This window comes from Capricornis sumatraensis, chromosome 14 (assembly GCF_032405125.1).
Source record: "Capricornis sumatraensis isolate serow.1 chromosome 14, serow.2, whole genome shotgun sequence".
NCBI lineage: Eukaryota > Metazoa > Chordata > Mammalia > Artiodactyla > Bovidae > Capricornis > Capricornis sumatraensis.
Genome location: NC_091082.1, coordinates 48,163,596 through 48,235,684, shown reverse-complemented (window position 1 = coordinate 48,235,684; position 72,089 = coordinate 48,163,596). Strand labels below are relative to the sequence as shown.

General features: G+C 40.6%; 1 protein-coding gene across 1 annotated transcript; it reads left to right on the top strand.

The window, feature by feature from the left end:
* The first annotated feature begins 15,402 nt into the window (after nucleotides 1-15,402).
* On the top strand, nucleotides 15,403-35,328 carry TNFSF4 (TNF superfamily member 4). The gene is made up of 3 exons (XM_068986618.1): nucleotides 15,403-15,552; nucleotides 33,180-33,228; nucleotides 34,979-35,328. Exons 1-3 carry the CDS (start codon nucleotides 15,403-15,405, stop codon nucleotides 35,326-35,328), a joined length of 549 nt encoding a protein of 182 aa, XP_068842719.1.
* The last annotated feature ends 36,761 nt before the right edge of the window (nucleotides 35,329-72,089 follow it).

Here is a 72,089-nt window from a genome sequence, read left to right as displayed (position 1 = left end):
CTTTGTACCTTTGCCTTCTATGAAGTAATGCTCATTTGCATAGACAAAGCTAAATCATGTGGTCTATCCATGTTTCAGTTCAAAGGAGAACAGAGAGGAAGCCTAAGGCAGGCTGTTTCTTTTTAAGCAATGATATAGAATATACATTATATTTATCACTTTTTGTTGTTGTTCCATTGCTAAATCTTGTCCAGCTCTTTGCAACCCCACAGATGGCAGCATGCCAGGCTCCTTTGTCCTCCACTATCTCCTGGAGTTTGCTCATGTCCATTGAGTCAGTGAAGCTATCTAACCATTGCAACTTCTGCTGTCCCCCTTCTCCTTTTGCCTCAGTCTTTCCCAGGATCAGGATCTTTTCCAGTGAGTCAGCTTTTCACATCCAGTGGCCAAAGTACTAGAATTTCAGTTTCAGCATCAATCCTTCCAATGGATATTTAGGGTTGATTTCCTTTAGGATTGACTGGTTTGATCTCCTTACATATTTATCACTTACTCTCACACTTTATTAGGGAGAATCAAATCACATGATCACAAATGCTAGAGAAGCTGGGAAATGTAGTCTCTACCTGGATGACAGAGTCCAGGAATAAGAGAAGGGACAACTAGTCATCTGCCCCACGAATATTTGTGCAAAACTGACTCTGTGATCATACTCTGAACAATATGTGGTGTAAGGGATGATGTACCTGTAATTGCTGCTAAGTCACTTCAGTCGTGTCCAACTCTGTGCGACCCCATAGACGGCAGCCCACCAGGCTCCCCCGTTCCTGGGATTCTCCAGGCAAGAACACTGGAGTGGGTTGCCATTTCCTTCTCCAGTGCATGAAAGTGAAAAGTGACAGTGAAGTCGCTCAGTTGTGTCCAACTCTTCGCAACCCCATGGACTGCAGCTTACCAGCCTCCTCCATCCATGGGATTTTCCAGGCAAGAGTACTGAAGTGGGATGCCATAATTAGGTATGCCAAATTATGCCCCAGCCAAATCAATACCTGATTTGTTTCTTTAAGAGAGATCATACATACCACTATTACTCACATTTTGTAAGTCAGGTAAAATAAACTAGTTTTGAGGATTTACTAGATTACCGGGTGCCTACTAGTCTTTGTTTCGTTCTTTCATTTTCTAGTAAAATGACTAGAAGATTCTTATTCCTCCTCCACATCTGTAGCTGATAGGAGTCTTCTTGCACAATCTCTGTGTTCAAGAATTGTAACCAACCTAATTTCTATTTTTCTATTTTTAACCTTCACCTATTTTGGCCCAGGCATGGCAACTTAATTTCAATTCATGGTTCCTCTTTTTGCTCAGATTGAACCTAAATTCTAGGGGCTTACATAGCACACAGAAATTATCAGGGCTCTGTCTAACCTGGTGTTTGTTAGAACAGCTATCATCCATTTGGACCTCATTCATTTAAAAAATATGTAAAGTACCTACATGTCAGGCTCTGAGAAACACGAGTCCCTCTCCTTTTGGAACATATCATCTAGTGAATTTTGGTGCATTTTGAAAAAAATCTGGCCCAAGAGCAAGGTCAAGCTTGGGTTAAGCATGTGTTAGAGACAGAAGTCACTTTGAAAGATTGGTTCAAAGTGAGGAGGAAGAAATTAATGACTAAAATTAACGACTAAAAATCTGGGGGTTATTTATATTTTTCATTTTGATGAATTTGTCATTCCACCATGGTCTTTGAAAATGAAGAGTTGGTGATGTTTAGAAGTCAGAAGAGACTTAGAAGAGGATATGTGTGTGTGTGAGAAAGGGTGGCTTCTGTTTCTCCTGGGGAATTCCTCTTTCGATGTTGGGGTCAGGGGAGGAAGAGCACTATAAACACGCAGCCTAATGCAAGAGGGTTTAACCAACCTCTCACCACATGACGGTAGCCTTCTAGTCACTGTGGGATAACGAAGGGACCAAGAGCCACAGTTCTGAAAGTCGCTTAAGAGTCTATGCAAAGAAAGGCTGCAGCCTGCAGAGACCAGCAAGAAATAGAGCATACTGGTAAAACACTGTGATGCAAATAAGGTGTAACTATGACAAGGCTGATTTATAGATTGGCAGAGAGGAGGGGGAGATGGTTATAAGTGGGGGAATAGTGTGGCCAGTTAATTGGAAGTGGGCAAGGACCCTGTGTGCAGGGGGCTGAAGTGTCAGGGAGGCCAAGCCTGGCTCAAGCCAAAGACTGAGTGGGAAGGTTTGCTTTTGCAACCATGCTCTCTCTCTCTGCTTGTGCTGTACAGCCCTGCAGGTCTGCTCTTCCACTCTCAGTTTATTCCTGTTACTGTTTACAGCCTCAGGAGCTTTGCAGCCAGACAGACCTGAGTTTGAGTTTTGGCTTCACTACTTACCCCTATGTGGCCCTTAACCTCTCTGAACCTAGGTTTCCTTATTGCCTTGCAGATTTTTGATGATTGTAATGAACCACCATATATAATGTATCCAGTAGAGTTTTCACAGTACTCAATAGGACTAGCTACTATGACCATATACAGCCTGCCAGTGAGATGATGAGTGCTGGGACCCAGGTGGCAGGATGGAGCAAGAAGGGGTAAAGTGTTTTAACCTCAGACGGTCCCGAGTTCACATTCTAGCAATATCACTCCCCTTATAGTTCCCACTCGGCTGGGATTATGTGAGATCATGAACATGAAGTTGCTCCACAGAGGCCTGGTACACCAGCAATGCCTTTACAAAATATTTGTTTTCAAAAACCTGAAAAAGAATATACATATATAGAAAAATGTACAAATATATTGAAAACTCAATCACCTTTCTGTACAGTTGAAACTAACACATTGTAAATCAACCATATTTCAATAAAAAGTTGTTTTGAAAAAATAAAAAGGAAATGTTTGTTACCTTCCACATATCCACTTTTTTTGAAAAAAATTATTTATTTTTAATTGGAGGATAGTTGCTTTACAGTGTTGTATTGGTTTTTGCCATACATAGGGCTTCCCAGGTGGTGGTAGTGGTAAGGAATCTGCCTGCAATGCAGTAGACACAAGAGATGATGGCAGTGTGCTCCAGTGTTCTTGCCTGGAAAATCCCATTGACAAAAGAGCCTGGCCGGCTGCAGTCCATAGGGTCAGATAGAGTCAGACACGGCTGAGTGGCTGAGCACACATACTGCCACACATCAGCATCAACCAGCCATAGGCGTACATATGTCATCTCCTTCTTGAACCTGCCTCCTGCCTTCTACTCTTTTTCTTTGTTCTCCAACATTCAGCTTCTAGATTTCTAGTTACGTGTTTGTGCAGAGAGTAGGACAATGGATGTTGATGAGGGTCTTGTCTTGGCTTGCCCAGGTACTCTTGGTATGAGCTGTTGAGCAGCATTACTTTGAGTAATCTTTCTTTTCCCTCATGAAGAATCTTGTTTTGGCAATAAGTTACCCTAGTACTGCCATTACCTTCCTGCCCTCCAGTCTTAGCATTCTAGCTATGATCCCACGCTGCCCTTTCTGGGGAGGAAATCACCTGGGGGCTTTGGACGGGGGCATATCCCTCCAGAGAAGCTGGGGAGTTGACAGGCATCCCCCCAGGCAACCACCTCGTTTGTGTCTTTATTGTCAGGGGGTCCCCAGGATTGACTGGCTGGCTGTCTGCTTTCGGCCACCACTTACTCTTTCCCCTGGGGTTTCTCTCCTCCTGGAGCTCTTACTGAAACAAGATAAAGACACAATAGAGTTTCTCCTCTTGCCTTTGATATTTGCTTCCAACCAACACAGCTTTTCTGGTTGCGTGGGTTTCCTCTGATATGTTTGGGAAAAGAAAGAAGAAGGATAAAAATAATTTACAAGAGGAAGTCACAGTTCTTTATGACAGATTAGAAATGATCTTGACCTTCATAGGCATGTAAAAGTTGGCCTTTCTTACCCCTCCTCACTGATTGATCTCTTTCAAAGAACTCATGAAATACACCTTCGTCCAATCTTTCTATCTCTGTTTTTTAAATTTTGGGGACTTTAAGTAATGGTTTCCTGCTAAATTTTTAAAGCAATTTTGGAGTGGCCCTTAGTGAGTGCTCAATAATATTTGTTTCTAGAGTGGTGGCAAGCCACAGAAGTGGACTGAAAAGGAACAAAGTCTTGACTTTTTTTTTATAATCCTGGTTTAATCAGAATGAAACCACAGATAATGATATAATAATGTAAATGCCTATTAAAAGCTATGTGCCAGGTACTTTACATGTATTACCTCACTGACATCTCACAGCAACCTTGCAGAATTAGATACTAGATTCAGTCACTATATCTTTCCCTCATTTATTATTGAGAAAAACAAAGGCTTTAAAAGGTTAAGTAATTTGCCCAGTTACTCCAATAATTCTTCTATTATGATTTTATAAAGCTTGAGGCAAGCTGGAATTCAGACTCAGGCAGCCTGCCTCCAGAACTCTTGCTGTTAATAGTTCTGCTAGACTGCCTCCCCAGACTGCAGGCACCAGAGACCCACCCAGAGGTGTAGCCAGGATCCAGCCTGGAGGAAGCCTGCCTGGGGTGGGGTGGACCCTATAGTTCTGAAAAAAGGCATGACACATCAGCCATTTTCACTTGTCTCTCTGTGGTCTTGCTTTTGCCCTACTTCCTCTCATAGCTTTTCATACCAAAATCAATAGACACATCCTTGTGTTACTTTTCTAAGTTATTGAAAAGGCACCATTTTGGTGACTGTGTAGTGGGTCATTCCCCTTCCCTTTCCCTGCCCTCCGTTGTCACTGATTTTTTACTGCTGGTTTTTTTGGCCAGGGATGATATCACCAAAAACATTCTGAAGTTAGGGTGTCCATTGGGATGGTGGAAGAGGTTGCTATTCAGGGAAGGAATTTTCCAGGCATTTAAACTAGAACCTCTCAATTTTGCTAATTTTGAACCAGTTTTTCCTGTGAGGTCAGAGTAGGGGAAAGGCTCTTGAATACTCCTCACCTTTGGTTTTCCAGTATCAAGATCTCTACTGCATGATTGTATCGTGTGTGTGGTTATTTTTTTTTCACTGATGCAACTAACTTTCCCTGATTAAGGTTGGGACTTTTTCTCTTTGGTCATTTCAGACCCGTTCAGTGGAGTTTTTGCATCTTGTCTTTTGTCTCTGATGTTTCCTTTACTTAGTCAGGCTTTATTTCAGGTTTCATTTAGTACATCTCTCTCCCCTTCCTCCCACCCCACCTAATTTTTAGATGTTAGAATATATACATCATAGGCAACTAAGCTGTCATTCTGGTATGTAGTCTTCATAATGAGTCATAACCAGTCTTCAGCTAGTGCCAAAGCTGAAGGACAATTGGATAGAGAAAATATATCTCCTAGATGGGTCTTTTTAGTTGGAGTCCACCCAAGATCATAGTGCTGCAATATTACTAACTTTGAAAGCGACCAACTATAATATTCGCTAATGTTTATCCAACATTTATTGCACGCCATGTCTTGCACATTGCTTGTCTTGTCTCACTTAACCCTCACACAGATCCTGAAACTCTATTTTCATGAGGACAAAAATCACACCTCAGAGAAATTAAATGCCTTGTCAGAGGGTCACGCGACTAGTATATGGTGGTCCTGGGATTCAGATTCAGCAATCTTAACCTCTATTCTGCTGTGTAAAGGGAAATGTCACATGGAGTGAGTTAGCCAAATGATCTTGGCCAAATTACATAACCTCTCTGTGATTTATTTTCCTCATCTGTAAAATGGGGAAAATAAAATGACGCCCGGAGTCCTTTTAAACACTTATGTGGTGATTGAATGAGGAACTGTCCAAAGCAGAGCTCCTGACCTGCAAACTGTCTCCCTTGTCTGCTTCTCCTGTCTTCCTCTTATGCTCAGTTAATGATACCACTGCACAACAACTCAGCCAAATCACTCAGAAATCACCTTTGAGTCCTTGATTTCCTTCACCTACCACATCTAATCCCATAAGTCTTAGTGTTCTGCCTGCAGAGTCTACCCACATCTGGTCATTTGTCACCGTCTCTATTACCATGACCCAAGTAGTCAAGCCACTTCACATCATACCTCGACTACTGGGTCTTAACTGCTTCTATCAGTGTTAATAAGCAGGTAAAAAAAAAAAAAAAAATAGAAGTAAATCTTCCTCCCTCTTATTTGTCTAAGCAGTAACTAAAAGACTCAGGAAAAACATTATTTTTTACTAAACTTGCAATAACAGAACCTCATATTTAACACATTATGAAGCAGCTTTAATGAACAAGTTAGAGGTGGGGGCAGTAGTTAACATCCAAAGTAGTTTTTTATATGTTAGGGTAATTTTGTTCCTTGTGGAATTTTCTCCTTCTCTCTCTGGGCCAGGAATGGATCATGAGGTCTCAGTAACTGGGGAGAGAGTGTAACAGAAGAAGGAACTTCCGTGTATAAGGAGCCTTAGGATTTTTTCATTGGTGGGCATTGAGTTGTCTTTTACCTTGCCACCTGGAACTGTGATGAAGTGGATAGGGACCCTTCAAATAGAGATATTGGGCTCTTGCATCCTGTAAGTAGACATTTCTAATAGCTGTGGAAGGGACCTAACCCACAGCAAATTGAACAAGAATATAGAGAGATCAGTCTGGAATGTCAAGGTGGTTGGATGATGACTCAGGAAGAACAATGGTTCACAGACTGATAAAGGTGGCAGGTATCAATGTGGACCATTTTTTGAAGCATCTGCCCTCTCCCTGAATGTCCCAAAATATCTGGGAACCACATTCTGGGGTGTTGATGGGTTCATGCTACCATGTGGGTTAGGGTCTGTCTAGCCCAGCACTATCCAAAAAGAATATCACAATGTAATCTAAAATTCTTTAGTAGCCATATTTAAAAAGTAAAAAGAAACAAGTGAAATTAATTTTAATAATTATTTAACCTAATAGAGCAAATATATCATCATTTCAATATACAGTACTAGCCTAATGGTGTGCTGGTAAAGCAGCTGTATGAAAAAAAAAATCCGAAGTGTTAACTAATTTCAGTGATATAAATACTCTCACCATGGCAATTTTCAAGTTACAATAATGATACTAACAGTGACAATTAACGACTGTTGAATGCTAACTTTTATCAGATACTCACTCTCATCTGTAGTAGATGAGTGCATGAAGGCTGGGAGGTTAAATAACTTGTCCAACGGCAAGTAGCAAAGCTTTGATTTGCATACAGGTCTTCTGACTTTTGTCCAAAGTGTCAAGAATAAAAGCAAAGTGGAATCAAAGAAGAAGCTAGAAGGATAGAAGAAAAGAAGGCTAAAAACTCTAAAGAACTGGAGTACAGTTGTAGCCCCAGTTCAGTCTGATTCGCCTACAGTTTTGAGCACAGCCATGGACAGGTGCTGAGGGAGCACAGGCATGTGAGAATGGATGGGGCATGGACTCTTTTCCGTGTGGGGAGACAGGCACATACACGGAGAACCCTGACATAGGGCAGACTGTGATCTGTGATAAAAGAAGAGCCTAATCCATCTTCCCCAGACTTAGCCTAGAGCAGGAGGAAGGTGGTATGGTGAAGAACTGCAAACTTGGGCAGAGGGATTGGAGGGACCTGGAACCTGAGCAGTTCCTAGCATGACATCCTTTGGGACTTCAGGATCAGTTATAAAACAGGAAGTTGAGATCTAGGCTCCACGTTTAACCAAGATAAGTTTGAGCTAATGCAGGAAGGAAAATGGTAGGAACTGCAGAAAGCACCAAGGAACACAGCAGAAAGTAGGAAGGGGAGGCCTGGAGGAATTCCCTAAGCTGATTTGCATAAAGCTGTAGGGGTTTTTGTGTGTGTGTGTGATTTTTGCAGAAAGATATACCCCAAGGGCTTATCAGTACAGTTTAGGAGGCAGAAATGACTGAACAAACCATATACAGTGGTGTTGGGGGTAGAGACATAGGGAGTACTACATTTACAAAGAGAGAGACTGCTGATTGAACCTTCCAGAAGCTTTAAGGAGTGGTTAATGTAAAATATCAGTGAAAGGATAAACACTGAAAAGCACTTACACGTTTAAAAAAACACAAAACAATACCAGCTATTTAGGGCCTACTCTGTATTGTATAGCTTATTTCATTCTAGCTACAATATAGGAAGAACATTCAGAAAAGAGTTCTTAGAAGGACATTGAAGATGACAGAGTGAAATTCGTTAGAGTGGGTATATCTAAGGGTAGAAACGAGAGTTTAAGAAACAATGCTGTTTTGGTACAGTTTTTATTATTTTCAGCTGTCTTGGTCTGCTTGGGTTGCTATAACAGAATACTGTAGAGTGGATGCTTAAACAACAGAAATTCATTTTTTTTCACCGTTTGGAGCCTAGAAGGCAATCAAAGAGCCAGCATGGTCAGCTTCTGATGAGAGCTCTCTGCCTGGCTTGCAGATGTCTGCCTTCTCACTGTGGCTTCGCTTGTCAGTAGAGAGAAAAAGCAACTGGTACCTCTTCTAAGAGCATTTATCCCGTCTGATCAGGGTCCTGCCCTCAGGATCTATTACCTCCCAGAGGCCCTATCTCAAAATACCATCATATTGGGGGTTAGTGCTTCAACATATAGATTTTGAAGGGATGCAGACTTGCAGTTTAAAATACCAACTATTGAGGGTTTGGTACAATTAAATGAACAGACAAACCAGATGATCTTGGTTTAAATCCCAACACTACTGTGGTTAATTTTCTCTGAGACTCTGGTTCCTCATGTTAAAGATGTGGTTAGTAATTACCATGCAGTGTGTTCCTAGGAAGATCGAATGAAGAGAGGCTTTAGTGCTATGTACAAACAAGACATATAAGAGCATAAGATATATTCCCATTCACCAATAATTTGGAAAAAAATCTCTAACTGATAAAAAGAAGTTATTTTCTCATATTGAATAGTGGTTGTATATATTTGACGTGTTAATATCTGTTTAGATGTATTGACTGTTTACTGAATTGCCCAGGCCAGACATAGAGCTTATATTTTTATTTAGAAAAATCAATACTGTCACAAAAATACATAGTGGAATTTAAGAACAGGCTCTGGAGTAAAAGAACCAGGTTTCAAATCCCAGCCCTGCCACACACTTATTGTGTGACCTTGACCAAGTTAGTTCACCTCTCTAAGCCTCGGTTTCTTTCAATTATAAAATGGGGAAAAAAACAGTGCCCTCTTCATAGGTTTGTTGTTGGGCATTGGAGAGACATTTAAGGCAGGACAATAAGCAAATGTGAAGACTCAGAAAGTGAATATTGTATTGCCTCATTTAATCAGTTAGGGACATGGACATCTATACCAGGATTTCTCAACATATTGAGAATATCTCAATATCTCAGCATTACTGATATTTTCGGCCAATAATCTTTTGTTGTAGTGGGTGCTGTCCTGTACATTGTAGGATGTTTAGCAGCAAGCATGCCTGGCCTCTAACCACTGGATATCAGTAGCACCCACCCCAAATCCAGGTAATCAAAACCATCTCCAGATATTGCCAAATGACTCCTCGGGTGGAACAGTTAAAATCACCCAGTTGAGAATCACTGGTTTACACAATTTATACCCAATTTAAAATATTTTGGAAAGAGAAAGGAATTTCTTATGTATTCCGTTTAAATTTGTTTGTGGAATGATTGTTATTTAAAGAAAATTTTCTTTTGGGAATGAGTAAATGTTCTGTGTGTGACGGTGGTTTTCTTGAGAGTGTACACCTGTCAAAATTCATCTAATTGTTAACTTGAAGTAGATACAGTTTTATCTGTAACTATTTCTGTAAAGTTGATTTTTTAAAAAAAGGCTTATACTGTTATTAGTTGAAAGATTTGCCTACAATTTTTTTTAATATTCTTGGCATTGCATACATATTTTAAATGCACCATTTAAGATGTAATTTTGTGAGCCAAAAATACTGTCTATTGCTTTCCATAATGGTGTAGTACTTCATGGGCATATTTCCATAGAGAGAAAAAGATTCTGCAGCAGTTCTGTGCCACTAAGTTTTAGAATCTATCATCATGCCCTAAAATAACTTCCAGTGGTTGATTCAAGATAAAGAAAAGGAACAAACATGAAGAATGAAAGGGAAAATCAGTATCGGAAGAGGAGAAGTTGACAAATAAGGGGCTAATGAGTCTGAAACCCAACGGAATATCATTATACGAGTTCACATGCACATTTGTACTACTGGTGTGCATCCGGTTTCAATGAAAAGTACATATTTCAGGTTTGCTAATCTTTCGCATCTAAGATCAAAGTCCACTTATCAGGAGACTTCTGTATTTAATCGTGCCATTTTCAGTTTTGTTTAGACTCTCATTCTTCTTTGGTCCTGAAAATAGCATACTTCATATCTGTTGCAAGCAAATTTAATTTAATTGGGCAGATCTTTATAGAAAGACTATACTACTTTGGCCATGTGAGTGTGTGCAATAGAAGACTCTTGACCTCAAGATCTTTCAGTATCATGGTGGGGGGGGGGGCGGGAATGGAAACAGATTTGAATAGTTGTGTAAGACAAGACAGAGCATGAAAAATGCTGTCTACACAGGAGCAGGAACAGCCGCATCCTTCTGGGAGGCCCTGAGCAAGGATTTATATCATAGAACTGAAACAATGAAACACTTTAAGTAGTCATTTGGGGATATTCACAATTTTGGCTCTTATGGAAGCTTTTAGAAATACAGATTCACAGGCACTATTCCAAACTTATAGAGTTTCTAGAGATAGGGATTAGGAATCTGACTTTTTCGAAAGCTTTCCCAGTTATTCTGATGATCAACTAGGCTTTGCGAACTTCTGATCCTACAAATCCCCTACTCAGTGCCAGAATTCTGTGAATAGTACTCATTCCTTCAGGATTTTTGTTTAGATCCTTTGGAGTACCATAAGCTCACTACCTACAAGGCAGCTAGCCCTTCATGGAAAGTGTGTAGGGTGTAGGATTTTGATCATTACAGATGGAGGATAAGGATATTTGAGGCAAAATGATCATCAGAAATAAACAGAAAATGGAGATAAATTTGGAGAGACTTGGGGTTTCATTACAGAGTGACTTGAGTGTTGTGCTAAAGAATTTCAACTTAATCCTCTGTGAGATAGATACGCGTCCTACCAAAGCAGTGTGGATTAGACATCAAGGAGAATGGAAGTAGGGAGAACAGCTGTAGGTATAATTCAGAGATTCAAATGAGATGTAATAAGGACTTGGAACAGAAGCAAAGCTTAGTTCAGTAAATATGAGTTGTATTGCAAGGATTAGGCCTAGAAGTCTGACTGATTGAGGCAAGGAGGAATGAAAGCTGATTCTGGGGTTTTGAGATTTTGGAGTGCTAAGTTAATGTAAGTTAACTAGAATGGGAACATTAAGATCAAGAGAAGATTATGACAGCAGATGGCAAATCAGGTGTTTTTGATATTTGAAAAATGCATTTGTTTCTATCACCTCCCATCTTACTCTGTCACCTGTCCCAGGTCAGAGCTTAGTTATGACTCCCTTTGTACACTTTTAGGGTAGCACAAAGTAAGCGCTGAAAATGTTTGATGAATTTGTATATCCTCTTTGAATATCTTCTCTCTTAACCTCTCTGCTCTAGACCAGGACCTTGTAATATTTCTCTTGAATAAGTACAGGCTTGAGGACTACCCCTGCTTACCCCAGCTCCCATTCTTTGGGTGAGTTAGAACAAGGAGCCCTGTCTGAGTTTATGAATAAGAGAAAGGTACAGTTATATGTGTGGAGGCAACCCTTTGTTCAGGACTTGGGAAGCAGAGCACACGAAGGTAAAGGCTCCCCTTCATAGAATGAAACCTCCTGTTCTAGGTTGGCAGGCATGGAGAGCCAAGTGGGTGGGCCCACCAAGAGGTGGGCCCACCAAGAGGTGGGCTTTTAGGCTTACCCATCCCCTCAACTGGCACAGAACACCCTGGAAAAGTCCACTGGATGATCTCCTGGATCCCACCCTGCCATTTCTGTTTCATTCAGTGATTTTTTCCTAAAATGTAATACTGTTGTGCCCTGCTTTCCGTATTTCCCCAGTGCCTTCAGGACACAGTTCAAAGTTCTTAACCCAGCCCTGTAGAACCACCTGGAATGCAGTCCTTTCCTGACTCTGCTAGTTCTCCCTTCCTATTATTATTTATTTTCCCCCAGCATCACAGTGTAGGCACCTGGCTCATGCTTGTCGAATAGACTGATGACTTAAGAAACAAGTGAACAGTGTGGATTTTACCACCCAACCTCTGCCCCCCCCAAATCAAAACAGTTTTCCCCCAAACGAGGCAACAAAAAAGGCAGACACCACCCTCCTACACAAAAAAGTTTTGCTGCTTCCTAAACACGATGTGTTTTGTCAGTTGTCAAAGCTTTTTCTTAATCCCTTCCGCTATACTTTTCTGTAGTCTTGAAGTGGCTGTTTATTTGGAGATTGAAGATCTGTGAGACGATAATTGCTTTGAATGAAATCTGAGGCTGCCATTGCAAGGCTGATTTGCTCTGGCAGGTCTGTGTATTGGATCTTTGTGAAATGCTTTAAAAAAATTGCACACAGATTCAGATGACATCAGTTCAGTTCAGTTCAGTTGCTCAGTCGTGTCCGACTCTTTGCGACTCCATGAATTGCAGCATGCCAGGCCTCTGTCCATCACTAACTCCCGGAGTTCACTCAAACTCACGTCCATCGAGTCAGTGATGCCATCCAGCCATCTCATCCTCTGTTGTCGCCTTCTCCTCCTGCCTGCAATCCTTCCCAGCATCAGAGTCTTTTCCAATGAGTCAACTCTTCGCATGAGGTGGCCAAAGTACTGGAGTTTCAGCTTTAGCATCATTCCTTCCAAAGAACATCCAGGACTGATCTCCTTTAGAATGGACTGGTTGGGTCTCCTTGCAGTCCATGGGACTCTCAAGAGTCTCCTCCAACACCACAGTTCAAAAGCATCAATTCTTCGGTGCTCAGCTTTCTTCACAGTCCAACTCTCACATCCATACATGACCACTGGAAAAACCATAGCCTTGACTAGACGGATCTTTGTTGGCAAAGTAATGCCTCTGCTTTTGAATATGCTATCTAGGTTGGTCGTAACTTTCCTTCCAAGGAGTAAGTGTCTTTTAATTTCATGGCTGCAATCACCATCTGTAGTGATTTTGGTGACATACTTGACCTCTAAAAAACATGTCAACTTTGGAGATAGAGGACTGTGTCCATCTGCCCAACACTGATCTCTGACTGATGGCTTCATTTGTTCCAAATGCTTAGAGCAGCCTAATGATGAACTTTTGAAATGCTTTCATAATCTTGTCAAAAGTTCTCGCCCAGAACCTCCAACCCAGTTGCTATTTATCTTTCCATGTGTGTTTCTCCTCTTTCCACAAAGAATGTGAAAAAGTTGTGAGAATGTATTCAGTTTAAAAAGAAACAGTTAACTGTAAAACATCATTTAAGTGTCAATAAAAAATTGTAAGTGGGTAAAACATGGCAGGTAGGAGATGGGAGGTGTGCCTCAGATGTGCAGGCCCAAGTGTTGGTATAGTTGGTTTAACTTTCCTGGGACATCACCAAACTGGAAATTCATTCTGTTACAGAGTTCTCATTGGTCTGTAAAGACAGTAATTTGTATATCAGTAATTGTCCATTTTGCTTCATAGAAGCCAAGCTGTTAACAATGAGAAAACATGCTGCTTAGGCCACAAGGGTGACCTCAGTAAATGTTTATTTTTTTATTTAAAAATGTTTTTTTATTTTCAGCCTTAATAGTTTTCACTATTTATTTTTCAGCTGGTCTCTATTGTTTCCAACAGTTATATTAGGCTTTTTTGTTGTTGTTGCTGTGGCTCTTCTAGTCAGTTTTTGAAATAGTTACCGATTTTAATGTTTATTTATTTAGAACTATTAACTATTACTCAAGAATTAGACTCTCATAGGAATAACTGTTTAGAATTAAGTTTAGATGGAACTTGACTTCCAGTTTTGGCTTGGAGTATGTAGTGTAGCGTCACAGTCACTGTATATTTCAGACAAAAACTTAAAGACCAGTATGTTCTGCAAATGCAAAGTAAGATGATTATAATGAGGGCATCAATTCATATACTAATTGATTCAAACTGTTATTGTATTAATAAACGTACTTTCCATTTCCTATAAGCTGTTTCCCTTTTGAGTGTGCCTCATACCAATTTTCTATAAAAATAGGCTGTATATGACAGCTCATTTATTTTTTTGATATTAAAAAATTCCTCCCCCTTCCCTTCTTTAAATATCTGTTGAGCGGCTGTTGGGGGGCTCAGAGAGACATACTGGCCCATGGAAGAGTTGCTGTATTAAACAGCCCCTTCCAAAGCACCTGTGCTGTCCAGGATAGCATAGCACTTACTGTGTACTCAGTAAATATTTATTAATTTGAACTTGCCATTATCACTAATTTTATCATTTATTTCATTTTATCATTCATTTCAGTGGTAAAGGGTAAGTAATGCTTACTGGTAGGATACTCTTACTTTCCAAATTCTAAGTCTACCCCTGACCTCAAAGAAATATACAACCTTCAAAGCTTATTTGAAGCTATTCATTTTTTCATTCATGCAAAAATTTATGTATGGAGAAAATGTAAAGTAGAGAAGAGGAGAAAAAGTCAGGATAGTCTTCTGCTTCTTTCCTGCTATGCTTAAAATTAGTCATATAAGTATTTACTGAATTTGCCTCAAAGATTAAGTGAGAAAAAGATAGTAAGACTGTTTAGCACAGTGCCTGACACATTGTATATGCTCAGTATATACTAGTTTATTTATTATAATACCTTGGACTAAAACTAGAGGATTGCACTCCTTTATTCTGCATAATTTGCCATCCTATCTTCATCTTTTCTTTTTCTTTTTTTCACTTCAAGGATGGTCTTTGTGTGCCTTTTTTTCCTGAATCTGTAGAATGGATTCTATGCTTAGTTACCCAATGAAGTTCAGGCAAGAACTTAAGCTAGCATTTTCCTCAAATTTCTTCTATGATTTAAGATAGCTTGGGGAAGAGATAGGTGAGCTTCTAGATCAACGGATGATGATTTTTATCTTTATCAAGTGACCCACAATTTGGTTACTGGTGCAATGAGAAATTAAGAAAATAGCACACTTTTATGACTGTCTTTTCACAGTCACTCAAATCAGAACTGGAATGCCACAAAAACAACTCCCTGTTAGCCCAGAGAAAAAAAAAGAAAGAAAGTAAAGGGGAAATTCAGATTAGTCACAAAGAAGTTCCCCCGCCTGCCTGCAAAAGCTGAAGCATTAAAACTGAGAGAGTCCTCTCTGCTCTTTCAATCGCCTCTTATCTCTGGTCCTGGGACCTCTGTGTATCTTCTAATTGATACACCTTGTGTTGGCTTCATCTCCTTCTTTTTGGGGAAGAAGTCAGTTCTCTCTCAGGTTTCCCCCTGTCACAGTTTTCATCGTCCCTGCATCCAGATTGTGAAGATGGAAGGGGTCCAGCCCCTGGACGAGAATGTGGGAAATGCACCAGGCCGGAGATTCTTGAGGAACAAGCTATTGCTGGTGGCCTCCATAATTCAGGGGCTGGGGCTTCTCCTGTGTCTCACCTACATCTGTCTGCACTTCTATGCTCAGGTAAGATGCACCAACCAACATGTCCTTTCCTCCAGCTCAGGCTGATGGCAGCTCCAAATGGTCACTTGGAAATAGTCTGACACCAAAATTGTTTTCCCTTTTCTGCTCAGCGATTGTAAAATGTGGTCAAGCACCCTCGTGTCTCTCTTTTCCTTCCTTTTTTTCAGCAGTGGCCGTGGTGAGGCACAGTGGAGACAGGGCAGGGGCACTGCTTCTGGATTAATCTTTTTCTTTACAACACAAAAATCCTGGTGTTCTTTTGTGAACTGTCACTTTGAAGCTTTGAGTCCCTGACATACCTACTTGGTTTATCTGTTCTGCTAGTAAGCAACTGATCAGGGAATCAATGTAAAAAGGAAATAATAAAGTTTTTATTTCCTTTTTACATTATTATACTTTCTCATTGTATTCATAAACCCCATAGACTCAAGGAGATATGCTTTCTGAAGAATGCTGAAGGTATCAATATTAAGTTCTTTTAAATAGCTAACCTATATATATTTAAGAGCAGAGATATATGTGTTCATGTCTGTATGTGCACATGGCTGAACGTTTATCCCAACAACTTGATCAGACATTGTTTTTCACAGTCTTTCTCTACCAATCACAACTTGCTGACATCACTTTGTCCAATACATTATGTAGTGGAAGATCATCATTTTAGTATCCCCCCAATGAAGAAATTCTTTCCATTTTTCCATCTCTTTATTCTGGTCTTGTTTACATTATTATTTTTTTTCATAGTTGTTCATATATAGAAACATTAGCTCTTTAAGGATGTTGTTGACTGCAGGAGATTCCACTGAAAAAGAAAATAAATGTGTAGTGGCCCCGTGTTCCCTTGTTGGGGCTAGTCTGATAATTCCTGTTTGCCTGGTGGTTGCTCTTGGTTAGAAAAATCACTGGTAAAGGTCAGACAATGAGAACTTTCATTTCTGATGGCCAGGTCACAGACTGGGTACCTCAAATTAGATCAGGATAAGATGAGCAGAGTTCTAGAGGATGCCTGGGCATGTCTCTGTCTACAGGAAACGGGTTTCGGTGCCTGCAGTCTAATGAGGGTGCGGTTGTGATCACTGTCCCGCAGAGGGTGCTCGTGTCTCCAAATTCCCAAAGGGTACTAGTGTCATGCTCAAGTCTGCAGACCAGTGAGCACCCCAGCACACCCGTACTGTCTTTATCACGCCACACATTTCCTTCTCTGCGCAGAACCCTTTGGGTGAAATTAGAGTAGGTGATTTTGGGGAGAGGGTGTCGGGGGAGGAGCAAAGTGTCCATGGCAGGATGCCCAAGACAAAGACCGGAATTAGGCTCTTCCGAGAAGAAAACAAAGAGAGTAACCCAAAATAGAACAGCTGAGTTTATTCACCAGGTCCGGGAGCCCTGAGACTGCTTTTTGAAACGACTGCTCTTTGAAACAACCGCAGTGTTACATATTTCCTTGCACTGTGGGATGATTAAAAAACAAAACAAAACAGAACAGATGGCCCCAGTCAAGCCTCAACAGTTAATTGCACTAGGGCTCAGAGGATGGGAGAGAGCAAAACACGAAACAGATACAGATGTGTAGCTAGCTGGTGGCAGGGGCCCCCCTGGAATATCAATACCCAGGGGCGGCAGAGGAGAGAGATTCTTTCTAGCAAGTCAGCCAGCAATTCTGTGCTAGAACGTGGAAGGGCAGCTGAATGCTCGCCTCCAGGATACTAGAATTCACGGTGAGCTGATCTTTGGGAGAGAATTAGCTTTCTCTGGTCCTGGCACAGAAATGGAAGCAAAGATGGAAGAGGTACGTTAGAGCTGTTTGCTCAAAAAAATGTGTTCTTATATACTCTAGATACAAAATTTTCTGTGGCTCAGATATTTGAAATTGTTCACTTGACATTAATTATTTTCTTTTTTCTCACTAGACTGTTTTAGCTACCACAATTTCTTACACTATTAATGGGACCCAAGGCAGCACGATGTGTCCTTAATTGTAATCTCATACACTTTGTTAAGGGAAAGGATAGCTTAGAGAGGTCGTGTGTGTTTTTCCCAGAACTTGATCAGTCATGGTGGCAGCAGTGTGTAGAGGAGAGAGACTGAGAGAAAAGAGTATAAAGTAACTGCTGTAGAATGAACATAGACTAAGAGCTTTTCTAAATTTATGGGTAAGATTGTTTGGGATTTTGGCTGAAGGATAGGTAGGTGGGGATGCCTATCAAAGCTCTACTTTTATAAGACACTGTATTACAGTGATCTATAGAATTGAAATACTCATCATTTACCTAGTTAAATTGGATCTCTTTTATTGTAGGAGAAAGATATTTGGGGAATAATCATGATTTTTCCTTATTTCTTAGATTTAATTTTTAACTTCATAAAAATTTTCCTGTGTGGATGACTCTGTGAAAAAAATATAGATATGTAACTGTTAAACTCCATTTGGCAGTCAGCCTTCCTTTCAATCAAGTTTATTTAGTAATCTTTGTTTTCTTACCACTTGGTTAAGTTTTACTACGTGAAAAGCAGAAGTTTTTGTTTTTGAGATGGCACATAAAAAGACCTTACCCACTCCTTATGTAATTCACTTCCCTCTTTGGACACTGATTTTCTCATCTGAAACTTGAGGCAGTTGGATCAAATGGTCAGAAATATCTCTTCCAGGTCAATATCCTGTGAATATGTAGTTTATACTCATAAAATGTGTATGAGGATCTGAGAAATACAAATCTAAGTGAACAGATTTTTGTGCCTAAGCTTATGAATACCCTGGTTCTTAAGAAGGGACTGGGGGAAATCAGATTTGTACATATACATGTAATCTGTATTTATTCATATACTATGCACGTGTCTAAATAACTTATTCTGGATTAGCAAAATACCTTATTTAGAAAGGGGAAAGAAATAGACACTGTAGAATAATATCCATGATGCAGGTTACAAAATTGAGTCACAAAAACCAATACAATTATTGGGGCTGCCGCTTAAAGTATCAGGCTTCCAGGCTTCCCTGTAACTTCAGCTTGGAATGATGGCAGAAAAAAGCTGATGTATAGGTGAGAAGCTTTTGTAAATTATACCCATGTATCTCAGAGCTATTGAAGCTGGGCTCTTCCAAGATCTGTATCAGAGCACATGAAAGATGTGCTTTTAGTGATTATTTATCAGCAAATCCCACCCACAGTTAATGGTTTATATTCTTACTGCATTTATTCCTGGAGAAGACAGAAGGGGAGGTCATTGAGCTGACCAGTTCTATATCCTCAATGGCCAGAGTTAGAATTCAGTTTCTTGGTGAAGTTTCAGACTATAACTTGGACTTTATATCCTTTAGGAAGAATAAGAGGCATTTTTGCTTAAAAATTTTCATCTCAGATTTTAGGTCAAATTAGATGTGTTCCCATGTGATCTTAACAAGTTTTTAAGATATTTTTAATGATAGACATGGAAATAAATAATTTTCAGTGCAATTGAATTTGCATTTTATAAGCAATTTAATGGGCTTCCCTGATTGCTCAGTTGGTAAAGAATCTGCCTGCAATGCAGGAGACCCTGATTCAATTCCTGGGTTGGGAAGATCCCCTGGAGAAGAGATAGGCTACCCACTCCAGGATTCTTGGGCCTCAGAAACCTGCCACGATGTAGTCCACAGTGTTGCAAAGAGTCAGACACGACTGAGTGACTGAACTCAACTGAAGCAATTTTATGGACTTCCCTGATGGTTGAGGTGGTAAAGAATCTGCCTAAATACAATACAGGAGATCCAGGTTCAATCCCTGGGTTGGGAAAATCCCCCTGGAGGAGGGAATGGCAATTGTATGGGAATTAAAAAGAAACACCTGAAGTATTGAACTGATTTGTCATTAAGTATTTTGAGGCTCCTAAAGGAGATACTACTGAAAATGCATAGACTTGTTAGGTTGAACAGACATTAGACACAGTCCACTTGCAGATAGGAAAACAGAAACTGAGGGAGGATAGAAGCAGGAGAAGGAGGTGATGCTTCAGCTGATATTAGGAGTAGAGGGACTTCCCTGGTGGTCCGGTGGTTACGACTGCCTCCCACTGTAGGGGGTGCAGGTTTGATCCCTGGTTGGGGAGCTAGGATCCCACATACCTTGGGGCCAAAAAACCAAAACATAAAGCAAAAGCAATTTTGTAATAAATTCAATAGAGACAAAAGATGATCTGCATCAGAAAGTCTTAAAAAATAGTAGAAATTCTTAAAATAGACAAGAGGAATGATGGTGGCTGGGTAGGGGCAGAAGGCTTTCTAGGTAAAAAGGCAAGTTGTTCAGAATGGTTGGAGGTGAGTGTTCATTGGAGAAAGTAGTTGAAGATGAAGTTGAAAATCTAGGTGGAGACAGGACACAAAAGGTCTTGTGACGTGTGCTAAGGGAACAAACTTCATTCCATTTTGAACAAAAGAAAATACAGGAAAAATTACCCAAGTTGTTGCTTCTCCAGATTTCACTTCTCTTACATGGTCTGCTGCTGCTGCTGCTGCTGCTGCTGCTGCTGCTGCTGCTGCTGCTGCTAAGTTGCTTCAGTCGTGTCCGACTCTGTGCGACCCCATAGACGGCAGCCCTCCAGGCTCCCCTGTCCCTGGGATTCTCCAGGCAAGAACACTAGAGTGGGTTGCCATTTCCTTCTCCAATGCATGAAAGTAAAAAGTGAAAGTAAAGTTGCTCAGTTGTGTCCGACTCGTAGCGACCCCATGGACCGCAGCCTACCAGGCTCCTCCGTCCATGGGATTTGCCAGGCAAGACTACTGGAGTGGGTCGCCAGTGCCTTCTCCGCTTACATGATCTGCTGCTAAGTCGCTTCAGTCGTGTCCAACTCTATGCAACACCATAGACGGCAGCCCACCAGGCTCCCCCGTCCCTGGGATTCTCCAGGCAAGAACACTGGAGTGTGTTGCCATTTCCTTCTCCAATGCATGAAAATGAAAAGTGAAAGTGAAGTCGCTCAGTCGTGTCTGACTCTTCCCAATCCCATGGACTGCAGCCTACCAGGCTCCTCCATCCATGGGATTTTCCAGGCAAGAGAACCGGAGTGGCGTGCCATTGCCTTACATGGTCTACATGCTGGCAAATACAGAAAATGTATCTCATCTCACGTAGCGCTAGGGGGCACCACAGTAAGACTAACAGTTCTTTAACTTTTAAAGAGAACCCACTCTTTCTTTTTTTTCCTGAGGAGTTAAGATTAGAACACTTTTCTCAAGAAGCCAAGTGCTCATCCATGTGAAAGAGGATGAACAATATCAGGAGCACATAATATTGTTCACTGTTTATGCAGTGATGATATTTTATACAAGAAAAATTTAGATATAGGTTCTGACCCAAGTACTGAAAATAGGACAGAGATTGTTTGGACAGGAATCATGCTGGAAAATGTCAAGTATATACACATGAATAGAAACAAATGCACACACTCAGAGGAGCGATGTAAAGTGAGCAGAGAGGCTTTTGGTATAGACCTTGGAATATAACCTCCCTATTTCTCTGACTTCAGCTCCTAGCTGCTAGACCTAGCCTTGCCTAATGGCTGACCACCTTGCCCTTCCAATTCTGTTTCTTTTAATAGAAATTATTTCTGTATCCCTCACTCTCAGAGAACCTGCAGGTTCCCACCCACTTCAGGAATTTTGCATTCATGGCTAATGAATGTTAATCTTCTGGGACCATTCAGGTTGAGGGAGCCATGTACAGTGTTCAGTTCAGTTCAGTTGCTCAGTCGTGTCCGACTCTTTGTGACCCCATGGACTGCAGCACGCCAGGCTTCTCTGTCCATCACCAGCTCCTGGAGTTTACTCAAACTCATGTCCATTGAGTCGGTGATGCCATCCAACCATCTCATCCTCTGTCATCCCCTTCTCCTCCTGCCTTCAGTCTTTCCCAGCACCAGGGTCTTTTCAAATAAGTCAGTTATTTGCATCAGGTGGCCAAACTATTGGGAGTTTCAGCTTTAGCATCAGCTTCCGATGAATATTCAGGACTGATTTCCTTTAGGATGGACTGGTTTGATCTCCTTGCAGTCCAAGGGACTCTCAAGAGTCTCTTCCAACACCACAGTTCAAAAGCATCAATTCTTTGGCACTCAGCTTTCTTTATAGTCCAACTCTCACATCCATACATGACTACTGGAAAAACCATAGATTTGACTAGGTGGGCCTTTGTTGGCAGAGTAATGTCTCTGCTTTTTAATATGCTGTCTAGATTGGTTATAACTTTTCTTCCAAGGAGTCTTTATGGCTATAGTCACCATCTGCAGTGATTTTGGAGCCCCCAAAGTTAAAATTTGTCACTGTTTTCATATCTATTTGCCATGAAGTAATGGGACCAGGTGCCGTGATCTTCATTTTCTGGATATTGAGTTTTAAGCCAACTTTTTCACTCTCCTCTTTCACTTTCATCAAGAGGCTTTTTAGTTCTTCTTTGCTTTCTGCCATAAGGGTGGTGTCATCTGCATATCTGAGGTTATTGATATTTCTCCTGGCAATCTTGATTCCAGCTTGTGCTTCATCCAGTCCAGCATTTCTCATGATATACTCTGCATGTAAGTTAAATAAGCAGGGTGACAATATACAACCTTGACGTACTCCTTTCCCGATTTGGAACCAGTCTGTTTTTCCACATCCAGTTCTAACTGTTGTTTCTTGACCTGCATACAGATTTCTCAGGAGGCAGGTACAGTATTGTTATTCCTATTTAGGAAATGAAAGGATAGCAGCTTAATAGCAAAGTAGAAAGGTTATTTCTCATAGTCACCGATAAAATATAGGGTAGTGCTGGATGGAATTGGATTCCCCAATATCTTATGGCTTGTGTGTTTTGTTTGTAGCTAAATAAAGGAATTAAAACAATTTTTATATAAAAATGCAATATATCTTCTCAAAATTTTAGGGAAGTCATTGAGGTGTAGGAGAGAATACATTGGATCAGGAACTAGAAGATTCAGTCCAGTGTTTAGCTTTGTGACTCTGGGTAAATTCCCTGAAATTACCTGAGTATCAATTTAATCATCTCCAAAACTGGAATTTGATTATTGTGAGGAACAAATCTGTTACAGAACTTTGTAAATGTTAAAATTATTATATTTATAAACATGCTTCGATAAGCATACCACACACTAAAATGTTTACCTTGTAGCACACATGCAATGCCATAACTCAAACCTCAGAAAGCGTATCATAGGTAAGGTCAACCTTAACTTCATGAATTTGGCTTTCCTACTGTAATTTTTAAGATTAAGAAAAACCTCTTGAAATAATTTTAGCTTATTTGAATTTAGATGTCTAATTAAGATGCCATGGCTGTATTAGCAAAGGAAAAATGAAGGGGAGAATTTATGAGCATATAAAATATTATCAGGTTAGTGTCTGAAAGTGGTTCAGAAATCTAAAATGACACACTTGGAAGACATGGCCCAGATGGGTTCCATTTCCCCTTACATTAATGTAGTTCATCCAACTCTCTAATAACTTGGTTGCCAAATAAGGCATAAACTTACACTTAGAAGAGTGGTCTGGTTCACAATACTAGAAATGTTGGAGCTAAGAGGGGCATAATTATATATATTTTTTCTTTTCAGCAAATCTTTCATTCTGAAATGCAAGTTTGATGTGTTATTAATTTGTATAAATTTGTCTCGCTTTGATAATATTGAAAATGCTAGTTAAGAACACACTCTGAGAGAAAGAGCAGCAAGTAGACCCAAACTTTAGTTCTTCCATTGAATAAGGGCTACGGATAGAAAGCTTCACTCCCAGGATGTTATATAGGTGGGGATCTGGGGGGATGATTGTAAATGATATACCCTCCGGCTGGGCTGTCCTGTAGGTCACATAGCACGAGCCTACAGAACCTAAGATCAAAATGAAAATGATAATTAACGTTGCAAAAAATTATAAGCATCCAAATAGTCACCAAGGGAAATTATAAAATCTTTACTGGGTTATAAAAGAAGTTGTAAAAGACATGTTTTACTGCTCAGTAATGTAAAATGTATTTTGAGTTAGCGATGTGTTGGGTGGTTAATGTTTTTAATTTCCAAGGCCTGTAAAAATCTTAATCTGGCCCTGAATGTGGTTTGAGGAAGACTGGAAACTCAGCTGTTTTTAGGGAGAGGTTGACAGGCATCACTCATGGTGCTACTTGCAATACCATCTCTGGTTTTGGGATCTTGTCCCTACGTTGTCCTTACTTCTTCACTATGATCTTGGATGGTGACAGATCTTTGTAGGCACTTTTACAATGAGGAAATCTGAGGCATAGAGACTTGTCTAGGTCAATATAGGAAGGTCTGGTTATAAATCAGGACTAGGTTTAAATTCTAGTCCTGTCTCTTTCCATTACACCTGGCCAAGACTCCGCGGCTGTAAGCTGTAAGCATTTTACCTGGATGTTTTAAAATTTTTTTCCTTTCCTGACATTAATTGCTTATGTAGAAAAACTGGGGGAAGATTTATAACCTGGAATAAAAGGAAGAAAGATTCTTTTAAAAAACGAATCTGAATCTCCTGCCACAAATTCAAATAACACAATCAATGAAGCTTTAACAAATGTGTAATACCTTATAGGTTATTTTGATAACTCATTGCCATGTATGATTCATTCATAGAAGAGAAAGGGGACTTGGACTGGGGCATTGGCTCAGTCATTTATTCACTCCAAGCTGTACTTTTTTTTAAACAATAAGGAGATTAGACTATATAATCTCCATGGGGCTTTCTAGTTCTGTCAGACTGATTCGAAGAATTATTTCAATGTTGTAAGTGTGATTTCACACTATATGCAAATATCTTTTCAACCAGGGTGGCACCGCAAATTTGGTAGCTTAAAAGAAATGTAATCTTTCACAGTTTTGGAGGATAGGTATTCAAAGTCAGCCTGTTAGCAGTACCCTGCTCCATCTGAAGGCCGTAGGGAAGAATCCTCCAGGATCCTTCTGTGCCTCTTCCTAGCTTCTGAGGGCTCCCAGCAATCCTTAGTGTTCCCTGGCTTGATAGTACTGGGTAACCTAGTTGAATACAGCTCTTCAGTAAGAATTTCACAGAGGGCTAGCTTCAATAACTAGTTTCTCGATTGGGATTATAAAGCACGCATACTTTAATTTTTCATCAGGTGCTTCATTTCTCTTCCATTATTTAACAGGAAGGCTTTAGTTTAAAATGTCATTATCATTATTGTTACCACCAGCACTATCATCGTTCCACTGCTGTTCTGTGATGATTTTTACCAGTCACCAGTCTTAGTTCACACTATAATGTAGCTTGAGGATTATTTAGCCTTACTGCAAATGAGGCTAAGAGCCTCCTTGCATAAACAACACAAAAGATACTCATGATTCTTCATTAACTATCAGAGGGAGCCACTTGGGGAGAAAACCTGTTCTTTTGTTACAGCTGAGGGATTTATTATCGTGTATTATTGTGTTGAAAAAATTTTTGGTTCAAAGGATCTTCTTATCCACAAATAATTTGGGTTTTCTCTTTTGAATGTTCTGATTTTCCTAATCTCTGGTATTGAAAAAGTCCTTAGATAGTCCCCATTTCTCTCTGCTTATTCAACCATCTTAATTGAGAGTTAAGAAATGAGGACATAAAAATGAGGAAATTCAAAACTGAGAAAGGAAAGGACTTGTTCTGGCTTACGACCAGACCTGAGTGTTCTATTCCCAGCCCAATGCCTGGTCCATGTCTACTAGGTTGCCTTTCCAAGGCAATGTGCCTACTCTTTTATATGGCCAATGAGCTGGGGAATGAGTAACTATGGATAGAAAGATACTGATCATAATAATTGTGCTATCCCCTTTGTACTCAAGGATGAATGGGGCAGTTTAATAAAAGCCTCGAGCCACATATGGTGTTGGCTAGTGTCCCCTGGAGGAGGGCATGGCAACCCACTCCAGTATTCTTGCCTGGAGAATCTCCATGGACAGAGGAGCCTGATGGGGTACAGTTCATGGGGTTGCAAAGAGTTGGACATGACTGAGTGACTATGCATAGCATAGAGCAAGTGTCAGGGCACAGTCTAAGGGACTCAGTAACCATTTATTTATAAATGCCATTATGTTTAAGGCATTGTAAGATTTATGATAATGCAGTGGGTACCTTGTAAGCCAACTTTTCCAGTTGCTTTGCTGCTGCTGCTGCTGAGTCACCTCAGTTGTGTCTGACTCTGTGCAGCCCTATGGACTGCAGCCTGCCAGGCTCCTCTGTCCATGGGATTCTCTAGGTGAGAGTATTAGAGTGGGTTGCCATGCCTTCTTCCAGGGGATCTTCTTGACCCAGGGATCCAACCTAGGTTTCCTGCATTGGAGGTGGATTCTTTACTGTTGAGCCACCAAGGTAAAGACTAGGATATTTTGAAAATTACCTGATTCCCAAGGTGAGGAAGGGAGTTGTTTCTTTTTTTCAATTTAATTTTTAAAAATTGAGGTATAGTTCATGTACAAGATTATGTAAGTTTTTTTCAGGTGTATAATAGTGATTCACAATTTTTAAAGATTGTATTTCATTAATTGTTATTATAAAATGTTGGTTTTATTCCTTGTATTGTACAGTACATGCTTGTAGCTTATTTTACACATGGTAGTTTGTGCTTTACAGTCCCCACTTCCCTCTCCTCTCACTGGTAACCACTGTTTTGTTCTCTATTTGTGAGTCTGTTTCTTTTTTTGTTATATTCACTATTCTGTGGGAGTTCTTAGAAATGTTTTGGCAGACCCCTCTGTTCGTGTACTTGAGGAATTTGCCAGCAAATGTGGAAAGGGAAACCCAGATAAAAGAAAATCTTCCTCTTGAGGATATAAAAAATTGCAAATCACAAAATTTTGAAGGTGTGTTCATGTCACATGGATGCTTTTGGTTCATTTGGTTGTTTTTCTGAGTACTTGATACTCCTCTTAGGGATCCATTAATTGCTAAGTGTTTGGGACAGTGAAACCGTAGTTCCTCTTCTCTGAGTTAGAGAGGAGAGGGTCAGTAAGTAGAGGCTAGCCATTACTAAATAAATTTGACAAGAAAAGTGGAAGTGGTTAGAGAGAGGGAACTATATTAGAATATCACATGGGCTGTGTAGTAGAGAGTATAGTAAGAATTTAAAAAGAGGGATTACAGCAAAAAGGTGTTGGCAGCCATGGTGAAGGGTGGTGATAGAGAAAAAGAAAGTCTAGAATGACAGTTAAAATGGCTTTTCTTTGTGTTCTTTCATCTTAATAGACTCTTTATTCAACATGATTTTCAAAGTCACACATCTTCATGTCTAAGAAATATCACTTTGAGGATAAACTTTCCTGATTATGGAAGACTGGCCAAATAATCAGTTTTTGTTCATTTCTGTTCCTTTCTCTGAGTTGGATTCTGAACTTTCCTGATCAGAAGTCGGGGCCCATCTCTTTGTAAGGGAGTTTCCATCAAGTATACACTAAATCCACCAGGAGAAGAGTCTGCCTTCCCAACCCACTGTAATGGGTAAATATGGAAAATTCCATCTTCCTCTTCGGAGGCTCATTCAGAAACACCCTCAGAGCCTATAAGACTTTGCTTTCATAATCTCTCAGGTCTTCTCTGATTGACGTGAAGCCCATTGTTGGGGAGGAGACATTCACATCCCTGCGAAGGTTGCATGCTGAACCACGATTCCCACTGCATACCTGTTTCTGCACTGTCCTCCACTGACTCACATCTCATCCCACTCTGACCTGGGATCTTGACTGATAGCAAGTGAGGAAGGGCAAGGCCCACATAGTGAATGCAGAGCCCACTTCCTGGTTTCACATTTGATGAGTATCATTCCCTCCTGCCACAGATACACCCCCTCCAGGACAAATGCCACATGAGTATAAGGTTGGCAGCCTCATGCCACATCCCAGTGAGTCAGAATAAGAAATTCACACATTCTAGAGATGAGCTCATGAAGCAAGCAGCACCTTTTGGGGAACATGGTACAGGCGGCTGGATAAATGCTGTATATCAGACATTTTCCATCATTGTTCTCAGATAGTTCAGCGTTTCAGGTACTGAGAGAGGTCAGGAAAGGACATTATTCTGACTCTTCTTTGCATCACCTACTTGCTGCCTACTTTATTTGTCCTGCTGCCCCTTGCCAGGACAGTTGCATCTAATTAGAGTCCAGCTAATGGCTTTGCCAACCTGAACTATACAAACAATCTTGGAGAGTTGACTGAAGAGCTCTTTTCTGGAGAATGTTTAGATATTTTGAGATATATCTGAGTATTTTGACAACTATCAAAAACCTAATCTTTTAATCTTGTTTAGTATTGAAAATTAAAAATAAATTAATCTTGAACCCTCAGAAAAATGTTTTCATAGGGGTTTTTTACTCTTAAGATAGAATAGGATAAAGAGAAAGGATGTTATCATGAACTTGAGGTTCAGTCAAACTCAAGTGAATACCTGTTTATTCCTGAGCAAGTTCTTAACAACACTGATTCTCATTTCTTTCTATCTATAAGACATGAATATTATTTCTACTTAATAGTATTATTTTGAAGGCAAACAAGGTAATGAATTTCAGAAAGAGTAATGCAGTGCATGGCATGTTTTAAGTTCTAAGTAAGTTTTTACTGTTTTTCTTGAATACACCAAAAATGGTCTAATTTCTAGACCCTTCCTCTAGGCAGTGCCTTTGGATTCTCTGGGTCCTCTTTCTCTTTCAAGGCCTAAGCCCACATCTTTCCTCCTTGAGCTGCCAAAGCCTGCAGTTGTTTTTTCTGTTCTCTGGAACCTTGTGGCATACATTGCCTATTGCTCTTTGCCATTGATTTTATGTGGAGGAATTATCTCCCCAGTTGACATACAAGTTTGTCAAAACTAAGGTCTGTGTATTCTTTCCCTTTGTGTTCTTAGAGTTGAATGTAATACCTGCCAAATAGTAGGTAATGATCAATGGTGTTTCAAATCACCAATAATATGACAATCATATAATCTATTCAGTCAACTATTAAATAATACTGATAGTTGAGCACCAGCTTTAGGATAGGCATGATTTTTGCCAAGGGAATGGTTGAAGATATATTTTCTGGATTTGGGCTTTCAGGAGTTCACAGTAGAGTGTAGTAATTCTCAAACCTTGAACCTTGGGTGTTTGTAAAAATGAGATTACTGCGTCCATCTAGACCTTTTGAAATGGAATCTTTATGGCAATCTTTAACTGGCAATCTATGCATTTTTATAGATTTCTGAGGTGACTCTAATGTATATGGTGGACCATGTAATGTATGATGGTGCACCATGTAATGTATAATGGTGGACCAGCTGACCTTTAGTTGCATCATCAGCTGCTCCTAGACAGGGCATACGCATTACTCAGTCAGTTGGTCAGGTAGCCCATGTATCAGCTGCCTCTGAGTACTCTGTGTTCTTGGCTGTATTTATGACAGCCCCCAAGCTCAGGAGAGAAGCCTAAACTTTTGGCTATCCCTTTGCATTCCCATGATGAGGTCATCATGAGACCATCACCCTGCCAATCTGCTGTGTATGATCACATCTTCCTTCCTCCAACTTGGCACTAAATGGACACAAGGAATGGACTATTAGTAAAATCTTCAAAGAAATTTCTCTCCACTTGAAATTTGCATGAGGAGAAGAAAAACGGTTGTTGTTGTGTGAAACAATGAAATTTCTTCTGGATTCCAGGGGGCTGGAGTTGAATCCCTTTACTTCTGTGGGTCTCATTTTCTTCATCTATAGAATACAGTGTTCAGTTGGAAGATGACTTCTTTTATACTTATGCTTCTGAGGCCATCTCATTGAAACTTCAGGACTGTACTTTGATCCTGGTGTACTGACTTACAAGAATTTCTAGTCCCCTTTGAAGATAGTATGAGCTCTTCAGACTTTGTAGCTTGTCCTTACATGAAAGTCCTTTGGGATCTTTGATATAGTCCATTTTTTTCTATTATCTGGTGAAGATATGAGGATTTTTATTTTCTTGATATACATATATATATAAAAAATTATGCCAGTGGGTAAAATTAATATTTTCTGATTTTTTCCTGGTAATTTTTATTATAAAGCCAGAATCATTTTGTGGTATTCTTCTGGGCTACAGAGAGCTGATATTTTAGGGATTTGGTTGGACTTCCTTTTTTTTTAATTAGTTCTCTCATTCTGTAGTCATATGTAAAGCTAAATTAGTGTTATATAGGCTAAATTAAGAACATGACATGGATCTTGTCTCCCATGAGCATCCAAGAATAATAGCTGACATTTATCAGCTCCTTACAGTGTTCCAGGTCAGGTGCTAAAAATTTACGTACATGATCTCATTCACAACAACCTTCTGAGATACAGGGTTTACTCTTTCCATTTTATAGATGAAGAAGCTAAAAGTCAGCAAGGTAATGACATTTTCCCAAGAGCACACAGCTAGGTAGTCTTGTAGTGGAGAGGAGACATGTATCCATTGGTGGTAGAATGAAAATCAGTAGAGTAATTTAAGTTTTTTTTTTCTTACATCAGGGTTCACTCTTGGTATTGTACATTTTATGGATTTTAACAAATGAACAATAACATGTACCCACCATTAGAGTATAGTGCAGAATAGTTTCACTACTCTAAAAATCTTCTATACTTCACCTATTCATCTTTCCCTCCTTCCTCACCCCTGGCAACCACTGCTCTTTAACTGTCTCTGTAGTTTTGCCTTTTCCAAAACGTCACACATTTGAAATCATACATTATGTAGTCTCTTCAGATTGTCTTCTTTTACTTAGTAATATACATTTAAAGTGTGTCCATGTCTTTCCATGGCTTGAAAGCGCATTTGTTTTTAACTCTGAGTGTTACCCCATTGTTTGGATGTATCACAGTCTATTTATCCATTCAACCTACAGCGGGATATCTTGATTGCTTTTCCTTGACAAATTTTAACAAGAAACAAAGCTATTATAAACATCCATGTGAATAGAGTAATTTTTAAGTACTTGCTATGGGAGAACAGAAGCCAGGGATTTGATTTAGGCCTTGAAGTTTATATTTTGATGGGTAGACATAGATGAAGGGCCATTCTTGGTGGAGAGAACAAAGGAAGCAAGTGTTTTTTTAATGCTTACCACGTGCCAGTCAAACTCCTGAGTATTTTCATGTATGTTAACTTATTTGAGCTTTACAGTCATCTCCTTGAGCATTGTAATAATAATATACCTTATTTTCACAGACATGAAAGCTAAAGCTCAGATGTGGTATATAACATCCAAATTCAACAGAACTAGAGAAGTCACAATTTGAACAAAATCTTATTCCCAAGCCTGCACCCTCTTGTTTTGTCCTACCAGGCTTTATTTAAAGGATTAGAGGCAATAGTTGATTTGAGCATAAAGCACAGAAAGGATATGGGTAGCAGTAATGCTTGACAAGGAGGTTGGCACCAGGCCATAGAAGGCCTTGAATTTGGCACTGTGGGGGTATTTCTGGGCAGTGGGATAGTCAGCATGAAGTAATCAGGTTTGGAGGATGAAGGACGAGGTTGTGGATGGTCATGGAGCAAGAGAAAGAACCATTTTATTTCACAAAATGGCCAAGGCCTGGTGGTGTTGATGCTAGGAAGATGAGAAAATGTGAATTTCTAATGCTGGGTAACCTTCAGGAGGAAAGGAAGCCTGGAGTTGAGTTAATCTACCTAAAAGAGGAAGTCCTGTGTGCTTTCCTTGCTGCCTCTCAGCATCTTGGTCTCAGAATGTCTTCTTAATCATTACCGCTCTGACTTCTTCATCACAGTATTTCAGAACATTGGGAAATGTCATTGTTTTGGAGGAACATTATGGAAAGTTTACACAGTCAGTCAAATAATCAGATCATGAGGACTTTTAAGTTAGAGAGTTTGACGTAAATTTGGGATGAAGAGGCTTCCTGTTTCTCTCTTTCACTGAAATTGGTGTAGGGTTGCAACTTTTAAAATTTAAATCATAAACAGTGCTGAAAGGGATGTCACTGATCTTTGAGGAGTTTCTAAAGATGGAAAAAACTGACGCCCAGAGAAGTTATGCAACTTGTCTAAGTACTTGCCTGGATGGTGTTAGGACCAGGTTAGCTGCATGCTGAGCCCTGTGCTCTTTGGGCAGCTGCCCAGGCTGCTTCTGACTTCAACAAGGTGGCCAAGCGACCAGCCTGCCCGGAGAGCAGCGGGAGCATTCATTTACCCAGGGAATTATGGTGTTTGGGTAATGTACCTTTTGAGAGGCCTTCTTCTAGAACATCGCTTTAAGCGTGAAGGACACTAGTCTAGCCTCACAAACAGTCCACAGAGGGGAGAGAGCCAAAGAGTGTCAGGTCGTCCCGAGTCAGCACCTCTCTGTGTGCTCACCACTGACTAATATCGCTCTAGGGGCCCAGCTACTGGCAGGGCTCAGCAAGGCTCTCCTTTCTTCCTACCCCGCCTGTTGGTTTCAGCTTGGTGAGGCTTGTGACTTTACGTACAAGGGAAGTAGGGGATTCTTCATCCGTGTGGGCAGGCCCCAGTGAGTCCGTTTGACTGCTGCTATGAGTGTGCCATAAAAGTGGGAAGCAGGGACTCCACACCCCAGAGTATGAAAACAAATTCCTCCCCAGACCTTTGATCTGGACATCTTGCCAAAAATAACCTGGTGGGAGGAGCTGTTGTTCTCTGCAGGCACAATAGGTGGTAGGTTTCTCTGTTTGTTTGTTAGTTTCTATTTCCCTTCTTAGTAGGTAATGTAAAATTTAAAAAATACAAGAAAGTAAGCCATGGAAAATAAATGTGCTTCCCACTCCTGTCCTCAGGCTTCCAGTTCCTTTCTCCAGAGGCAGTGCTTTATTCTTCTAGATAAATTCTGTGCCCACACAAAAATTCTCTTTTTTTCTTTGAACACAAATGGAAATGTACTTTATACGTGATTCTCCCCTTTACTTTGGCTTTTTTCACTTAATATATTTTGGAGTTTGCCCCATATTGAACTTCTTTGCTCTTTTAACCACCAAATTTCCATAGGTGTTTTATCTATTAACTTTTCTTTCTTTGTTGCTTTACTTCTTTCTTGCTTTTGAGTTCAAGTTAGGTTTTACACACGACTAAAGAGTAGAGAAAGACCCAACATTTTAAAAATGTACACATAGATCTACTCATCTCTGAAGGGTTTGAAGAGTTTTTATTGCCTGTGGGCCCTGAAGGTAGGACACTCTTAATCCTGTTTTACAGTGAAAAAGCGAGCAGCCAGGACGCTCCCAGACTTCACTCCCTGTCCATTCTGGGAGTCTGTGGCCATGAAGGATTGTCTGGTCACAACCTTGTCCGTGAAGAATCTCTATGACTGAATGGGTTTCTTAACAAGATAACTTTTAAGTGCTCTATTTTCTAAAATGGGAAATTGGGGCTCAGGGAGCCAAAATAATATACCAAGGAAGAGTTTGGCAAGTGAGGACAGATCTTACTTAGATGCTTGCATGAAGGAGCAGAAGACTCCTAACTCACTTTATGAGACGTTACAGAAAAGCAATGGGGCAGGCGGAAGGCTGCGTCTAACTCACAGGAAAAGGCAAGTCTCTTCTCAAGTCGGTCCCTTTACCTGATGCATTTCTGCTTCATAGGATGGATGTGACTCATCAATTCTACTTGTTCATTTTTTCCCCTAAAAATATATCCTTTTTCTTCCTTTAGGTGCCATCTCAGTACCCTCCAATCCAGAGTATCAGAGTACGGTTTACCAGTAAGTATTGTCAAAAGTTTAGTTGGTTCATAGTTTTAAAATACTCTTCTCTCCACCTTCTTAATTTCCCCTAGAACATAAGATCTCTCCATTTTTTTAGGGAAACATTAAATCCTGAAATTGTTGGGGCCTGCATATTATTTTCATTAAGGTCAAAGAAGAGGGGAGTAATTAGTTAACAGATAAGTGCTTGTCACTATACTGATTACATTATGTTCCTCACTTAATCCTCCCAGGAACCCTTTGAGTAGAAACTACTCTCACTTTTTTTAGGTAAGAAAATGAAGGCTTCTTACAAGTCTGTCTGGCTGTAAGATATATCATTCCCCAGTAATTGTATTACAGGACAAAATTTTACCTTAATGAGAGTTGGGGGACTTAAAGGCAATGTGATATCTTTAACAAGAGAGCATTATTTGGATCCAAGATTAATACTAGGACAACCACCAGTGGTTTCTGTATGGATATTCATTTATTAAGTCCTCTTGAACCAAAGGAAAAAAGTATATCTTGCCTTCTATAAGTGATCCTCGTTTTCAATTCGAAGTATTTCCCATGGACTTGATTCAGAGCAAGAATTACTGAATTGTGCCCAGCAGTGGGAACTTACTGTCTCCTATCATCAAGGGACATGGGCCAGAGTGGAGAGTTTGAAGTGTCGTTACTTGACCATTCCGGGTGATACTGAGGCTGCCATGGAAATAGAAGACATTTAGTTTTTGATTTATGCTTGAAATGGCCCCACACAAAGCTGTTAAAGTTATTCTGTGTTCTACTACTCTTCCTTTTCTTTGTCCTGTGGCAAGCACTATTCCCAAGGCACCTTCCAGTAAAAATTGACAATTAAAAGGTAGAAGGGAGAAGGGAGAAATAAGTCTATGTTCTTGAGCTCTTATATCAGAACCTGAACCCACAGACTAAGCTTTACTTAGTATTGAAGCATAACTAAGCTTAAGTGATTGTTGACGAAGGCCAGTAATACATGTTGTTGGGAAGTCTAGTTGCCAGGGCATGTGAAGAATTTTCATTTCATGGTGACATGGAGAGAAGAATAAAAGAAAAGTGAAAGTGTTATCCGCTTTGTTGTGTCCAACTCTTTGCAACCCAATGGACTGTAGCCCATCAGGGTCTTCTGTCCATGGAATTCTCCAGGAAAGAATACTGGAGTGGATAGCCATTCCCTTCTCCAGAGGATCTTCCCAACCGAGGGATCAAACCCGGGTCTCCTGTGTTGCAGGCAGATTCTTTACTATCTGAGCCACCAGGGAAGCCTGGAGAGAGGATAAAGAGTTAAAAGCAATTACTTCGTGTGGACGGGGTGTGCAGGACCCAGGCAAAAGGCACTTCCACCACCCTCTGCCCTAATCAATCCATTGAACAAAGACGGCAGCACTGAAGTTGCCAATCCCTCCTGATGGGAGGGATTGAAAAAATCAGGGAAACCTTGAGACTCCATTTCCTGCCACAGGTGTGTTGTGACAACTGCCAGTTGCTGTAATCTCTCCACTCTTGAATCCCAGCCCCCTCTGAAACTCTCTCGGCTACTAATACTAGCTCTGCCTCTTCCATTCCACAGGGAAAGTAGATTCCAACCTTCATGTAGAAACATAGTCTTCTCATACTTTTATTCTTTTCAAAATCTGTCCCTATCACTTTCTCTCCATATGTTTCTAGACATATTGGACGGTTGTTGCTTAGTGCTGAGCTAAGGAGTCTTTTTTTTTTTTTTTTTTTACCCTACCTTCCTTAGAGTGTGAAAATGAGAATGGTTTCATCATCACATCCCCAGACGCGGACGGAACCATGAAGGTGCAGAACAACTCAATCATCATCACCTGTGATGGGTTTTATCTCATCTCTCTGAAGGGCTACTTCTCCCAGAAGCTCAGCCTCAGGCTTCTCTACCGGAAGGGTCGGGAACCTCTCTTCTCCCTGAACATGGTCAAAATTGTTGACTCTGTCACAGTGGCCTATCTGCGTTTCAAGGACAAAGTCTACCTGAATGTGACCACTCAGAATGCCTCCTGTGAAGACATCCAGGTGAATGGTGGGGAGTTGATTCTCATTCATCAAAATCCTGGTGGATTCTGTGTCTACTGAGGACCTGATGGCTGCACCCAAGCCAGGAACCAGCATGAAGGCCACGCTGGGGGTGGACAGGACACTGATTCTTCCTTGGGAGTGGAGGCGTTGTCCCAGCTCAGCCCTCATATTTGACCAAGTGAGATGTGACCAGAAGCAGATCACTCCCACCCCCACTCAGGGATATTTAAAACTTATTTTTGCATACCAATTAACTTTATGTATTTATCCTGTATCTTCTAAATCACCTAGCCCTCCTCATCCCTCAAGATTGCCTCAAGCCTGTTAGGCACCTCCGCCAGAGTGAGAAAAAAGGTGCCTCTTCCTCAAGATGTTCCTATTGGTCAGGAAATTATCGTAATAAACTTTCATTATTGAAAAAGACACTTGACTACCATTTGTCATCTGACATTGTCAAAATGAAGAAGACCAGGGAGAGGGGTTTTGAATCTGCCTGAACCAGTGGACTGACTGCTCGCAGGCAGAGGTGCCTCTCCAGGGTGAAATTTGTTGTAGTCTGCATAGTGCCCCAATCTGTCTCATGTGGAGGAATTCAAAAGGAAAATCACGTCATGAACAGCTGTCAGGACTTGATGAAGATAGCTGGCTAAGGAATACTCCGCTCTGGGCTTTTTTTTCCCCCTTGTTTTATCCATTTTGCTCTCCCAGCCTCCAAATGGTCTTGATAGAAATTTCCCTTCAAAGAACCATCTTGGGGGTGTGATGCTTGAAAAACCTAATCAGTGATTTAAGGAAAGCTGAGAGAGTGAGATAATTTATTGTGAGGGTTATCTTTATCACACTGGAGTGCCGTGAAACTGGACCTCTCAGGATAAGTCAGTGGACATTTGAATAGTCTGGGGAGAAAATCACATTGTTTGCCACAGAGAAGCAGTGTAACACATGCCTAATGCTGAGATACATACTCAGCCCCACATCTTGTGCTCAGGTACCACCTTGCTAGTTTCAAAAAAGTGCTTTAGGTGAATTGTCCCCCCACCCTTGGGCTGCGCTGCATGGCTTATAGGATCTTAGTTCCCCAACCAGGAACTGAACCCAGGCCCACAGCAGTGAAAGTGCCAAGTCCTAACCACTGGACTGCCAGGGAGGTCCCTGACGTGAATTGTTCTGAGCAAGATATTCTGTGATATGTGTCTTGACTACTTTAGAGGATTTAAATGTGTGTGTGTGTGTGTGTGTGTGTGTGTGTGTGTGTGTGTGTGTGTGTACTTGTTTGTTATTGACTGTGTTCTGCAAAGTCAAAGTTATTCAGAGTGGTTGCTAATAAGTACATGTTCACTGTAGATAATATTTAAGAAAATAACATGTTTTCTAAGTTTAGAATTCTGACTGTATTTCTTCTGGACATATGCATTCCAGGCCAAAGCTTAATTGTTTTGTGAGCTGGCTGTCTTTTGTGTTATGGCCTCTCCTCACAGCTGCCCCCTCCTTTTAGGTACACATGGCCTGCTCCTCCCATGCTGGCCTCCTTCAGCGACACAGGGACACTTCTGCCAGCTTCCACCCATCAAAGTACATGTATCCCATTTAAATCATTCAATCAAAGGGATAATTAACCTTTCTCTGAAAACAGTCAAGTTTTGTGTAAATGAAAAGTCAGGAGATAGGAATTCTAATTTTGACTCTGTCGCTAACTGGCCACGGGACCCTGGACAACTAATTTCCCATTTTGGGATCCTGCTTTTTTCTCTTGTCTCTAAAATGAATGATCATTTTAGAATCTTATGCTCATAAAGCTAAATGTGAATGTACATAGTAAATACCTATGTACTGGTCACTGTGAGACAGGATGTATAATCTCTCTTAATGTGTGGAGCAATTTTTTTCTTTCTGGACAACCTAGTATTTTCCCTCAGTGTTTTTGGTGATTTCTGTGAGCATGCATGCGTGCTGTCGTGTCTGACTGTTTGCCACCCCATGGGCTGTAGCCCGCCAGGCTCTTCTGTTCATGGAATATTCAAGGCAAGAATACTGAAATGGGTTGCCATTTCATTCTCCAGGGAATCTTCCCAACCCACGATCAAACCGATGTCTCTTGTGTCTCCTGCATTGCAGGCGGATTCTTTGCCCACTGAGCCATCGGGGAGGCCCTGATTCCTTTGAGAACAGTTGCCAGTTGTTATTTAGTGACTTTCTGTTTAGGGAATGACTGAAAGGATTCCAGTCTTGATTCAAATCATAATTTGTTCTTAAGCATATCGGGCAGGTCCCCTATTTTAAATCATAGTTTTGTATTTAGTGCTCTCCTGGCTCTCAGAGAGTGTTAATATTAATATTAATAATATAGCTAATAATAATATTGATATTTACATGGAAACAAATAAAAGATCTTAGAATTCACTACTGGTTAGAGTGTTGAGAGTTTTTATTTATCTTTTTCTCTTCCTTTCCGTGTTCTGATCAGCTAATTCCCCAAATAGGGGAGGACAGGGCAAACTTTCTGGTTTCCTATCTGCCTCCAATTCCAGCCATTGGAATTATATCCAAGGGATGGTTGAGCTGCCAGACTCCACCTTTGCTTTTGAAAATGTATTCACCATAAGTTCTCAGGGCTCCTCTTCCTGGTTCTAGAGGTGGATTCAAATAGAATTCTATTCACTGTTGTCCTTTCCCTCAGTACTCCTAGTCTTGTTTCTAAGTCTGGGATGATCTCCTTGAGTATTACACCCCCTCTCCTTCACAGTCATTACATCTGCATTCTTAAGCAGAGGTCCCAGCTCTTAATGAGTTTGTGTGCAACGGTCTGGTCACAGTGATCCCTGTGCCACCTGCGATGGTGTTAGCTCCTCTCCTTCCTGAATGCACCTCTTCCTTGACTTTCTTTGAAGTCACCTCTTTCTGGGCCACTCTTTCCATCTCTGTTCTCTGCTTGTCTGATCTCCTTTTACCCCTCCTCTTTCTCTGCCTATCTCTTTTGTGATAATGCTCTATGGAGCTCCATCCTCAGCCCTCTTTCTCTACACTGGGGGGATCACAATCTGGCAGCTGACAAGCCACAATCTAGCTTATGTATATGTTCAGTTTACTTATTAAGTTTGAATTTAGTCACCAACACTTAAACACTGGGAAATTTTTGACTTGTTATGATAAAACAATGCAAAACAGAAGATCTGGTGACGCTGGGCCCAATTTTGACATGCCAGAAATCATCTCAGTCTGAGTAGCAGCCTCCCTCTTTAGAGAAACTATGCACTCTCCATTTCTCTAGAGTCCCCCCAGTTCACACTGTGTGCAAATGTGCTTACACCAACTCACTTCACTCACTTGCTGGCCATGCGGCATTTGAGTTGTGATCTCTGCTTCATAGACTTGCCTGATTCATTGATTCTTATGCCTTCAACCACTGCTCCTACACCAATGACACCCACTCCAGGGTCACACTTAACTTTAATCCTCTGTATAATTATAATAATGTATAACTGTAATAACATAATGAGTATGTATATGCCAGACATATTAGCCATTTTATATGAATTGTTTTTTTTTTTATTGGAGGATAATTGTTTTACAATACTGTGATGGTCTCTGCTGTACCTCAACGTATATCAGTTATAACAATATATATATATATATATATATATCCCTCCCTCTGGAGCCTTCCTCTCCCCCCATGCCACCCCTCAGGTCATCACAGAGCACCAGACTGGCCTCCCTGTGCTATACATCAGCTTTCTGCTAGTTATATGAATTTAATTCTATCTTTCTAACAGCTCTTTGTGGTAGGTATTATTCCTGTTTTACATATGAGAAACAAACCCTCAGAGGTAAACTAATTTGTCCCAAGACATGCAGCTAAGAAGTGGTAGAGCTCAGATTCAAGACCAAGGCTGGTTGACACCAAAAACCATGCTTTTAGGCGCTGCTTCCCTGCCTCTGGGCAGCTCCATGTGGAAGTAACGAGTTCTCTACTCAGGATGCTCACAAAAGAATGTCCTCTCCTTCACCAAACCCACTCCTCTTCCTGATTCATGGTGTTGTTTAAAGGCATCGTAATCAATACTGAGGCCAGAAGCCCCCGTGTCATCCTATTTTCCTCTTCTTCCCAGCCCCACCCGTGAGCTTGTGGTCTTTGGCTTCTCCTTTTGCAGTGACCTCTCACCAGGCCTACATGTCTCCGTGAGTTCTCATTGGATTAAGAGAATGATATTCTCTGTTTCAATAAATGAATGAAATCAATGGACAAAATGAAGCAGAATGCCATGGTGGAAAGCTTGTGATGTTTGGAGCCTAGTTTTAAATCCTCACTCTGCCATTTACTAGCTGGCTGACTTTGGCAAGTATTTTTTTTAAACCTCTTTGAATCTTCACTTTCTTTATCAATAAAGAAGGGATGTTAACACATACCTCTTGAGTTATTTTGAGTATTAGTGTATCTAGTATATTGACTGGAACATAGTTGGTCTCAATATACCGGGAGCCAGCATGAGGAATTCCACCCATGACAAGGTCATGCAGCAAGAGCTCTGATGGCAAGGCTAATCAGACCTCAGGTTTTCCCCCTGGAATTTCCTGAGCATCCACCCCCCAAAAAATAAGAATCTGCCTGCTTTTCCACTCTTTTGACATTCTCTGGAAAAAGTCAATTCAGGGCTTTAGTCTTCTGCATTTGAAAGGGTGTTTCAATCCAAAAACCCCTCTGATGGCTTTCTAGCCTGCCTGCAGGACTTGTACAGCTGCGCATGTGATTGAGGCCTCCTGACCGCAGGAGGCACAGGAAGCTTAAAACATCCTAAGAATGTAGGGGCTTCCGAGGAGTCAAAATCATTAGAATAGGACTGATTAAAATTTCATTTGTTGAACCAATACTTGGTGCCAAATTTTCATATCCTTTAGTTTTAGATATAATTGGTATATAGAAAAACAAGTAGTAGACCTGGTATTAGCAGCATTAGATCTTTGAGTTAAGTACCTTCTTTGTTATAACCCACTGCACCTTTGTTCTATAGAGACTTAACTTTAATGCTTTAAGGAGATGCAGAGTAAAGAAAAACACTTCAGGGGAAACAAAATTAACATTGATTAAGGAAGAGAGCCAAAAAGTGTTAACAAGCCTCTTGGCCAGAAGATAATGTAAATCACCTGAGACCTTTTGTATACAGAAAGATGTACAGAAAGAGTCTGGGCTGCGAACGCTACATAATTTTGTATTACCCATTGATCTCTATGTATATTCAAAAGTATAAAAGGCCTTGAAGGACAATAGAAGGGGAGTCAGTCACTGGACTGGTTTCCCCCGTGTCTTCTCTTTACTCTAATTTCAGGCTGAATTCCCATCTGGGGCGTGGAGGCTCACTATGTCTACTTATTTGTCCCAGCTTTTAAGATCCGTAAGAGAGAGAGCCCAAGGCGGGGCACTCTCCAATATTCAAACCGGCGCCGGCGGCCTAACGTAGATGGTGCAAGCTCCTTGTCTGGAACTTTATTGGTTTTCCATGTAACCCAAGTTAATCAGCCTCTTCTTCCACTTAATTCTCCTACTACACTATTGTTTCTTAATCTAATCTTATATTAATAAATAAACAAGTCTTTCCACGCCAATGCCGTCCACCCTTCGAATTCCCTGGATCCACCGGGGCTGGACCCCGGCATCAATACTTAATAATTATTAATTTACAAAAGTCACATCCACAAGACAGAAAGTGAGTGCCAAATGAATAATGAAATTTATCTGGTTTAGAGATGGAGAGATCACTCAAGCAAATGAAAGAGCTTTGCAGAGTTTAGATTGGAGAAGAGGAAAGGAGAAGATAGAGGAGAACAGTGTATGTGAATGTCTCTGAGGTGGGAATTCTCATGGTACTTTCTGGGGACAGGGAGCTTCCACTGTGCTTATGATATTCATTCTCTCATTTTTTAATTTGAGCATATTCTATTTACCAGGATAGAAACTTGTGTTTAGTCATGGTTGAAGGTAAGGATTAATGAGTAATTTGAGGATAAAATATTGGAGGCATTAAAGACATAGCTAAGAATTTTGGATCATGGCCTATAAAGGGAGACACTCAGTGTTTTTGAATAAAGAGAATTTATCGTGATTTGGGGACAGAACCTAAATTCTTGTCAATATCACTTTTCATTTTGACCCAATTTATATGAATACATTATTCTCTGTCAATTGAACAAAAGCTTTGAATTACTTCTAGACAAAAATAAGAAAAATAAATGTCATAAAACCCAAGCTTTTAATACTTTTGGCAAAAGATATACAGAGAGCTTCTTATTAAATTCAAATTATTGTTTAATAAAGACCATAGTGGTTTTTAAAATATTAATTAAATATTTTTAAAATCATATATTAAGATATCAACTTGAGATATTATGAGCACTAGAAAGTAATCACTGAAGATTTCAAGCACTGTGAACATTTTTTTGTTTATAACTTAAACTATTTAGTTTTCAGCAGTGCTTTGGAATCGCTTACCATCTGTCTACCTATCCATCTATCAGTCATCCTTTCCCCCTGAAATAGCCTACCTCATAGTGTGTGGGTAGCTTGGAACTTTCCCCAAGAGCATCCTTAGGAATTAGTCATTGTGGCTGTTATGGCCACTCATTCAATCCATAACCATGGGATCCAGACATGGAAGGATTTGTTAAAATTTAAGTGTAAATATTACTTAGAAGAGCTGACATGTGAGCCTGTTAATGCTTTATCACCACCACTTTCCCCCCAACCAAAAGCTGGTCATATGATTCATTCCAGTCCTGAGCATGTGGGATGTAAGGAGCTTTAGCTCTGACTGATGCCTGGGGGACAAATAGGGTAGCACTGAATCCAGAAGCAGTCAGGGAGTTGCCTTAGGAAGAGAATGTTGAACTTCCAGGGTATCCTATTATTCTGACACAGCCTTTCAGAAATCTGGAGCCACGGTGCCTAGGGGTGTGTTTAAACATGGACCTTGACCAGCATTTTGATTATGGAACTTGTTGACTTTGTTCATCTTTCTATGGTCTGCCTGTGAGAGGAACAGAGGAATGCTAGGACTGAAACAGACCTCAGCATTTGGGTGTTCTTGGAGTCGTGCCAAGGCTGAAAAAATACTGTTACATTCACATACATTCTCTTTATTGATGATAGATATAAAAGACCTTTTATTTTTCTCCTGATTTATTCAGTCTTGACCTTTAGTTTTTGAGGTTTGAGGTTAAAAGTAGAACAGTAACAAAGTAATCTGTTTCTAGAAATACAAGTAGGAAATAATTTCTAAAGGTCATTTCAACCCAGCTCTTTACTTTTATTTAGGGTGTACTGTAAGGACATTTATCATCTTAGTGGTTTTTAAGATATGACAATTTATATCCACCCCCTATAATCAGTTTTAAGAGTTAATATTCTTTTATCCTTTGACTGTTCTTTAAGTAAGGCAACTTGAAACTTTCAATTTATAAAAATCTCATTCACTATTATAAATTAAGCAATAGGCAGTCAGTATAAATGTGCTCTACTACTACTGTATATCAGGCATTATACTTAGCATTTAGTGATACCTTTCTTCTTCATAAGAAATGAAAATAAGCCATTATTTTTTATCTTTTACCCTCAAACCCCAAATACTTGCTGCTGTTCTGTCTATTGTTTATGCCTCTCCCATCACTCATGTTGGAGAAGGCAATGGCACGCCACTCCAGTACTCTTGCCTGGAAAATCCCATGGACGGAGGAGCCTGGTGGGCTGCAGTCCACTAAGAGTCGGACACGACTGAGCGACTTCACTTTCACTTTTCACTTTCATACACTGGAGAAGGAAATGGCAACCCACTCTAGTGTTCTTGCCTGGAGAATCCCAGGGACGGGGGAGCCTGGTGGGCTGCTGTCTATGGGGTCGCAAGCCGTAGCAGCAGCACTCGTGTATTATCCAGATGCACTATAGAATATTATTCAGTCAATGAAAACATTGATAAAATATACATTATTTGTATATTTTTCATTTATACTATTTCCATTTAGTCATACTATTTTAAACTATTTTAAACTCTTGAAAATCTATGCAAACACACTCTTTTAAGCAATAAGCAATTCTCATTCCATTTATAATTAAATCTCACTTTATTAGAGGTCAAATACATAGCATTTTTGAAAGCGCAGACATCTGAAAGTTCAAAATAAGTTTGTCTATGAATTTTCATTTTTAGAATGTTGAATTATAAGATAAAGAGACCAGAGGCTGAGTTAATACATTTCGTATATGCATGCATGCGTGCTCAGTTGCTTCAGTTGTGTCTGACTCTTTGTGACCCCAACTCTAGCCTGCCAGGCTCCTCTGTCCATGGGAGCCTCCAGGCAAAAATACTGGAGTGGGTTGCCATGCCATCCAGGGGATTTTCCTGATCCAGGGATCGAACCTGCATCTCCTGCATTGCAGATGGATTTTTTTTCCCAGTGAGGCACCTGCGAAGCCTGATTTCTTTCTTTTTTTCTTTTTTTTTTGAGTTTTTTTTTCCCCTTTATTTTAATTCACAATACTGTAATGGTTTTGCCATACATTGACATGAATCCACCACGGGTGTACATGCATTCCCAAACATGAACCCCCCACCCACCTCCCTCCCCATAACGTCTCTCTGGGTCATCACCGTGCACCAGCCCCAAGCATGCTGTATCCTGCGTTGGACATAGACTGGCGATTCGATTCTACATGATAGTATACATGTTACAATGCCATTCTCCCAAATCATCCCACCCTCTCCCTCTCCCTCTGAGTCCAAAAGTCCGTTATACACCTCTGTGTCTTTTTTGCTGTCTCGCATACAGGGTCGTCATTGCCATCTTTCTAAATTCCATATATATGTCTTAGTATACTGTATTGGTGTTTTTCTTTCTGGCTTACTTCACTCTGTATAATCGGCTCCAGTTTCATCCATCTCATCAGAACTGATTCAAATGTATTCTTTTTAACAGCTGAGTAATACTCCATTGTGTATATGTACCACAGCTTTCTTATCCATTCATCTGCTGATGGACATCTAGGTTGTTTCCATGTCCTGGCTATTATAAACAGTGCTGCGATGAACATTGGGGTACATGTGTCTCTTTCAATTCTGGTTTCCTTGGTGTGTATGCCCAGCAGTGGGATTGCTGGGTCATAAGGCAGTTCTATTTGCAATTTTTAAAGGAATCTCCACTCTGTTCACCATAGTGGCTGTACTAGTTTGCATTCCCACCAACAGTGTAAGAGGGTTCCCTTTTCTCCACACCCTCTCCAGCATTTATTGCTTGCAGATTTTTGGATCGCAGCCATTCTGACTGGTGTGAAGTGGTACCTCATTGTGGTTTTGATTTGCATTTCTCTAATAATGAGTGATGTTGAGCATCTTTTCATGTTTGTTAGCCATCCGTATGTCTTCTTTGGAGAAATGTCTATTTAGTTCTTTGGCCCATTTTTTGATTGGGTTGTTTATTTTTCTGGAATTGAGCTGCGTAAGTTGCTTGTATATTTTTGAGATTAGTTGTTTGTCAGTTGCTTCATTTGCTATTATTTTCTCCCATTCAGAAGGCTGTCTTTTCACCTTGCTTATATTTTCCTTTGTTGTGCAGAAGCTTTTAATTTTAATTAGATCCCATTTGTTTATTTTTGCTTTTATTTCCAGAATTCTGGGAGGTGGATCATAGAGGATCCTGCTGTGATTTATGTCGGAGAGTGTTTTGCCTATGTTCTCCTCTAGGAGTTTTATAGTTTCTGGTCTTACATTTAGATCTTTAATCCATTTTGAGTTTATTTTTGTGTATGGTGTTAGAAAGTGATCTAGTTTCATTCTTTTACAAGTGGTTGACCAGTTTTCCCATCACCACTTGTTAAAGAGATTGTCTTTACTCCATTGTATATTCTTGCTAATTTCTTATATAACATTCCTTAGTGTTCTTGCCTGGAGAATCCCAGGGATTGGGGAGCCAGGTGGGCTGCCGTCTGTGGGATTGCACAGAGTCGGACATGACTGAAGTGACTTAGCAGTAGCAGCAGCAGCATATCATTGATAACATTTTATTTATTCATCTACAGATAATTGTTGAATTCTTACTTTGCATTATGGTGTGCCTACTATGCTAGGTAGTCAAAATATAAAGAAAAATACAGAATCAGTTCTTTCCAGTAAGTACTGAGTATAGTATGTAGTGCTAAGTGGAATGAGGAGAAGCTAGATATCTGATATCAGGATGTCAAATAAAAACTGGTGTTGATAACTATAAAGAAAGGAATCGATTTGAAAGATATCAGGAATGAAAACTAATATGACCTGTTGATTGGTAAGATGTGAGTGGTAGATTTTGTGGTGAGGAATTCATTTGTTCATTCATTAAAACTAATATTTTGAGAGTCATGAAGAAATAAGAAACAACAAGTGAAAACAAAAGAAATAAACATATTAATGCTATGAGAAAAATAAATGTGAGGTTACTGGCTTCAAATGGGGAAGAGACCTTGTTGAGGAGATGCCATTTAACTCAAGATCTGAAAATCAGAAGAAACCACCTGTTTGTAGCAAAACATGTTGGTAGGGGCCAATGAAGTGGGGGTCAATTCAGCTCAGTTCAGTTCAGTCGCTCAGTCGTGTCCGACTCTTTGCGACCCCATGAAACGCAGCACACCAGGCCTCCCTGTCCATCACCAACTCCCAGAGTTCACTCAGACTCAACGTCCATCGAGTCCATGATGCCATCCAGCCATCTCATCCTCTGTCGTCCCCTTCTCCTCCTGTGCCCAATCCCTCCCAGTGTCAGAGTCTTTTCCAATGAGTCAACTCTTTGCATGAGATGGCCAAAGTACTGGACTTTCAGCTTTAGCATCATTCCTTCCAAAGAAATCCCAAGACTGATCTCCTTCAGAATGGACTGGTTGGATCGGCTTGCAGTCCAAGGGACCCTCAAGAGTCTTCTTCAACACCACAGTTCAAAAGCATCAATTATTTGGCGCTCAGCCTTCTTCACAGTCCAACTCTCACATCCATACATGACCACAGGAAAAACCATAGCCTTGACTAGACGGACCTTAGTCGGCAAAGTAATGTTCCTGCTTTTGAATATGCTATTTAGGTTGGTCATAACTTTTCTTCCAAGGAGTAAGCGTCTTTAAATTTCATGGCTGTAGTCACCATCTGCAGTGATTTTGGAGCCCCCCAACATAAAGTCTGACACTGTTTCCACTGTTTCCCCATCTATTTCCCATGAAGTGTAGGGACCAGATGCCTTGATCTTTGTTTTCTGAATGTTGAGCTTTAAGCCAACTTTTTCACTCTCCTCTTTCACTTTCATCAAGAGGTTTTTTAGTTCCTCTTCACTTTCTGCCATAAGGGTGGTGTCATCTGCATATCTTGGGTTATTGATATTTCTCCTGGCAATCTTGATTCCAGCTTGTGTTTCTTCCAGTCCAGACTAGAGATCTCTTCAAGAAAATTAGAAATACCAAGGGAACATTTCATGCAAAGATGGGCTCGATAAAGGACAGAAATGGTATGGACCTAACAGAAGCAGCAGATATTAAGAAGAGGTGGTAAGAATACACAGAAGAACTGTACAAAAAAAGATCTTCATGACCCAGATAATCACGATGGTGTGATCACTCACCTAGAGCCAGACATCCTGGAATGTGAAGTCAAGTGGGCCTTAGGAAACATCACTATGAACAAAGCTAGTGGAGGTGATGGAATTCCAGTTGAGCTATTTCAAATCCTGAAAGATGATGCTGTGAAAGTGCTGTACTCAATATGCCAGCAAATTTGGAAAACTCAGCAGTGGCCACAGGACTGGAAAAGGTCAGTTTTCATTCCAATCCCAAGAAAGGCAATGCCAAAGAATGCTCAAACTACCGCACAAGGGCACTCATCTCACATGCTAGTAAAGTAATGCTCAAAATTCTCCAAGCCAGGCTTCAGCAATACGTGAACCGTGAACTTCCTGATGTTCAAGCTGGTTTTAGAAAAGGCAGAGGAACCAGAGATCAAATTGCCAACATCCGCTGGATCATCGAAAAAGCAAGAGAGTACCAGAAAAACATCTATTCCTGCTTTATTGACTATGCCAAAGCCTTTGCCTATGTGGATCACAATAAACTGTGGAAAACTCTTCAAGAGATGAGAATACCAGACCACCTAACCTGCCTCTTGAGAAATCTGTATGCAGGTCAGGAAGCAACAGTTAGAACTGGACATGGAACAACAGACTGGTTCCAAATAGGAAAAGGAGTGGGTCAAGGCTGTATATTGTCACCCTGCTTATTTAACTTATATGCAGAGTATATATTGTCACTCTGCTTATTTAATTATATGCAGAATACATCATGAGGTGGGGGTGGATTATGAAAAAGGAAATTAAAAAAATTGTCACTTCTATGACCATGTGACCAACTTTATAAATAAGAACTATAATAATTATGAGTATTTTCCTTATTTTGATATGACCATGTTTATGTATATATTACTAGAAGAGGACATGGAAACCCACTCTAGCATTCTGGCCTGGAGAATCCCCATGGACAGAGTCCATGAGGTTGCAAAGAGTCGGATATGACTGAGTGATTAAGTATAGCACAGCACACACATAAATTAACCACTGTTTTCTTCCACTTTCCCATTCCTTCCACTGTGAACACTGTAACTGTGTTCACAGTGTTAACTTTGTATGTTAGTGTGACTCAGCTGGAAGAGCAATGGAACATCATCCAAAAATGAATAAGTGAACTTTGTATCTTATTTGTGGGAGAGAGTTAACATGTTTTTGGTTATACAAGGAATAGCTCCATCATTGGGTGGAAGCATCATTTTGGTATTATTTTTATTTGGAAGTTGATATGATTAAAAGATGCTGTGTTGACAAGGGGTGGGTTTGTACTAATACAAGTTAGCTAAACTTGAAGTTTAATTCTTAGCTTTCTTTTTTCTGTGTGCTTGCAGGGAGAAGACTGCATGAAATTTAGAAGATGGAAATGAAGGAGCAGCTATTTTTATACTCAAAGGGATAAAAATGTCATCTTCCTGGGTCCAATATTCAAGAGAAAGTGACAGCATGGAGAAAAGGCAAGGAAGCTCCAATATGTAAGATAATAGGAGTCCTTGAGGAAGAAACCAATTTTAAAAACAGAAAAATGTGTCAAAAACTATAGTTTAAAAAAATCTCTTCTGAAATGATAAAATTTGAAACCACATATTACATGCATGGGAATACTGACCCTGAAGGACCAATACCAAGACATAGTAAAATTACTGAACTTAAAAAAAGAAAATAATTTAATAGGCATCTTGGCAAAAATGTTTTCACCAGACTCTTTGAGACTAACATTTAATTAGTTTTCTTTTTCTGCTGTAAAAGATTACCAGAAACTAGTGGGCTTAAAACAACGGAAATCTATTCTCTTACAGTTCTAGAGGCCAGAAGTCTGACATGAATCCTATAGGGTTAAGATCAAGATGGCAGAAGGGCTGACTCTTCTGGAGGCTCTCAGGGAGAATCCATTTCTTTGCTTTTTCCAACTACTAGAGGCTGTTCTCATTCATTGGTCAGTAACCCTGGCTCACCTCACATTTTCTCCCCTTGCTTCAATCATCACATTGCCTTCTCTTTTGTAGTCAAATCTGCCTCTGCCTCCCTCTCATAAGGATACCTGTGATTACATTTAGGTCCATCTGGAAAATCTAGGGTAACCTCCCCATGTCAAGACTCTTAATCACATCTGCCACATCCCCTTTGCCATATAAGTTGACATATACACAGGTTGCAGATATTAGGACATGGAGATTTTTGAGTGGGGAGAAGCATTATACAGTCTACTAAAAACACACAGCCAGAAGAAAATGGAAAACATTTAAAATACTCAAGAAAATACAAGACAAAAATTTTATATCCAGCAAAAATAACATTCAAGTACAATGGGCATAGAAAAATTGCTTTCAACTTTAAAAACTCAGGAAATATTGTTCCCATGAACCCTTCCTGAAGAATCTATTCGAAAATAAACTATAAAAACTAGATAGACTTTGACCTAGGGACTTGTGATCTGAGAAACCAAGTTTTAATAAAGATAAGACTTGAAAGAAGGAGGTTATAGTATACTATATCCTCTAACGGCTATATCCTCTAACACCATAACTTTAAAATGGGAAGGGGAAGATATATTAAAAATATATTTTAAACTGTATTGATGGTAGTTATATTAGTATTGCTATTTTGAAATTGTTGTGGAAATGTGGAATAAAATAAAGGTACAATCATCATTTAAGGATTAACTCAAAGAAATCTCCTCTGTTAAGTCCTCCTTTAATTCTACTAGGAAGAAGAGCTCTTTTCCTTTCTTTAAAGTCTCATTATACAATTATTTTTATGACACATTATTTAAAATTTTTTACTATAGTGATGAAGCAAGTTTTTTTCTCAGGCAACATAATGATGAGTTTCTATACCTGGCACAGTGCTGAGTATATAAGGTTGGCCAGTGCCATAATTTTTTGTGAACACATAAATGATTTACCTGGAAGAAACAGCAGATACAGAGATAATACCTTGATATTGCTAATAAAATGGGTCCATATTTCTTGCTTTCTAAAATGTTGCAATGTCTGAGAAATAGAGAATCTTTGTTAATAATGTCAGTTTATGAAATAATGAAATGTTCCTTATATAAGCCTGAATCCTGCCTCCAAGTGATTTGTTTTTATTTACATTGGTAGGATGGAAATATGTCCCTAAGGACCCATACTTTTATTGTTTTCTGAAGGTAGTTAGTTCCTATGGATATAATTTGTTAGACAAGTCTCATAAACCATAATTAGCTACTCACCCCCACACAAAATCATACCATTATTAATCACCTGCCCACAGCTTCTCTGTGCATAGAACAGGTTACCTTATACAGACTGTAAAGTAGCGATAGAATTCATTCTGAGTCTGTAGCCTGGTCATGTGCTTACCCACAGAAGACAGTTGTAACAGGAAGCTTCTGCTGGCTGCTCTTAGACTAGGAAAAAAAAAAAAAAAGATTTTCCTCTGGCTTGGCTGACTTCCCTATTAATTTCATGTCAATTAAAATATAACTCATTTAGTATGCAACAGGAATATTGCTGGAAGAGGAACAAATGTCTAGCTAAGGAGACAAGGAAATGAATGACCCAAGCTAAGTCTAGACAAACAGACAGTTGAGCCTAAATCCACATTCCACTGAATTAGTTTTTCCCATAAAGTTAAATAAGATAGGAAACTTTCTCAAATTATTATAAATCATGCTCTTATAAGACTTTTGCCAGAAATTCTTGAGTGGCTAAGTGGCAGTCAGCACAATGTACGATATAATTTCCTAAATAAAAGCTTCCTTCTTAAGAAGGCTTAAGATGGCCCTTGGGGGCACTGAAAAAGGGAATGAGGGAATGCAATGAAGTAAAAGCAAATATAAAACTGGCATGGAGAAGACAAAAAAATCTAGGAAGGAACAGTATAAATGTCCTTTAAGAGCATAGATTTATAATAGAGGCTTATTAAACTTGAGGTTTACAAGAAAGGTTTATTATTATTTCAATGCAGTTTATTTGAATGGGTATTTGTTCAGTTTCTTTCACCAGGAGCCTGACACTTGTAGGTATTCTGGAGAATCTGAGAGAGATACATAAAAAGGAAGCAGAGTGATTTGATTGGTATAAACCCAAGATTTGGAATCAACAGAGGCTTAACTTCAAGCTGAGATTTTACCATTACTTATGAGCTGTGTTCTTTGGCTATTATTTAATTGTAGGTCCCCTGCCACAGGACTGGAAAAGGTCAGTTTTCATTCCAATCCCAAAGAAAGGCAATGCCAAAGAATGCTCAAACTACCGCACAATTGCACTCATCTCACACGCTAGTAAAATAATGTTCAAAATTCTCCAAGCCAGGCTTCAGCAATATGTGAACCATGAACTTCCAGATGTTCAAGCTAGTTTTCGAAAAGGCAGAAGAACCAGAGATCAAATTGCCAACATCTGCTGGATCATCGAAAAAGCAAGAGAGTTCCAGAAAAACATCTATTTCTGCTTTATTGACTATGCCAAAGCCTTTGACTGTGTGGATCACAATAAACTGTGGGAAAATTCTTCAAGAGATGGGAGTACCAGAGCACCTGACCTGCCTCTTGAGAAACCTATATGCAGGTCAGGAAGCAACAGTTCAAACTGGACATGGAACAACAGACTGGTTCCAAATAGGAAAAGGAGTACGTCAAAGCTGTATATTGTCACCCTGCTTATTTAACTTATATGCAGAATACATCATGAAAAACACTGGGCTGGATGAAGCACCAGCTGGAATCAAGATTTCTGGGAGAAATATCAATAACCTCAGATATGCAGATGACACCACCCTTATGGCAGAAAGTGAAGAGGAACTAAAAAGCGTTTTGATGAAGGTGAAAGAGGAGAGTGAAAGAGTTGGCTTAAAGCTCAACATTCAGAAAATGAAGATCATGGCATCTGGTCCCATCACTTCATGGGAAATAGATGGGGAAACAGTGAGACTTTATTTTTTTGGGCTCCAAAATCACTGCAGATGGTGACTGCAGCCATGAAATTAAAAGACGCTTACTCCTTGGAAGAAAAGTTATGACCAACCTAGATCGCGTATTGAAAAGCAGAGACATTATTTTGCCAACAAAGGTCCGTCTAGTCAAGCTATGGTTTTTCCTGTGGTCATGTATGGATGTGAGAGTTGGACTGTGAAGAAGGCTGAGCGCTGAAGAATTGATGCTTTTAAACTGTGGTGTTGGAGAAGACTCTTGAGAGTCCCTTGGACTGCAAGGAGATCCAACCAGTCCATTCTGAAGGAGACCAGTCTTGGGTGTTCTTTGGAAGGACTGATGCTAAAGCTGAAACTCCAGTACTCTGGCTACCTCATGCGAAGAGTTGACTCATTGGAAAAGACTCTGATGCTCGGAGGGATTGGGGGCAGGAGGAGAAGGGGATAACAGAGGATGAGATGGCTGGATGGCATCACCGACTCAACGGACGTGAATTTGAGTGAACTCCGGGAGATGGTGATGGACAGGGAGGCCTGGCGTGCTACGATTCATGGGGTTGCAAAGAGTCGGACATGACTGAGCGACTGAACTGAACTGAACTCATTGCCTTCTCTCCTCTACCACTGTACAAATAGGGATAATGAAACCAATCTCACTGGACTGTTTTGCAGGTGAAATGAAGCTCTAAGCACAGTTCAGTTCATTACATTTTCAAGATATTTAGTAATCTTTAGTCACTACCTGTAGTGTCTTATGTAACAGAAATCAGAGATATAAGAGCCTCTTAAATAAGCAGAGAGAGAGAAAAATTTGTGGGTTTACAAGAAAGATGAATAAGATAAATGGAATATTTTGCATCATTGGCAAATAGCAAAGACTTTATGATCTGTATGAAGCAGTGGACCTGTAGCTTTTTGTTTTATTATTGAAAATTATATAGGCTTAAGCTTTCCTGAAGGCTTCACTTGTGGCTCAGATGGTAAAGAATCCTCCTGAAATGTGTGAGATCTGGGTTCAATCCCTGGGTTGGGAAGATCCCCTGGAGAAGGGAAAGGCTACCCACTCCAGTGTTCTGGCCTGGAGAATTTCATGGACTCTATAGTCCACGGGGTTGCAGAGAGTCGGACACGACTGAGTGACTTTCGCATCAAGCTTTCCTGATAGCTCAGACAGTAAAGAATCTGCCTGCCATGCAGGAGACCTGTGTTTAATCCCTGGGTCGAGAAGATTCCCTGGAGAAGGAAATGGCTATCCACTCCGGTATTCTTGCCTGGCGAATTCCATGGACAGAGGAGCCTGGTGGGCTACAGTCCATGAGGTTGCATAGAGTCAGACACAACTGAGCAACTAACACACACATATAGGCTTAAGAAAGTTTTACAAAAGACAGATTTATCACTTCACAGATGAGAAAACAAAGATTTACAATAGCAGAGGCTACTAACTAATCGACAAAACTGTCTTCTTTTCTCTCTGGTATTCTCAGCCCCCCTCACAGTTGGAGGTGGCCATGTGCTTGAGTTCTGACCAATCGATGTGAGTCATAGCCCTTCCTACTTGTCATCATCCATGTTCTCCTATATGCAGACTGGATATTGATCTCCAGGGCAACTCTGAACCCTCTTCAACCCAGGTCTGTAAACTACATGCAGTAGAATATCTTTCCCCTTTCTCATCACCAATCAGAAACACCTTTTTGGTCTACACACACAAGAAATTTCCACTGCTTTAAGTTATTGAGAGTCTGTTTTTTTTTTTTTCACAGTAGCTAGGATTGCTTAGCTAAAACAGTTGGAGAGAATAAGAAATTGACTGTATAAAGAACAACTCAGAGCCATGTTAAAAACCTCAGAGCATCAAGGAATCAGCTCAAATCTACCTTTATCATTTTTACACCTATTATATTTTTAGACATAGCTTGAAGCTTGTAAAACTGTGCTTGGTCTGGTTCCTAATTGTGCTGAGGTTAATGCATGTTGGTGGGGAGTAATCATGTTTATATTTGTCTTAATAATACAAGTGGTCAGATATAAGCTTTCCATCACTCTTGTAATCAAATGATGCTTTGTTTTGTGTACTTCCTAATGTCATTGTACAGATTAATTCATGCAATATGGCAGTACTACAAATTATTCTCCAGAAGCCTAAATATTTAATACAACCATTAAAATAAAGTCTTGAATACAAACAGCAGTGAGATCTTCAAATCAATTATTTTCCAAGGGCCTTTTCCTAGTTTGAAATCATAGAATAGTGGTTATGATGTTAGCAATTCATTTTCATGGAACTTATACATGGAGTCACTCTTTTAGGTGCCTGGAGTAGAACCTTATCCACCACTACCCCAAAAAGATCTGAGTCCACATCTTTGCTCCAAAGAGATTTAAAATGACTCACTTGAAATTTTTACAAACATAATATCTCTAGATTTGTTGCAGTAGCGATCAAACAGAGAGATGAAAACTTCACCATTGACTTTTCTGGTTTAATTCATTACTCGTGCTTTATTTCCAAGTCAAGAGTTAAGGTATCCTGTGAAACCTAGCCAATCTGGTGTTCTAGAATGAGTGATGTACTTAGGGAAAGATCCTCAGGTTCCAGAACAATGTCTGCCACTCACTTCACAACCATGAGCCTTAGATCTATAATTTCTCATCCTAATTCTCATTGTCAAGAAGTTCTAAATCTATGGGATGGATGAATCTGTTGATATATTCCCTCAAACTTTGAATCTAACATTCTACTAGAGGACCAGCCATATTTAAGAGGAAAAGGTACCACCAGCACTGCCTTCAGCACCATTACCATCATCATTATCACCTGTCTGCAGTAGTGGGATAGTGTGGCTAGAACAGACTCAAAAATCAGATGACCTATTTGCATCTTGGTTTTACTCTTCACTAGCTGTGTGACCTTGGGCAAAATACTGGACTACTCCATGCCTCAATTTGTTCTCTAAAATAAGAAGGAGGGTAGTAATATTTACTTCACAGAGTTACTGAGTAGATTAAGTTAATTCATGTACATAAAACATTTAGAAGATTGCCTGGCATAGAGTAAGCACTGATTATGAATTAGGGTAACTAATGTTATGGTTTTTATTTTTATGGTTTTATTGTTGTGGCTTTTGGGTAACTTATGGCACTAGGGGAAATATGAGGCCTTTGAGGTCTCATATTGCTGTCACCTCTTTCTATAAAGAACTGGTCATAGGTAAGCAAGAAGCATGGATATTTTGACTGTCTGTGGGTGAGGGCTTTTAAACATAAGGAAGTATCACTAACATTCTGATTCTTAAGTTGGGTAGGGAGTAATGAGTATTTTATCACTATGTTCTATAATATATATATTATTTTGCCTGCATCAAATACTTCATCAAAAACAATAGGATTTGTGAAGTCCTATTTACAAATGTATATAAAGTTATATAAATGGATGTGCATATATAATAAGAATGGATTCATAGCATTTAAAAAATCATGGGATAAGCACTCCAATTTCCTCAGTTGTAGAGTGATATCCAAAGAGTTGAGTTACATGCAGTGTTGACTTGCTTTGCTCAGATGTTGACTTGCTGATTCCAGGAAAGCTTCCTTTTCATTCTAAGTCTAGACAGTTACCCTTCCTATTTCCATTAAATCCTGTACTTTTTGTCTTGTCTGGTGGCAACTGGAAGTGATAAACTGCTTGTCTGCTTCCTTTACTAGGTTTTAGGGTCAGTGAAGGCAAAAGTTATGTCATGTCTACAGTTCTCTTTCTAAAATTTAGCAGCAATCCTGGCACCTTTGAGGCAGTCAATAAATGTGTGGTGACTAGTGAATGAATGAATGAATGAATTCATACCAAAATGAAAATGTTTGATTTATCTGAATGAATTTCTTCTAGTTGGGCTATTTTGACTGTAAAAAGATGTCAGAGTTTAGCTCCTTTGTAAGAACTGGGTGGTCCTTTTTGGTTCCCCTGAAATCACATGACACAGCCTCTTGCTCCCCAGGAGCAAGAGAAGACAGCAGATTTCCACTTTTGTCTGTAATTTGCCCTTATCAATATGTACTCTTTACTCTTCCTCCTCCTCTTCCCACATAGCATGGTTTAGGGGAAAATTCAATCAAGGATGACTATTTCTTCAGAGAAAAGACCGTCTCTAATTTAAATGAAACATAACCTAAGGAATCAGACTAGCTGTTTTCAGATTAGGTAATGGGTTTAGAGGAGAATGTGTCCAGTGCTGCACAGATACCATTGACTCTTTGTGTAAGATTGACTTTTCACCCCAGCTTTTGTTACCCACACTTTCATGATCTTTGTTTCCCTCCTGAACAGATAATTTGCCAAATGTTAGCCCTCCTTGGGATCTGTGTCTTGGAGAGACTGAAACCTGGCTGGGAGTATTTGTCAGCCAAGAGTGAATTACACTGCTTATGATTTTTTGGAATAATCTTGTGTCTAAAATAACTAACACAAAATTGTTATGCAAAACAAATCAAGTTCTCCAACACAAAGATGGACAAAAACCCAAGGAAATCCCACAACATGAAAAAAGAGGCACTGAACCCAACAAACAGAACTTTTCCCTTTGGTTAGGAAACACAGTGTTAGAAGAAACTCATATGAGGAAGAAGGCAGAAGAACATCTGATGCTAATGCAGACCCAGCTGTTTGTGAGGGCTTGCGTAGGTCCTAGAAGCTCTTCAGGAGACACTGACCTACAACTTCTGTCACACAGCTTATTTATGACATGTCCTCATTTTTCATACTTTGGTACCATAGAAACTTTCTTCGGAGAATTGTGAAAAAACAGCTTGGAAGCCAGCTGTGCTTCTGGGATGACACTGGAGTGGACAGAGACGCTGAGACAGGGGTGATGGGCAGCAAGCACTGAGTTGGGTACATTCCTTGGGCAGGATCCTAGTAAGCCACTAGGTAGGGCTGGGTGCATGCTGGGAAAGTGGTGAAACTCTGATCACACGACTGGATTGTTTTTCAGAACCTTACTACCTAGTGGTGTCCCAACTTCTAAATGTGATGATTATACAAATATTTGCTGAATATTTATCAGGTATCAAGCATGGGAGGTGTATGTATGAATGTCTGTGGCAAATATCCCCAGATGGAGTTCTCTTCCCTCCACTCCAGCTACTTTTACAAATAAGACAATAAACAACAACACAGTGGAAGATTCTGAGTGACGGTGAATGGGATGAACATGGACTACTGTTGTATTGGCAAAAGAAGTCATTGTGAGTTGGAGCTCCTTGAGACATCTTCATGGATATGGTAAGCTATAGTTGAATGTTGAGATTTCTGATTAAGTAGCAGAAAAAATTAAAATGCTAGGCAGCTTGCCCTATAACTTGTAATCTTCATGAAGCCTAATAGGAGCAAAACTTCTATTGCCAAGAAAAGTTACAAAACCTAGACATTCCTTTAGGCTTCCGGAAAAAAGTCAAGAATTACTCCACAGTGCAAATAAACAGGATAAGAAGCCAGAATAAACCAGTATAAGGACATCTGTCATTTGTGGCTGTCCAAAGTCTTAAATAGACCCTATACTTCAACTGTTCTGTTACAATTGCCACCTTTGTTGAATAGAATGGTGCTGGCATGTAATCTAGATTCCACCAATCAGACATGCAACTTTGGAGTAAATAATGTGAGGAACAGGGCTGGGTACAGATGGTAGTGGCTTGGTTCTGCGACCTGTGATGGAAGAGCTATTCTCTGGTGAAGTTCTGGGAGATTTTGGAATCTCAGCCATAAGTTTATTTCTCTGGTCCCTTGAGCTACCCAATATCCCATAATAAATTCCCTTTATGCTTAAACTAGCTGCTAGAGATCCTCTTTTTGTAACTAAGAGAACTCACTGACATTCTGTTCCCTTTAGATAACCTTTGTGGGTCTTGGCTTTAGAACTGCCCTTTGTCCCTCAGTGGTTATCAAGTGGATCACAGGAAGTCTAAGCAGTAGAGTGACCACGGATGACTCATGACATAAGCAGAGTACAAGTGCATTGTCTTTTAATGACATCCTTTTAATGTTTATTTTAAATAATTTATTTAAATTAGTATTAATTAATGATATTAAATTAACATTAAAATAAATTCAATATTTATTCAGAAGAAGAACTCTTTCTTATTCTGCAGTGAAAACTGGTGGATCCCAAGGCTTTTATGTTCAGGAGGTAAGTAAGTAACAAACCCATTCTGATGTCAGTAATTAGAATATCCAGGAGAAGATATTAAACAGATATCAAAGTGTGATTTAATGGCTTATCGTCTCCTACTCCTGAATCAACCTGTTTTAGCCTAGAAGCTTCTGGAGGGAACGAGGAATGTGGTTGGCTGCATCTCCATCTGCCTATCTTCTCATCCTTCCCCAGCTTGCTGGTCACAGAGTATAAAAAGGATAGAAAAACATCAGTTGAACTGACTAATACAGTCAGTTTAAGTATGTCATCTGTTTAAAGCAGAGTTTTTCATGAAGCACTATGGTGGCCAAGATCAAGTCTCTCAGACTACAAGTTCTCTTGTTCTGAGAAGATACTTCCGTAATCTGGATTGCTGCTTGTGCATCCTCTAGTTTCTAGTAATCTGGCTTTCATCTCCAGTGTTTTGCTGCTGGGGTTCTGCTGCCTCTTTTAGGATGCTGTATAGGACAAGCACGCAAGATGAGCCCTCACACCTGATTCCCATCAAAATGGCTTGCCCTGACAAACTCCAGTAGTGTTCAATTCAGTTCAGTCACTCAGTCGTGTCCGACTCTTTGTGGCCCCATGAACCGCAGCACGCCAGGCTTCCCTGTCCAATACCAACTTATGGAGTTCATTCAAACTCACCTCAATCGAGTCAGTGATGCCATCCAGCCATCTCATCCTCTGTATTCCCCTAATCATCCTGCCCCCAAACCCTCCCAGCATCAGAGTCTTTTCCAATGAGTCAACTCTTCGCATGAGGTGGCCAATACTGGAGTTTCAGCTTTAGCATCATTCCTTCCAAAGAAATCCCATGGTTGATCTCCTTTAGGATGGACTGGTTCAATCTCCTTGCAGTCCAAGGGACTCTCAAGAGTCTTCTCCAACGGCACAGTTCAAAAGCATCAATTCTTCGGTGCTCAGCTTTCTTCACAGTCCAACTCTCACATCCATATATGACCACAGGAAAAACCATAACCTTGACTAGATGGACCTTTGCTGGCAAAGTAATGTCTCTGCTTTTCAATATGCTATCCTGGGTGGTCATAACTTTCCTTCCAAGGAGTAAACGTCTTTTAATTTCATGGCTACAGTCACCATCTGCAGTGATTTTGGAGCCCCCAAATAAAGTCTGACCCTGTTTCCACTGTTTCCCCATCTATTTCCCATGAAGTGATGGGATTGGATGCCATGATCTTCGTTTTCTGAGTGTTGAGCTTTAAGCCAACTTATTTACTCTCCTCTTTCACTTTCATCAAGAGGCTTTTTAGTTCCTCTTCACTTTCTGCCATAAGGGTGGTGTCATCTGCGTATCTGAGGTTACTGTTATTTCTCCCGGCAATCTTGATTCCAGCTTGTGCTTCATTCAGCCCAGCGTTTCTCATGATGTACTCTGCATAGAAGTTAAATAAGCAGGGTGACAATATACAGCCTTGACGTACTCCTTTTCCTATTTAGAACCAGTCTGTTGGTCCATGTCCAGTTCTAACTGTTTCTTCCTGACCTGCATATAGGTTTCTCAAGAGGCAGGTCAGGTGCTCTGGTATTCTCATCTCTTTCAGAATTTTCTGCAGTTTATTGTGATCCACACAGTCAAAGACTGTGGCATAGTCAATAAAGCAGAAATAGATGTTTTTCTGGAACTCTCTTGCTTTTTCGATGATCCAGCAGATGTTGGCAATTTGATCTCTGGTTCCTCTGCCTTTCATAAAACCAGCTTGAACACCTGCAAGTTCACGGTTCATGTGTTGCTGAAACCTGACTTGGAGAATTTTGACCATCACTTTAGTAGCATGTGAGATGAGTGCACTTGTGCGGTAGTTTGAGCATTCTTTGGCATTGCCTTTCTTTGGGATTGGAATGTAAACTGACCTTTTCCACTCCTGTGGCCACTGCTGAGTTTTCCAAATTTGCTGGCATATTGAGTGCAGCACTTTCACAGCATCATCTTTCAGGATTTGAAACAGCTCAACTGGAATTCCATCACCTCCACTAGCTTTGTTCATAGTGATGCTTTCTAAGGCCCACTTGATTTCACATTCCAGGATGTCTGGCTCTAGGTGAGTGATCACACCATCGTGATTATCTGGGTCATGAAGATCTTTTTTTGTACAGTTCTTCTGTGTATTCTTACCACCTCTTCTTAATATCTGCTGCTCCTGTTAGGTCCATACCATTTCTGTCCTTTATCAAGCCCATCTTTGCATGAAATGTTCCCTTGGTATCTCTAATTTTCTTGAAGAGATCTCTAGTCTTTCCCATTCTGTTCTTTTCCTCTATTTCTTTGCATTGATCGCTGAGGAAGTCTTTCTTATCTCTCCTTGCTATTCTTTGGAACTCTGCATACAGATGCTTATATCTTTCCTTTTCGCTTCTCTTCTTTCCACAGCTATTTGTAAGGCCTCCCCAGACAGCCATTTTGCATTTTTTGCATTTCTTTTCCAGGGGGGTGGTCTTGATCTCTGTCTCCTGTACAATGTCATAAACCTCTGTCCATGGTTCATCAGGCATTCTATCTATTAGATCTAGCCCCTTCAATCTATTTCTCACTTTCACTGTATAATCATAAGGAATTTGATTTAGGTCATACTTGAATGGTCTAGTGGTTTTCCCTACTTTCTTCAATTTAAGTCTGAATTTGGTAATAAGGAATTCATGATCTGAGCCACAGTTAGCTCCCAGTCTTGTTTTTGTTGACTGTATAGAGCTTCTCCATCTTTGACTGCAAAGAATATCATCAATCTGATTTCGGTGTTGACCATCTGGTGATGTCCATGTGTAGAGTCTTCCCTTGTGTTGTTGGAAGAGGGTGTTTGCTATGACCAGTGTGTTCTTTTGGCAAAACTCTATTAGCCTTTGCCCTGCTTCATTCCATATTCCAAGGCCAAATTTGCCTGTTACCCCAGGTGTTTCCTACCCCTACTTTTGCATTCCAGTCCCCTATAATGAAAAAGACATATTTTTTGAGTGTTAGTTCTGAAAGGTCTTGCAAGTCTTCATAGAACTGTTCAACTTCAGCTTCTTCAGCATTACTGGTTGGGGCATAGACTTGGATTACTGTGATATTGAATGGTTTGCCTTGGGAACGAACAGAGATCATTCTGTTGTTTTTGAGATTGCATCCAAGTACTGCATTTCGGACTCTTTTGTTGACCATGATGGCTACTCCATTTCTTCTAAGGGATTCCTGCCCACAGTAGTAGATATAATGGTCATCTGAGTTAAATTCACCCATTCCAGTCCATTTTAGTTCGCTGATTCCTAGAATGTCTACATTCACTCTTGCCATCTCCTGTTTGACCACTTTCAGTTTGCCTTGATTCATGGACCTAACATTCCAGGTTCCTATGCAATATTGCTCTTTACAGCATCAGACCTTGCTTCTATCACCAGTCACATCCACAACTAGGTATTGTTTTTGCTCTGGCTCCATCCCTTCATTCTTTCTGGAGTTATTTCTCCACTGATCTCCAGTAGCATATTGGGCACCTACTGAATTGGGGAGTTCCTCTTTCAGTATCCTATCATTTTGCCTTTTCATACTGTTCATGGTGTTCTCAAGGCAAGAATACTGAAGTGGTTTGCCATTCCCTTCTCCAGCGGACCACATTCTGTCAGACTTCTCCACCATGACCTGCCATTCTTGGGTGGCCCCACACAGCATGGCTTAGTTTCATTGAGTTAGACAAGGCTGTGGTCCGTGTGATTAGACTGACTAGTTTTCTGTGAGTATGGTTTGTGTGTCTGCCTTCTGATGCCTCTTGCAACACCTACCGTCTTACCTGGATTTCTGTTAACCTTGGACGTGGGTGTGTCTTCACGGCTGCTCCAGCAAAGTGCAGCCGCTGCTCCTTACCTTGGACAAGGGGTATCTCCTCACAGCCACCCCTCCTGACCTTGAATGTGGAGTAGTTCCTCTCGGCCCTCCTGCCCCTGCGCAGCCACCGCTCCAGGCAAGAATACTGAAGTGGGTTGCATTTCCTTCTCCAGAGGATCTTCCCCACCCAGGAATCAAACCTGGGTCTCCTGCATTGGTGGCAGATTCTTTACCAACTGAGCTACAAGGGATGCCCCCAGTAGTGTTGGCTAATCTCAATATAGAAGTTCTTCCCCCGACCTTGCCACCAGAGCACTTAGCTTGTATTTTGAGTTGAGATTCTCTGGGTGGACATTAGACCACAAACCCTTAAGACCTTTAGTGGTCACATGTTAAGCTCTTTCAGTAGCCCCATGAAAGCCCACATCCATCTTATGAGTGAGATGAAGGGGCAGGAATCTCTTTCTAACATCTTGTTATAGAAATAAAAGACAGATATGTGTTTTGTTAAAGATGAAAATCAAATAAAGTAAATTCAGCAAGCATATGTACAGTGGGTAGTGAGTTAGACCCTGGGGATGCAGAAGTAAATAAAGCATGTTACTTCCTCCCCATGTAGAAGATCTATAATTGCAAACAAATTGCAAAATGGAATGTACCAAGGAGACACTGGTGATGTAAATCACTCTGTTGGAATGATCTGGTCGGAGGAATAGATAATTAAGGAATGAGTAATGACATAAAGAGAGAGTATACCACACAAACTCAATGGTAAATGTCTGAATGTATGAATGACATGGAAACTTTGAGAGAGATTATGCTAGGAATTTGGCTCATTGAAGGGGGAGTTTCCCTTTCATTTCCTGAAGAGAAGTTTTAGATTTTCCACTTCAGGTGACATCTGGGAGGCTCATGGCTTCAGATATCTGCATACTCTGCTCAGTTTGAAGTGTCTACATATGTTTGAGAACATTCACTGAGAACATCAGGAGTACTAACCAGACTTTTGCTTCATAAATTTTCTCAGGGAAAATAAAAGACAAGCACCAGAAATTTCTTAATGAATAAAATTATTTTCCTTGGACCTGAATAAATTAGCAATAGAAGAAATTCTCCAGGTTATATTTTCTGGTTACTGTATAATAAGGTAAGAAAACATATTAGTAATACTTTATTGTTATTATTTTTATTGAAGTAAGAATTCAAATGAATAACAAGAAACCCATATGGCAAATGTTTATAAATCTCCAACATAACTGCTAAAATAATACATATGCCAATTACTTAATAACAGATCTTGAAGTATATAGCAATAATTAGAACTTATAATACAGAAAATCCTGGGGATGGAGTCAAGAAAAACTTTGAGGTCAGTTAATAGTTTTACATGCTTTCACTGTGGAAAAAAATGAGAAAATAGTTATGATTATATAGAGGGAAACACACATTAAAAGCCCTAAGAAAATCAGCAGACATGAAGTAAAACAAAAGCCAAAAAAATTAATCATTAAGCAAAAAAAAGTTAAAGTAGAACCCACAAACCCAAGAGCTATAGTTACACTTACAAGACTGTAGATTTTATAGAGGAAGAAGAAAATGAAAATGATAAGCAGAATAAACACTGTAGGAGGGGCTGGGTTTCCCTGAACCAAGAGAGAGGAAATCACCAGAGGCAACAGTGGCAGAATCTCAACATTGCAGGGCAAATGACGCAGGTAATCAGATGGCAGTGGCTGAAGCAGAGCTTCTGGCCTTTTTGCTGATTCGTCTCTGTCCTCAGGCAGACACACAGACTAGGGAGCTTCACCCGAGACAGAGGCAGAAACACAAAAGAAGTGGCAACAGCTCCCAGAATGAACCTCATACATTTAGGTGTGATGATTTTCTGTATTTTTTTCCATTTCTTCTCCAGTAGTTGATGGTCTGGATCATGGAGGCCCACGCTATTCTTCTCAGAGAGGAGTGAGGAGAGTGAGACTTAACACAGGGAAGTTGAACACTGTTTAACATGGTGGGAGGCAGGACTGTCCTCACTCCTGGGATGAGGGCACACCTCTGTAGCTACAGTGAGAAGTCAGGAAGCTCCATGAGGCGGGTGACCAGACAGAGGAATGGTGCGTCCATCAGTCCAGATGCCTCAGTGCTTATAGCCTCACCATGCTGCTGGCTACTGGATCACTGAGTCCAGTTACCATCACTGCCCTGAAACACTCATATGTCTCAAGACTACACTTGACAGACAAAACTGTAGCAGGAAGATAGCCTCACTTCCTTTGAGCCTTTCAAGTTTCACGGGAGGGCACAAGCAGAAGTTGTCACATGTAGGACCTCAGCTGAGAAACAGTCTGGGAAATGTAGTCCATCGTTTTTCAGATTACCAACCAATCCATGAGCTTAGTCACTCAGTCGTGTCCAAATCTCTGCAGCTGCATGGACTGTAGCCCACCAGGCTCCTCTGTCCATAGAATTTTCCAGGCAAGAATACTGGAGTGGGTTGCCATTTCCTTCTCCAGGAGATCTTCCTGACCCAGGGATCTAACCTGCTTTTCCTGCATTGCCAGGTGGATTCTTTACTACTAGTGCCACTTAGGAAACCAACCAAACCACAGAAAAGGATTGGAAATCAGTGTCAAGCACTGATGATCATATTAAGCACACTGCATCCAGATGTAGGTTTCCTTTCATCGACTTTGTTTGGGGGCTTTCTGAATCTGAGAGTAAATGGCTTTATCGATTCTGGAAAAATCTCAGGCATTATGCACTCACATATTGCCTGACTTCTCTAGGTTCCCACTCTCTTGGTTTTGGCCTCTGAAGATTTATCATAACTTTCTCTCCATTGACTCACTGGGAAAAAAGAGGGAGGAGTAATTTACCCAAAATATTAAGTTGTTTTCAACCTTTCATTTGGGCTCTAATGAGTCATATAAGTAATAAAAATGGCCCTGAAGTGAAATCTAATGTATGTTTCATCACATGCTTGGTTTCCTCTCCCCTCAACAATCAGAGTTCTTTAAAGGCCAGCAGCTGAGGGGCCATGGGGCTCATGGGGCTATCTTCATGGATTTTGTAGAAGCCTAGGGCTGATCCACACTTGCTGGCTGAGGTTAACACTCAGGTCTAGCAAGGATGCCTTCAAATAGTCTTAAGGTAAGGCCAGATTTCTTAGAAAAATTGATCCATGGCATATGCCAGAGTTTATTTTTCATTAAAGAGGAAAACAGATAATTGGGATATCAGTTCTCAGTGACAGGAGAAAGAAGCAGGTTTATGTTCAGCACTTTCTAACCCTGTCAGTGGTGTGGTTCAAGAGTGGTGCAGACGATTCAAGTTGCTCTCGTCCTCAAATTGCTAGGCATGAATCATTAATTAGAAATAACAGTAACATTTCTGAGAAGAAAGCAGCCAACAAACTGACCTACAGCAATTAGACAATATAAATGACATGATTTTATTCCTCAAGAGGCCACATTAGGGAAAAGGTGCAAAACAGCCTCCCACAGAGGTTACTGCATGGAATTCAGAACTCATGACTCTGAACATGGTGTCTTGGCTTATCAAATATTGGAAGCTGGAGGAATTTGAGAACTGGCTGTTGCAGGGAGACTTCTGCATACCCGCTTCTCCCCTAAAGCAGCCCTTTCTCTACCTGGAAGAAAAAGGAATTCTTATTTCCAAAGCTGGAGGGATGCTGAGAGAAGCCCGGAGGAAGATGTCTTGCTGAGTTTCCCTGTTTACCACCTTTAGCTCATGGCCCTTTAAAATGTTATGTTTTTCCATGACTTTCCACTCCTCATCAAACCTAGTATAGGAAGACTCAGGCTTAACTATTTCTCCAGGTTTTCATCTTCATAAAAAGGCTCACTCCAGAGTCATGTAAAACTTATATTCAACGAATGTGTATAGCTTTTTTCTCCTATTAATCATGTCCTTGTGAGTTTACTGTTCAGGCCCAGCCAGGGAACCTAAGAGGGTGGAGGAACACTTTTCCCTCTCCTACACTTCCTTCTCCTGCAGTAGTTCATAAACATGCAATTAAAAATAATTTCCCTCCTCATTTCATGGCCTTGATGATTCCAGCAACAGATACAAAGGCTGCCCTCTAGAACCTGACCCCCTCACGTGCATTCTCTCACAGCTAGCAGAGGCCAGAGGCCATGGTGACAGAGCCTCCTTTGGCTCAGAACCCACAGACAGTTTCTCCTTATCTCCTGGCCAGGGATATATGTATATGTACTTCACTAGATTCTGCCTGCCCAGTTAAAGCAGCAAGTGTCTTCAAAGAAAGAAAGAAAAGTAAGGAGAAAAAAAGAGATGAAAGAAAGAATCAGTAGTTTACCAGACTTACGAGACATATTAATTGTCATAGTATGTAGATCATATTTGGACCCCTATTCTAAAAAATGAAGCAGTGTAAAATAAAATCAGAAACATGAACAGTGATAAAGACATTTGATGATATTATGGAGTTGTGAAATAAGATTGACCATATTATGAAAATTGTGACTGGAAGATGGCTGCATGGTAGTTCATTATACTGTCTTCTGTACTGTCATAAATGTTTGGAAATCTATTTGCAAACTTAAAAATAAATTATTCATGTTTGGGAATGCATGTAAGAATTAAAGAGTTTAAAATAAAAAAAATAAAAAAAAATTAAAATTTTGAAAAAAAAAAAAAAAAACAAAACCTTCATGAAAAAAAAAAAAAAAGGCAGCAAGCATTCTGGCAGTTGATCTGGCCAAAGGCAAATGCTGGGGCCCAGGTCATGGCTGCTCTGGGCCTGAATCTTGCATGAGACCCAGATGAGTAGAAGAGAGACAAATCCACTGGTACATGGCTGCAGTGACTCAATCCCTTCCTAGCTCTCTCTGCCCCATTACAGTGTGCTCATTAAAACATACTCTTGTCCTGTCACTACCCTGTTTAAAATCCTTCAATGACTCCTTCATTACTTTCAAAGTAAAACTCAGGTCTGCTGTAGAAGACAATTCATGATCTCAACCACAGCTTTCTTCCCCATTGTAACCACTCAAAACATTTTGGTTGACCATGACCATCTTTCATTGTTCCAAGTGTCTGTTCAGAGTAGACCATGCTCTGGTCTCCTAAGCTGAATCAGTGAATTCTTTGCCCAAGGACTTTTGGGCTTGAGGGGAGAAAGAGAGAGCTTAATTAGACCATCTCTGGTAAAAGAGGTTGCAAGAAGTCAAACTCAAGAAGTCAACCCAAATGTGGAGAAAACTACTATCAATGAGAGAGGGTGAGGTTCTTTCAGTCTCTGTCACATTTCTCTACACGTGGACTCTTGGCAGCAGTGAGTACCCAGCTCCAGGTGGGTTTTATTACATTGTTGACCTGGCCAACTCTTATCCTAAAGTGTTGTGTGTGAGACATTTCACAGAAATAAGGATGTGAGTTTCTGATCTCCAGTGAGGGTGCCATAAAAAGTGTGCCACATGGAGCACTCCCTTCAGTTTGGTCGGCTTGGAATAGCATATGCCTGAAACTCCAGTACTTTGGCCACCTCATGCGAAGAGTTGACTCATTGGAAAAGACTCTGATGCTGGGAGGGATTAGGGGCAGGAGGAGAAGGGGACGACAGAGGATGAGATGGCTGGATGGCATCACTGACTCGATGGACGTGAGTCTGAGTGAACTCCGGGAGTTGGTGATGGACAGGGAGGCCTGGCGTGCTGCAATTCACGGGGTCGCAAAGAGTCAGACACGACTGAGCGACTGAACTGAACTGAACTGAACTGAAGGACCTGAAGACACCCAGTTATTTTTAACTTTGTCCTTGACACACACACAAAAAAAAACAAAAAAAACTGCTCAAAGAAAGTTATTTTTTGAAAAATTCTTTAGACTTTTATTTACTTTGCAAAAAAAAAAAAAAAAACCCAAAAAATTGAAGCTAATTCTTCTCAGCAATTAAGATAAGATCCTGGGCTTTAGGAAAATACCTGATAACTTGAATTTGGAAAAGGTGACATGTTGGAGCGTTCAAGGGAAAAAACTACTCCTTAGGTACAAGTCCAGGCCAGCAATGTTTGGAATGCAAGAAAGAATCTAAGGAATTAAATTAGACCTCTTTGATTACCTACAAAGCATGCCTGTTAGGCTTCAGGATTAAGCAAGCTTGTGCTGTTTGAAGTGGGAGTGTGGAAACATACACCCAGGAAATTTCTCTTTCATTGTCAGCACAAGTTATTACCTGGGAAGCCGGTTGAGAAAAGGTGCAGAGGCGTACCTGGTGACGATTCCTTTCTTTTCATTCATAAGAACCTGACTGCTCTCCCCACCTCGGGGCAGGAGGTGACTGAGGAGTCTGTACAGGGCCAGCACACCCAGGCAGGAAGTCCGTGACGTAGCTCCACAGACTGCAGCTGAGAGGGGAACCACTAGTTCAGTTGAACCAAGCCAAAAGAGAAGTGGGCAGAATGAGAGGAGAGGGGCAGGGCGCTGGATCAGTGTCATAGGATGTTTAGGGCCAACTCTTCAGACTGGAGTCCCCCTCAACCTACAGGAACACCAAAGGTTAAGGAGAACATGCTGGGTTCTGGATTCCTTTCTTCATTAAAAAAAAAAAAATCCTCTCAGGCTTTACATAACAAAGAACCCAAAAAAGGGAAGGGGGCAGACTCAGTACCTGGAAGTTCAGTTCAGTTCAGTGGCTCAGTCGTGTCCGACTCTGCGACCCCATGAATTTCACCACGCCAGGCCTCCCTGTCCATCACCAACTCCCGGAGTTCACCCAAACTCATGTCCATCGAGTCGGTGATGCCATCCAGCCATCTCATCCTCTGTCATCCCCTTCTCCTGCCCCCAATCCCTCCCAGCATCAGAGTCTTTTCCAATGAGTCAACTCTTCGCATGAGGTGGCCAAAGTATTGGAGTTTCAGCTTTAGCATCAGTCCTTCCAAAGAACACCCAGGGCTGATCTCCTTTAGAATGGACTGGTTGGATCTCCTTGCAGTCCAAGGGACTCTCAAAAGTCTTCTCCAACACCACAGTTTAAAAGCATCAATTCTTCAGCACTCAGCTTTCTTTATAGTCCAACTCTCACATCCATACATGACCACCGGAAAAACCATAGCCTTGGCTAGGTGGACCTTTGTTGGCAAAGTAACGTCTCTGCTTTTCAATATGCGATCTAGGTTGGTCATAACTTTCCTTCCAAGGAGTAAGTGTCTTTTAATTTCATGGCTGCAATCACTATCTGCAGTGATTTTGGAGCCCCCAAAAATAAAGTCTGACAGTTTCCAGTGTTTCCCCATCTATTTCCCATAGAGTGATGGGACCAGATGCCATGATCTTTGTTTTCTGAATGTTGAGCTTTAAGCCAACTTTTTCACTCTTCTCTTTCACTTTCATCAGGAGGCTTTTTAGTTCCTCCTCACTTTCTGCCATAAGGGTGGTGTCATCTGCATATCTGGGGTTATTGATATTTCTTCCGGCAGTCTTGATTTCAGTTTGTGTTTCTTCCAGCCCAGCATTTCTCATGATCTACTCTATATAAGTTAAATAAGCAGGGTGACAATATACAGCCTTGACGTACTCCTTTTCCTATTTGGAACCAGTCTGTTGTTCCATGTCCAGTTTGAACTGTTGCTTCCTGACCTGCATATAGGTTTCTCAAGAGGCAGGTCAGGTGCTCTGGTATTCCCATCTCTTGAAGAATTTTCCACAGTTTACTGTGATCCACACAGTCAAAGACTTTGGCATTGTCAATAAAACAGAAATAGATGTTTTTCTGGAACTCTCTTGCCTTTAATTAGGCACAAGTCAGTGTTCCACTGGCCTATTTTGCATGATTTCAAGGATCATTATTCCAAGTCCTCAAGGTGCTGGAATCACCCTGACACCAAACCCCTGGGGTCTACTTCCAGCCCCTCAATCTCTCCAGGAACAAGCCTCAATCTCCTTATTCAGGTATTAAGGAGGCAGGACCTCATGGGACATCTGAAGAACCTGGCAGTTGAGGAGAGAGAGGCAGGTAAATGAAAGTTTGAGCTCTGAAGCATGACTGGAGGAGTCTGGCCATGCTCTGAGCCCGAGGCTCCCGCCTCACCCTGGCTCTTCCAGCAAGTAGCTGCAGCTCCTCTAGAATGTGCTAAGTGAAGGAAGCAGATATTTGGTTTCACTTTTTGAAATAATGACAACTTAGAGAAACTGGCAGAGATAAGATCCCTCCAGGGCTTCTGCTTCAATGATGCAACTGGGGCTGAGACAGAGCAGCTGTGATGCAAATAGCTTGGGCCAGCCCACAAGGAATCTCTGGTGGGTGGAATCGTCTTTCCTTTGCTACTGCTGCTGCTGCTAAGTCGCTTCAATCGTGTCCGTCTCTATGCGACCCCATAGACGGCAGCCCACCAGGCTCCGCTGTCCCTGGGATTCTCCAGGCAAGAACACTGGAGTGGGTTGCCATTTCCTTCTAGTGGCATCCTTGTCCAGGGGAGGAGTAAGCACTCAGACTTTTGCTGTCTTGAATCAACCCACTGAATGGAGACACACCTGCAGGGGATGAATCCATGTTTGCCATCACTCTGCTCCTCTGACTTTAAGGAGTAGATTTTTTCCCCCCACTCTATGGCAGATTTCTTTTTTTTAAACCACCTTAAGCAAAGGATAAAATCACTTGTTCTCCTCACGGAAGAAAATTGATTCTCCGGATCTGTGCCATCACCTTCATTTCACACACCTGATTTGTGACCCACCTGGAAAGTAGGGATGCCGCAGCTCACAAGAGGCTCGTAGTTACAGAAAGTAGACAGCCCAGACTAAACAAATGCCAGCCCTTAAACTGCTTGTGCAGGAACTGAAGAACAGACATTCTCAGGGGCTTACTCTGTCCTTCTGTGTCAAAACAGAACTGCTGACTTTGGCGAAAAGGACACGCACTTTGCAAGATCATTTCCAGTAGTGATGACAGAGTTACGATGGACCATGGGGGCTCATACTTTCATTTACTTAACTTATAAATCACATCCTGCCTTCTCTTCCCTCTTGGGAAAAAAAATCTTTGGTCACCTATTAATTACAAAAGCTAATAAAAGGAGCCATCCATGTTCACCTCCAAATGATCACAGTAGGAACGAGATAAGACAGGTAGAGAGACATGTTTGGTTGGTAAAAATGCCAAAAGGAAAGTCAATATTATTTCCATGAATTGCATTCAGGCAGCTAGAATAAAGCAGTCAAAGAAAATAGCCAAATAGCCAAAGAAAGAAGGAAGGAAGGTGCATGTTCAGGCCACTCAAGATGGTTGCTCTCTTGCTCCCTGTACACCCCCCACAGACTAGTCCTGCTTTGCTTATATCCTACTCACATGACTAACCTTCCTGTTGATACATGCTTACCTCAGACCCCATCTGATAATTGTTCTTATCAAAGGGGCAAGTGAGGGGTCTGCTCCTCTGCTAGTGTCCCTGGTAACTGATGAGCCAACCTGACCTCAATTCCACTATAACTGGCAGTCTCCCCTTCTTCTCAGGCGGGAAGAGTGCTGCCATGTCCTGCTCGTTGCTGGAGAAGGTTGCTCCAGGGTTTTGCTTCAAATGTGTAAGTTGCACCATCCATGAAACCATTGATATCTCTGCTGTTGTCTCTAGGTTTTCTGTAGTCTTAAAGCTTGGCAGGTACCAGCTTTGTAGGCCTGAGGATTGTAGCCCGACAGAAGGAAAGAGGGAAGAGAGGAACCATCACTTACTGGATACCTAGCAATGCTGTCATTGTGCTGGGGACTTTCCCTGTTTTATTTCTTCCAGTTCTTAGAACAGCCCTAGGAGTGGTACTCTTTCCTCTATTTTATAAATGAGGACAAAGGTTAAATACATCAGCCCAGAATTGCAGGACTAGAAGACAGGCTTGGGATACAGCCTTTTCTTTCCATGCTCAGTGAGGATCCAGGAAGACAGAATGGCCCAGTGCTTAAGACTGTGTCCTAAAGAACCAGGCAGCTGGGTTCAAGTCCTGGTACCAGCAAGTACTACCTGTGTGCCTTCTGGTACATTCTTTATCCACTTCCTGCCCCATCACTGAAATGGGGATCAAGAAGATTGCATGAGGTAATTTATAGACCAAGTATGCTAATATCTGGAATATAGGGAACACTTAAAAACTATTAACAGTTATTATACAGAAACTGGTAGGAGTGGGCGTTTTATTTTTATTTTTTTATTCCTAAGAAATCTTACTAAGATTTCTCCCTTAGTCTGTTCAGACTCCTATAACAGAAAACCATAAACTGAGAGGCTTATAAACAACAGACATTTATATCTCAC

Bases quoted from the DNA above. Each gene is read 5' to 3' on its own strand.
- TNFSF4 (XM_068986618.1), top strand. From the start codon at position 15,403: ATGGAAGGGGTCCAGCCCCTGGACGAGAATGTGGGAAATGCACCAGGC. The intron at 15,553-33,179 runs GTAAGATGCACC...TTCTTCCTTTAG, and splicing joins GTCTGCACTTCTATGCTCAG to GTGCCATCTCAGTACCCTCC. The intron at 33,229-34,978 runs GTAAGTATTGTC...TACCTTCCTTAG, and splicing joins TATCAGAGTACGGTTTACCA to AGTGTGAAAATGAGAATGGT.